A 72,089-nucleotide genomic window follows, 5' to 3' on the forward strand; every position below is an offset into this window, starting at 1 on the left:
TTTCTTAATCTTTTGATGGTAAATTGTTTTATCATGGATTTCACTTTTTTAATTTGAAATATCAGGGAAATCTTTTTCCCCTTCTCTCCCTCAGCGCTTTTTCTTCTATGATTTTAAGCTTCCACTGGGTGGCATAGTTTCTCCCATATAAAATCCAGTATGTGTGATTCTGCAGTAAACTTGGAACTTTGAGCTTCTCTACCTCAGCTATGGCTAAAACGCTGATGGTATAAATGGTAAGAGAATGCACCCTCTGAAGTATGTTCCTTCTATCTATTTATGGCAGTCTGCAGATGGTCTCTGCTTTGAGTTTCTTAAGAACGTGTTGAGAAGAATTGCTCTGTAGGTTTCTTTGGTTTTTTCCTTTTATACCCCAGATATCTAGGGAAACAAGCACAACTCAATTTATTTGTATATGCCAGATTGTATTTATGAAGCTTTCTCTGGAGATGACAGTATTAGTGAATTTGGAAACAAAGAAAAAATGTAAGATTTGTGCTGCTCAAGGACCAAACAATAGACATTTGACACTCTTTCTAATAGATTTACAGATCACAGTTGGTTGCAAAATGCAATAAAAAAAACCTTGCAGCAATGCTGGAAGAATTCTTAGAATCTCAAATGGGAAGAAAAACCTTCAATCATCACAAAAGAAAAAGAGTATTCACAAAAAAAAAAAATTAAATTGAACTAAGGGGGTAGCAAGGGTCTTCTGCCTTGAATTGTCTGTAGAAATTGAAACTAAATTGCAAAAATATGTTTGTCTTTTCATCAATTAGAGTAAACAACCTTCTGTGCCTAAATCTAGCTTTTGTGAATATTTTTATGATAAGTATTAAGAATTGACCCTAACTAGATGCCTAATTTTCTACAAGGTAACTAGGCAATCTTTGTGACATGAAGTTTCTACTTGATGAGAGGGAACCAAAATTTTTAAGTCTGGTGTTGGCATCTGCCAGCTCAGCATGCTGTCTGTCACGAGATATGTGCTGTCCTTAGCCCTCTTCCAAAGCCACCAATTGTCTAAAAGTTATTTGAATGTCAAATGTTCCTCTAAATTCATCAGTGAAAACTAGTGGAGTGATCCTTCACATTGTGCACAGCTAGGAATCCAATATTCCCTGGTTTGCTTCCAGGCCTTTGGATGTCTTACCAAACTCTTTGAACACATAGAAAGACAATTCCAGACCTGTAGTTTTCAAATGGCATCCAACATCTCATTTCTAATTACTAATGATAATTTCTTTCTTCATACTTTCTGATTAGTAGTTGCATGCTCTGTCCCTGCTCCCCATCTTCCTCACAATTTCCAGTGTTATCCAAATCTATTGTAAGGGCAACAGTCCAGTTCTCCAAATCAAGAGTTGCAAATGTTCAGACAATTTAAAACAAAACAAACAAACAAAACCTCTTGTGAATTTTCTTAATCACATGTAGCAGCACCATTCAACGTGAAAATCAGGAGAAACCGAGTTTTAATTTGAAATATGCTTCTCAAATGATACACCCTTTAGATTGTAGCTGTTTGTGGCTCAAGATGGTATTTCAAATGAGATGGCTAGAAAAGCAGTGAACAAATACCTTTGTTAAATTCCCTGTCTGTGGATAGTTTCTTGGAAATTAAATTAGTCTTTAAGTGTTGCACACTAATGTCAAATAGCCATTCTATTGCCAAAAAAATGAGTTGCATCTTTGATCTGAAACCTTCATAAGAAATATTCTCTACAGTGACTAACTTCTTTATCTCCTTCAATTAGCAAACGATTTTGCAGGATTTGCAGAAAAATGCCAGGATATGCAAACCAACTCTGAAACTTGTCAAAATACGATAACTGCCTTGAAAACCATTCAGACCTTTTAAGATCTGTCAAAGGTTTCACCCTAAATTTAGGAAGATAATGCTAGTACCTTGTTCAACATGCAGTGCCAAATTGTGGGGAAAAAAATACGTGAAGTTTCACTGTGTGGATGTCAGTCTTCGGAGCAAAAAAATGAAGGAATCACTCCACAAAATGCCTAGATTGTTTTGAACACAGTCGTAAGTGAAATGCTTAATCTGTAGAATGGAGATCTGAAAGACATCCCAAATTTAGGCACAGGTTGAATTTTTAAAGTGAATAGATAATGTGCAGACTAAAAAGGTCTGTAGTTAGGTAATTTATTGTTGGGGAGATAAAATTCTGCTTCTCCATGAAGTACTAGACGTCAACTACTATCAAAAGAAGAAATTGTGATCAATAAATCATTAGGTCTTGTCCAGCACGGAAGTTACATTTTGCTTGCTAAATAGTTGCTCTATTGTAAAGTCAAAAAGTATGTTTATTCCATTTCAGGTCAGCATCTATGGGTGACGGAAGTGAATGAAACAGATAAAACTATATAAAATAAGCTGATTGTACATAAGTGATGCTGTGATACTGATACCTTGGCAACTGTTATATAATTTTCCCTACTTTCTTTATATCTCATTATTGCAAAGAAGCATATTCAGGAATCAGGCTATAAACCTTCTATCCTTCTCTGAGAGAGAGTATCCTCATGACTAAGTTCTTAGTAAACCTGTGGGGTTTTTGTTTTGTTTTGTTTTTTCTTTTTATATATTTTTCTTTCCTCTTGCAACACAGCTAAATGGAATACTTATGGATGGTTTTCAAAACTAGCCTTAGGACATTTTGCCAGTAAAGGGAATTGACTGGCTACCCAGGCCTGGGCTTTATAATTTGAAAAACCTGTTCTGTATTGTTTTAATTTTTTATCAACTGCCTCATGTATCTCAAGGTTGTGATGTACTTTCATTTGTCTTTGTTTCAAAGAGGCCAGATCTTTCAAGTGGATATGATCACTCTCTAACATGTTGAAGTTTACTTGTATCAGTCTTTGACAAATTTTTTTTTCTACTTGCCTAGGTTGCTACAAGTTTTCATGACATTTTAGTTTTGATGTCTTACCAATATGTTATATACTTAATGAACTCTACTCTGTTTTCCTAGAGTATTTCCTCAACAACTAATTTTTCTGTCTAGTTAAGATAAAATGAGAAAACCACTTGTTCTGTGACAGTTCCTCATGACTTTATCTGGTCAGGACTCTGTTTTCAGAGGCTTTACCAAAATTTGTGTTAGCTTGTACAGTTGTAGTTGAAGAATATGTCTGTCTGGATCCAAGTACTTGAATAGAGTTGTTTAACTGGTGCTCAAAACTTGTGCTTAAAACTGAAAGACATATTCTTCACTTTTTCTTGCATTTAATTGAATTTAACTTGAATTTAACTAACTCTATCTGTCAGCTAAAATTCAAAACACAAATTGAAATACAGATAGCTGCATTAGACTATGCTCCAGTCCAAGTCAAATATATTTTGTTTAATGTTTTCCTCTAGTTTTTTGTAGGATTTGGATGTACAACTTTGCAGAATGAACCTTTGCAGGTTCGGAAAACTCTTGAATATGTAATCAATATTTGAACATATGGCCCATGATATCATTCTGTTGCTGCAATAAAAGTTTGTTCCTTCTCATATGTTTCATTTAGAGAGCTAGAACTGTTGTTTCCTGAAGCTGAATTATTTATCATTTTTCTCTTGATTTTCCAAATTTCAGGTGTTTATCTAGTCATCCTCTCAGTTATCAAGCTACTCAATTGCAGTATCCTGCAGTCCTCTAAGAAATTTGACCTACAATCAGATCATCTTATGGATATTGAGGACAATCTCCTTCCTGAAAAACTTTCGTGGCATTTGACCTGACCATCTTTATCAAACAGAGTTCATAAATCATTTACCCTGAATGCCACTCCTGATCCTATGTTCTTAAGGCTAAATCTGAATTAAAGCAATCAGCCAGGATGTCAGTGCTCCCATCTTTCTGCCCTCTCTTCAGGCCATTAGATTTTTTTCTGTACTCACATGTCTTCACTTTGTTTGACAATATCAGTCCAGCAGTTCTGATGCCTGTGGCAGAGCTCCCTGAACCAGGGAATGCAGCTGGTTGCACTTAATGTTCTGCCCTGGGCTGGGCCCTTCAGCTGTTTCCCTATGACAAAGAACTTTTTTCTAGAAATCCTTCCTAGAATTTCTAGGATACAAATATTCTAATACTACTGTATAACTATCTCTAAACTATCTTTAAAATCCTGAATACCCAGGAACCTACTGTTGTCTTCAGCTTGTTAGCTGAGATAGGGTGGAAAGCTTTTGCATGGTCCCACAAGTAAAGATCATTTACCAAGGCCAAGATCTTTTTCTCGGTCATTTCAGCACAAACAATTTAGTTTTATTATCGTAAAGGCCTATTCCATAATTACTTGTAATTACTTGGATCTTTGTAGAGTTTGGTTTCAATTTATAGATTGAATCTGATTCATGAAATTGTGTTTTTAATGCTGTCAATTGCGTGGTTTGGCATTATAAAAAAATCTGGTGGCTTTTTAAGTTACATTACATTCTGTAACCATAATAGAAAATACAGAAAACCAAAACAAAAAACATAATTTTGTTCCTACTTTTCTTGTTGGAATATGGAGAATTGTGCAGTCTAATTCTGAACAGCTGGTTCTGAATATGTCAAGTTTTGGTTGATTGAATTACCATTGAATAGTATTGAAATAAATGGCTTATCTCAAAGAAACTAAGCAATCTGATGCCTTATTTGGTAAACAGTCTTGCATCTCTGAAGTCTAGAATTAGATTCAGCCTTAAAATAAATATTTAAGACCCCAAAAGTATTTTAGTTTTAGAATATGCTCAGAGCTCTCATGCTGATTCTTTTGTTTAAAGAGCACTAGCTCTAGTTTCATGCATAAGTGCTATGGTATGTCTCTTCTAGTTTTTGCTAAACAAGGACAATCAAGAATTGATAGACAACACATTAATATCCAAAAATAACTTTTTCTTGTCATTACATGGGCTTTTCCATTGACCTTTACTAGGCAATATTTTTAAAATGTTTTAAAAAGCTTAATACATTTTAACTGATACAAATCTGATCAAGTTCAGCCTATCAGTTTTCCTGAACCTGTGCCAGTTGCATGAGCTGAATCATTCTGGTTTGATTAATTCCCAAATAAATAACTGGCAACAGCATTTAGATTTGGTTGGATAACTAAGACAGTGAAAGTACTTTAGAAAGACACCAATACATTGTTCTTCAAAACTCTGTTTAAGACTTGTGAATTATGTCACTAAAGAGAGAGAAGCATATGTGAAAAGAAGAAATGTAGGAAAAGATGTCAAAAAAAGAAACTTCAAATTTTTCCCTCCTAAGTTTAGAATGGGAGTGAGGGAATACTCAAGATGGGAGATCTTTAGAGAAAGTGTATTTAGATGATGATCTCATGACAAACCATCCCGAACTGCTTTGGTTTAGTCTTTGTGACTGTGGGGAAGGACATCAGCTTGTGTGTCCCTAATAGGGGTGTTCTAATAAAGATTAGAGCTGATAGTTTTGCTTTAAATTAAAATTATTTAATTGGAAAAAGAAGGGGTTAATTTTATTTTTTGAAGGATTTTTTGCCTTCCCTTTGTATCGAACATTACTTGAAATATTTTTGAATCCTGTAAGGAATAAGCCTTAAAATATATTAGGTTTCTTTGTCATTGCTTCACAGTTTATTCTTTCCCACCCTTTAAAAAAAAAAAAAAAAAAGAAGGAAGCAAAATAAAACACCTCTACCTTGTTATACTGTTGCCTGTTTTCTGTCAGGGTCACTTTTTTCCTCCTACTATACTGATATGTGTTGTTCATGTACAATAGCTAGGTAAAGTCTGTCTTTATAAGCTCTTGTTAAAAGAAACCAATCTGACTTGTCTATGTACTTCATCTACAGTGCAGAGCTACTACTCAGCAGGATTTCTGTACAACATCTACTTCCAACTAGCAATGTTAAACCAGAAGTAACACCAAAAAGATCAGTTTAGCTTAAACCACTCCATGTAAGAGTTACTCAGAGGCACTCATAACATGCTACCCATAACCTGTCTTAGAAACCATGTTTTCAAAGTTTTTCTCTTCATAATTTGAGTAATGGAGCCCTTATTACTCTAGGTCCTTGCATGTCTCACTAAAAAAAAATATAATATTTACCATTTTTAGAAGTATTTTGTTAATCTGAGCATTTCCTGTGTAAAGTAATGCAGTTTCAAAAAAAAACAACACTGAACAAACAAAAAGAGTTAACCTGATTCCACTGAGGGAGAATCTGCTTGTGAGAAATCTCTGCAGCAGACTGAAATCTAGCTGCTGTTAGTTTATTTGCTGGAAGAACACCAGACCATCATTTTGCCCACTTCCCAGAAGAGACTGTCTGTGGGTGTTCTCTTTTCTTTCTCACCAGTAATAGATGAGATCTTGCAATAGACTGACTCCTAGAGAGACTACCTCAAGAAAACTATTGTCATGTAAAACTATTACATCAGCCCAAGATCCCTGTTGTTGCCCTTGCACTCTTCCTGTGGTGCAATATCAGCAAAAAATAGTTGTTTCTTTCTTGGAACAAGAAATACAGCAAGAATTACTAAAGCTAATGTTTTGCTGTATTGTTTTGCTTGCTTACAGCCTCCTTTATCCCAACCTCTAATTACATTTCTCCTGTGTAAATATGGATATAAGAAAAAAAATTATTTCACATACTGAAGTCTCCAGGAACATATGATGATGGGAAGTGGCTTCTCCTACTTGTACCTGTGTGTCTCAAAATAATGTATTCCTTTGTTTTGGAAAGAAATATTTACAATTTATATTAATCCTTTATCCCATAGGACAGGGAGCCAGCACTGTGATCTCAAGTGCTAAAGGAAACCTGGATGCATGAGTCTTTGTAACCCTCATTATAGTAGCTGGATATCTGGCATAAGCAGGTAAATTCATTCAGTTCCTGTCTTGACACTGTTACGAATCCATTAAGAAAAAGCACACAGTTTAAGCTGGGTTTCTTTTCCTGATATAGTTTATTCTGCTTCCTGCTGGTAGAAAAGGCTGACTTCAATGGATCATTGTTATTAATCCTAAAGAAGTTGTCCACTTTCAGCTCTAGTGATACTGCCCTTAATTTGTTATTCCTGCCCACTACCTGGAGGGCACAACCTCTGCAGGTTCATGCAAAATATATGTAAGGGAGCTCCCTACTCCCTTGGCAGTCAAGTATGTTAGCTGAAACCACCTTCACTGATGGACTAAACTGAACTGGACCACTTTGCCAAAACTGATAAAGGATAACTTATTTTCTTGTATCAGAAGACTTAGGAGGTTGTTGACATATATAAGTGTAACATTATTTTCATCCACCCCAATGTCACAAAGCAGTTATGCTTCTGTCTTTGAAGCTTGCGTTCCTAAAAAGCGCAGTGATTAGCAAGTCAGCAGACAGCAAAGCAATTTTTACCTTAAGAATTAATGTAATAGAATGAAAATGAATACAGGGACTTAAGTACAATCTAAATACACAAGGACAGTGTATGGTGTGGAAGGTGAAGAGTCAGAAGCAGGATCACCAAGTGGAGGAGGTGCTGGCTTTTTGGTAGCTGAGATGTTTCAGTATGATCTGTCACAGCTTGCTAACTGTCATCATTACCTCCTTTCCCCATCCTTCATCCTTGAGAGATAACTCAAATTCACTCAAGTTAGAGAAAGATAATGACTATGTAACCTTCAGAAATAGGCAGCAAGAAGGCAGAAAATATTAAGGTCAGGATTTCAGCCTCATAAAAGTAACCAAGTTTGACAGACACAAAGTCACAAATGCTAGTCCACAGAAAACCAGCATCTCCTCCAGCTGACAAGCCTAACGATGTTACTGCCTCCTTTCAATAGTTATGCTTTCATCACTGTAATAATCTTCATCAGATAAATTAAGGTCATTAATGCATGACAGATGGAAAAATGAATGAGGAAATGGTGGTGGGCAGGAAAGGATGTTAAACAATTGGTGATGTAACTCTAAAAAAGCAACAGTGCAGGATGTTGCTGTGCTATATATTGAGTAGGGGACATAAGACATTCTGAACTTGGTCTGCATTCAGCAAAAAGGCAAACACTTCCCTGGTGACAACTGTGGTGGTAATGTTATGTCTAGCATAAGCTCTCCATAAATTACTAACACTAGAGTTTATATCGTGGAAGTCATCTTCCCTCACTTCCTTATAATAAGATGTAATGTCATTATATAGTCACAGGCTTTTTATTCAGCAGAACTCCTGTTTCCTTTGGTGCATCAGACGAACGATGCTCACTTAAGGAACAATAATCCAGTACTGTTTTCCCTTTGATACTCAGTGTGTGGCCCTCAAAATGATTTAATACATATTGTTCTGAAGACAGAGCTATGAATTCTCTTAGGAGTTTTTCTCACTACAGTGCGTGCATGTGTCTCACAAAGTAATTTATTTTACCGTTGTGGTAGAGGAGTGGCATTCCACACACAAAGGGTACATTTCAAAATACCTGCTGATTTTGGTTGCCTAATCTGAGGCATTCTGGATCTGGTTTTTTCAAGGCACTTGCAATGAGTAGCCCTTCATATGCAAAAATGCAGATCCGATTACTCTTACTGTGAGTTCTCAAGGCTTTTGCAAGTCATAGCCTGAGATATCTGGGCAGGTACACAGAAAATTAGGAAACATACAGTTGCAGCTGTTAAAAGCAGAGGAAATCAATTCTTCATGGTAGTGTGAACTGAGGCTTCTTTTCCAGCATCCCTGTATCTTTCATACTGTCATTAGATCTCAGCAGTAAAACACAGGGACTTTGAAAACAGAAGTGTCCCTGCCTACACAAGCTCTGTTCGCACCTGGAGGCAAGGGCTATGAACAGACTAGAGGGATGAAAAGAGAAGACATGGGTAAAAGGGGCAGGAGGTCACACCGCAGAAATCCGAGGTCCCTTTGATACACATCAGCAAACCACTGCATGTAGTCGTGCAATAAAGATCAATACAATTCAAAAGGGGAGGCAATCAAGGTATTTTTGTGAGGTGACTGTCCATAGTCATGTACTTAACACATGATCTGCCTCCCTATTATGGGAAGTTGAAGTATGAGATGCATTTGTGAGAGATTCACCTTTGGACAGAACTTGAAAGGAGGATGAAACCATACAGGTCTCAGTCTGCAAAGAGTGTTGGGTGCCACTCCCTGAGAACACTTGACAGGACTATAGTAGTGTCACCTGCTTGAAGTGGGCCCTGGTTAAGTCATCAGTCGAGCAACCAGTTGAAGGAACAACAAAGCAGCTGAGCATACAGTAGCATCAGAGAGGATGAACAGAAGATAGAACCTTCATAAAGAGAGACAAGAGCCCAAGCCCCACACTGTGCAGAGGGAGGAATAGTGGGACCAGTTGTTCTTGGGGTAATCAGTCCACTGAGCTGAAAGAGAGGGACAGGGAGCAGAATGATGCCTCCATAATCCAAGGGAAGATGCTCAGTAACATGCTGTATTGCATAGATGCACACAAGTCTATGGTGCTCAAAGGGATCCATCCAAGAATTCTGAGGAAGCTGGTGAAAATGTTCATTGAGCCACTTTCCATCATTTGTGAGTGGTTCTGGGTATCCAAGGAGGTCCCAGTTGAGTGGAGGTTAGCAAATGTGAAGCATCTACAAGAAGAGCTGGAAGGAGGCTCTGGGGAACTACAGGTCTGTCAGCCTCAGCTCACTGCCAGGGAAGGTATGGAGCAGATCATCTTGAGTGCCATCATGCAGCACATACAATACAACCACGGGATCTGGCTCAGTCAGCATGGGCTTATGAAAGGTAGGTCTTGCTTGACCAACCTTATCTCTTTCTATGACCAGGTGATCCATTTAGTGGGTGAGGGAAAGGGTGTGGATGTTGTCTATCTAGACTTCAGTAAAAAAGATGCAAGTCCTGGCGGACATGAGCCCTTGCAATTGTGAAGGTTAACTATATATTGACCAATGCTAGCTAGAGCATGGCAACTAGACAGAAGAAAGGGATTATGTCCCTTTACCTGGCACTGATGAAGCTACATCTGGAGGACTGTGCCCAGTTTTGCGCTTCTCAGTAAATATGTCAACAAACAGGAAATCTAGAGGGTTACTAAGGTATTCAGGGAGATGGCATGTAGAATCATAGAATCATAGAACCATAGAATCACAGAATCATAGAATCACAGAATTTTTGGGGTTGGAAAGGACCTTAATGATCATCTAGTTCCAACCCCCCTGCCATCGACATACTTTGGAAGGAACCGCGTTTGTTTAGCCTGTAGAAAAGAAAGCTAAAGGAGAGGAGAGAGAGGATTCTAATTTCAGTCTTGAAATACCTAAATAGAGTTTAGAGAGAATGGATTCAGACTTTATCATCATGGAAGTGCATAGCAAAGGGGAAAAGAGGCAACTGCCATATAGTGCAAGAAGAAAATGAATTACATGAGAATAATTGGGTATCATGGATAAATACTGTATAATTTCCATCCCTGAAGAATTTAAAAACTCAAGGGACAAGGCTCTGAGCAACCTGACCTAACTTTGAAGTTACTGTACATTGAGTAGATGATTGACTTAAAGAGCTTCCTTTCAAACTATTTTTTTCATTATTCATCTCTATTAGTCATCCAAGTTCTCATTTACTTTAAAGTTAGCTCCTTGTCACTACAGAGCACACTTTTCTGTTCACATAAATCACATATCATTGCTTCTCTGAGGCTAGAGATAAAGTTCTACTATTTGACATTTCACTGCGAATGTTAAATCAGCTCTTGGTGCTTTGCCAGAGATCATAGAGGAATACCACAGTAGAAACAGAGCTGCCATATCACCTAGTGCTGTTATCCACATTCAACAGCAGATAATGGCAAAGCCAGTCTCTGCATACATTAACCAGATCTACCTCATTCTCTCTTAGCAGGTCATTATGATAGGAATAAATCACTGGAACAGACCGTGGTTTTATTACCTTGAAAAAGTGCCAATAATTGCTTTCACATTTTGTGTCTAATGGACACCTTTCATCAGTGACAGATTGAGCAAAGGCACTTACTGCCCTGCAGCTGAGTCTGCTGAGAGATGGACACACTTGCAGTTCTTCCATCAGTCCCACCATAGGAGTAAGGATCCTCTGCTAACTGGGGCAAAAAGTTTCTAGGTCACTCAGTACATGAGTATCAGTGTCTGAAAAGAGCAGTCATCTCATGCAATGAAGTCAGAAATAAAATGAGGTGGTGTGGGACTTTTGACTGAGCAACTGAGGTTACTTAGTTGGATCTCTGCAAGAATTAGTGCCAGAAGGGTTCCATTCAAGGCAAAGCTCACGGTTCTCGGCTTGTTTCACTGAGTATTCTGCAGCACCTGTGAGCACAGTAACTGCTGGGATCTTATCTTTTTGCCAAGAAAGCAAGCAACTGTGAGGCTGCAATTGTTCCATGATCCCAAGATCACACAGTCTTAAGCAGTTTTTCACAAACAGTGAAGAAAGCTGTATTTTTGAGAGCTGTAGTTTTCTCTTAGTCTTAACCTAATGTGGCACAAACTCGCTGTGTTTTGTTACAGGATTGGCTGGAAAAGTGCAGTCCCTTAGTGCAGCTACCTTCAGCTCCAGTAAGACAGCAGGATAGAGGACGTTCTGAGCACAAAAGGACTTTGAGAGCTCATAAGGTTGGTTTAAATTTGGTCAGTTTTAACACAGATGCTTTCCTACTTTTCCATGGACATCAGTTACCATTATGAGTCTGTGAAACCACACATTTCTGTGAAGTTGTGTGAGGGAAAAATGAAAGCAAACACAACTTTAAATAGTCTCTTTAAACAGTCCATTATGGTATACATTATGAAAATAATCAAGAATAACATATAAAACCAATCCTTAATGTTATATTTGTACTCTGCAATTTCTTTTCTCAAGGAAAAGAGAGATTTTAAGCATTGGTCTGTCCTAAACTATCAATAGGTACCTCAGGCAACAACAGTGTTGAGATTCTTAAGCCTGAACATATGACAAAGCTAGTAAATGCTTTCCTAAATCAGTGGGCTAGTAAATGGCAAAACAGATATCACATCATAAACACAGCACCAAAAGGGAACAGGTGTGACTAGCGCTTATCAATGCTTACAATTCAGAAAATTTTAATGTGCAGGCCAATATTGGAGGACACACCATGAGATTTTCATACTGATTTTGTGCATGTAATGGATGCGCAGGTGCAGATTGACAGTGAGATAAGGGATCCTAGCATTACATTAGCCATTAATATGTAGTAAAATGTCCTGGTATGCAATTGTTTAGACTATTAGCACTGCAATTTTTTAGGCTTTAAGCCCTAAAAAACCCACTAAGGAACCTCAGTAACTTCCAGGTAGATATAAAGATCTGGTATGGAATCAGATGGTTTCTCATAGCTGTAGGCCTTCAGTAGAAAAAATCTTGAGTTCATTTTATTGTCTACAAAACTCATGCATTTTTGGCTCCATCTAGAGATTCATTTACAAACTGACTGTGGTACAGTCACCTGCCATGTCCCTACAGGCTTTGTGTAAGCAACTAAAAGGTATATGGGATTGAGTACATACAACTATTTTTAATGCTTAGATCATTACTGCTTCTAAATCACTTGCCCTTCCTTTCCCAGACATTCCTAGGAAGCATACTCCATGAAACATGCATGTTTAAAAGGACCTGGCTTTGTCTAAGTGGACTTTCAGAAAGTGACCATAACTCTGTCAGAGGTTATAGCTTGACATGTACTCTGATACATCCTACTTCACATGTATGTCTCAGCATCCAAAAACATAATACATTACAGGAACTGTACTTCACTTGCTCCAGATGGATAATGGGCAGCTTTTGAACTGGGGGCTATTTTCTGGTCCCAACCAAAGCCTGCTCTGAATGCAATTTTAATGAAATTTCATGTAACAAATAGTAGTATTGTTGGATCTCAGTCTCACAATTGCTTGAAATAAAATGGTTTCAACACACTAGAGCAATTGCCTTCAGCTATGTGTAGCTTTTTCAAAGGGTGTTACCAGGAGGAACATTTCCACAACATGTTACTGCAGAAGGAGCCTTCCTGTCTGATAGAACTGTCTGCACCATTAACTTCTGCATCTCAATAGGGTCCTGAAGGTCTTAAAGACCCCAAAGATACTCATAGTGCTTCTGTACTATGAATAAAAAGGTTTAAGTTCAGCACTTCAAGAGGGGATATTGCAGATGGCTAAGTAACAGGAGTCCTTGGAAAAAATAATCTGTGGAGAGAAAATTTCATTATCCTGATTCCCAGCTGGAGAAAAGACCTGCTTTTCTTCAGAGATACACAGACCTTTCCAACAGATTTCTGGCCATTTCCCATGTAGGACAACTGTTACACACACATCTTTATCTATACTGTTAAAACGCTTCATATTAAAAAAATAGGAAGAAAAAATGAATATATTTATTATTTTTTTCAGAAGTGACAGCTTATCATTGAAACAATTATATTCACTTCAAAAGTTCAGCTTCTGAGCAAAAGTTAAGAGAAGTTTATTCCTATTGCAAAATCTTGATTTAGGAAGACTCAGAATGAAAACATGGAAAGAAACTAAACACGAGAAACAAAGTTTGCATTCTGGAAAGTAAAATTGAGGCAGAAATAGCCCCTTTTGCTCAAGCACACACTTTTGTGAAAGAAGAAAATAAAGCAACAAGGGAATGAAGAAAACCAGAAATAATCTAGACATTTAGGAAAAAGTGGATTAAAATCTAACTACACATCAATGTTTTTAATGTAACATGATTCACTAAGACTATATTTCAAAGATGACATGTATGTGCCATCACTTGATTTACAAGCTCCATTTCTTAGTTTATAGTTTCTTCAGTAAAACAACAGTCTTTCAGAAAGTGCTAGTACAGCATCCAGAACAAAAACTCTGCAAATTTATCTCAGGTCTTGGCTTGCTACTCAACACAACCAATCATTAGTCTAGATTACTTGTATAGTGGAGAATCAGCGGGTTTTGTGGAAAGAAGCATGTTAAGGGAAGGGATAGAAATTAAGTTGTTATATCATTTTCATTTCCTGTTTTTTCACAGCTTAAATTTTCACAGAACCTGGGGTAAAACTGAAGGAAAAGAAGCCAATTTAATTTAAAAAAAGCAAGTTGTGACAGATGTTTAAAAGCGAGTCTTGCTTATTTGAATATATGAAATAGAGCAGAGCTAAGAGGGAATAGTTCAAGGATATTGCCCCTCAGCTGTTCCAGAACAACCCTCACTCCAACTGAAAACTGCTGGCTCAGAACTGGCTCTGGACCCAGTTCCCTCTGCGGATAGGTACCCAAACTGGTATTTAAAGTGACTGAGCTCCCTTTGCAGACAGGTGCCCAAACTGGTATTTAAAGTGTGCCTAGAAAGGTCAGTCCTGCAGGACTACAGCAGCCAAAATTGTCTCCTAAAATTCTCCTACTCTGCCTATCCAGAGTAAAGCACATTTTGGTGGGGCAAAGAATCTCTGTATTTATGTCAAGTCTAAATTTCTTTAACATCCACGATTGATGTCTATAGACCAAGAGATACCTGAGCCAGTAGGATAACTCAGACCATATGCAATGCTGAGTTCAAAAGAAAGCATAGCCATTACTCAGAAAAACTCAGTTTCTAAGAAGTGTAGGTAATTTTTGCTGCAGAATTATATATGTGAATTTGAACCCCTCTCGGTCACAGAAAATTATCGAATACACACAGACAACATCTTTCCAGGTAAGTGTGCTAGACTAATCCGCTACAAAGACCACAGACTATTGCCACCTTTCCAGGTACCTCTGAAAACCTGAATCATGGATTCATGTTCAAGAATGATTCAGGACAGGATTTTGGGTGGTGAGTTCCAATCCTGCTTGTAAAGATACCTCTTCCCTTGTTTGTCATCACAGACATCTGGCCTCAGAGCCCTTCCTTGTCACAGTACACCAGTGAGAACAAATCCCATTCCCAGCCACAGCTACTGGCTCCCTGACACTGCTCAGAGGCTTCTTCCCAAGTTGCAGATTCCCCTCCTGCTCCTGAGAGCTGAGGCTTGGCTCCACTACCATTCTGCCAGGTAGGTCTGTTCTCCCAGCAGAAAGAAAAGGGCAGTACTGATGTGAGTGGTGAAGTACTTCAAAGTTTGCTAAGAACGCTGTCACAGAAAGGCTTTAGAAATGGAAGCAGTAGAACAGTAGTTAGAAATATTCACTCTCCATTTGGGAAAGCCAGGTACTGCAGTCCAACAGAACAAACAGAAATGAACATCATGATAGCAGAAAGCCAAATGTTGGGACAGAGAGGCTACAAGGCTGTTCACTCAGTTCTTCTCCATGAGGTGTTGGAAGCAAACTAATTTGGAAGCACTGTGCAAAATACATATTCTCTGGAGTCGTTCTACGTTTAGCCAGACAATTTTTAGCTTTATACAGTAAGTAAAAGCGAATAAAAGGATTAAAGGAGTGTTGCATCCTTTTTCCTGGGACTTTTGCCAACTAAGTTTCGTGCCCTCAAAACACTTAAATGGGAGCAACAGTTTCAGAGATAGTCACAAGAAAGAAAATAGCAAAGATCATGCAGAACTTCAAAGAACCACCAGGCTCTAGATGGACAAAGCAATCATTAAAACTAAACTAGAATAATAACAAAAGTAACATCATCTCCCAGTTAACACTGTGCTCAAGTCAGGGCTAAACCCCCTCCACCTGCAGCACTTCGGGTTTTAAATAAATGCAACATTTATATCCTGTCTCCTTTAGTCTGCTAGAATAAGAATGTTACTGAGCTAGACACTACTATATAACTAGTTTACTTGGTTTTGAACACATAATTAACACCTAGTGTGCCTAACTAAAGCCAACTGAACTGTCTCCCACTATTTATTTTCAGGCACTTATCTCTTCCTTCTGGTGACCTGAGGGAATAGAATGAATGTGTGTCAGGGGAGGCTTAGGTTGGCTATTAGGAAAAGGTTCCTCACCCAGAGGGTGGTTGGGCACCGGAACAGGTGCCCCAGAGAAGTGGTCACAGCACCAAGCCTGGCAGAGTTCAAGAAGTGCTTCGACAACGCTCTCAGGCACATGGCATTATTCTTGGGGCTGTCCTGTGCAGGGCCAGGAGATGGACTCGATGATCCTTGTGAATCCCTTCCAACTGAGGATACTATTTCACGATTCTGTGATTATGCACTTTCAATTCTGATGGTTTCTCCCACAAAGTGTGTGTGTGTATATTAGGAGACCATTTGTATAAAGAGAAGCCTCATCTACTATATTTCCGTAGTAGGAAGGAATATCAAAATTTTTTAAAAGCATTTCAGATAAAAAAAAGTACTTAAAATTACAAAATGAGGATTGACACAAAAATAGTGCCAGCATTACTAGTTAAACATGTTCTTTTACAGTTCAGTTGTGTTCAATAAAACCTGGCAAAAGAAGTTTAAAAATTCTTCTGTCTTTCAAACTAAAACTAGAGATGCTTAGAGCCTTCCTTGAATCCCATTTTTCTATTTGTCTTGGATCACTATATCTTATTTATTTTTATTTTGGAGGCCTTGTTATAACGGTATGTGATATAAAGTATTGGTATCAAAAATTTAAACACACATTGTACTGAAATTATGAGGTACTACTGTGTTATTCTATTCATGAGATATTCAGAGTGATCAGGACTTGAAAACTTCAACTGGATTTTATAGTGCAATAAAAAAAAAGAGCACAATATTGTGGGTAACAGCTGCCATCAGATATGCCATTCAGATAATCCTTGCACAGCTCCTAACAAAACGCAGTAAGAATGGAAATGTGCCATGGGTAGAGCTTCACAATAGCACTGCAGGGCCTGGGCAGTGCACATTCACCAGGACACACTCATTACTCCAGGCAGACTCCGAAGACTAGTTAAGTTGTACTACACACCTCTGACTGCCAGAGCAACTCAGGATGGGAAGCATGCAAAGCATGAGGCATGCTGGCTAGTTAAACTGGATTTACAGCCCCTCTGTACTGCCAAAACAGTGCTAAGCAGGTGAAGAGTTACACCGCTGCTTACATCTCCTTCTGCTCCCTTTTACTCCTCTACCCTAGATTTAACATTGCATGTGGCTTCTTCCCCACATACACCTCATTGCCCTACGATTGCACATGCCCTTATTTCTCATTGTTTTCCTCCAAGTATCTACTTATTTCATAATGAAAGATATTTGGAGCAATTAGTAGTTTATATGAAGAAATACTTAGCAGTATTTGGACTGCAAAACCTGCAAAAGCAGATTTTTTTGTCTTTAGAAAAATAAATCAGGAAAAATTGGTTACAGTTCTAGACTTTGAAATTTTTCTTATTTGCCGTATGACCAAGGTCACAACTACTTCATTTCCACAGAATAGGCTAGAAATGGCTGGTGTGATCATTTACAGAGAGACTGAAAAACTATGGAAACTTTGTGTAGAAAATTGTTTCTGAACATCTCGGTTCTTTCTCAGCACTTCCAATACACGATTTCAGTACTTAATTTTTCAGACTTTTCACTCATGAAAAACTGCCACATGTAAGAGCTTACTTGCACCTAAACCTGCATGTTTGGGGATCTAAGATGCCCAGAGTAAGTCAATGTAGTACAAATGCTCTCAGAAAAAGACAATTCTGGCAAGAATGGGAATGTCACAAAAGAGAATTGACATAATCACCAAGATCCATGAAGACAAAGAAATTCTCACTACAATTTAGACCTTACAAAATTAGTTAAGCAGAACATTTTGCCGGGGATTTGTGAGACTAAAATTTTGTTCCCTTCTAAGCTTGACTGCTTTCAGATTCATATCTCTGCTCTGCAGTTTCCCAATCCAAGCTAAAACCAGGATCTTCTCCTTACCTTTGCCGTTGGTACAGTTTCAGTAAGTAGCAACATACCAAGATTTTCTCACCAACAGTTCTGTGGAAAGGAGAGTCTTCTGGAAACTGGGAGATGGGACAAATGCTTTGAACAAACCCATGCACCTGGTTACCCAAGTGTAAGCAAACCCATTGTATGAAGCAGGAACACCATTTTGCTTGCTGGGGACTCAACATGGACAGTTGCTTAATTCTTAAAGCAATACGTGGGTCCCAGTCCTCAGGAGAGAGCTGCAAGATCTGGATTCCAAACAGGCAGAAGCAGCAAAGCCCATAAAAGGTACATGAAATCCTAACATCTTTCTCCTGAGCCCTGTTTACGCTAAGGTTTAGGTGAGCCACCATTTTGTGCACTATGGTACTCCAAATTCCCTTGTGAAGCACATAAGACTCACCACCACCATTCTGAATGTCACTGAGGGTGGCCAGACACCTTAAACCACAGCTCTAACTTGTATCCTTCAAGGATCTGAAGAGCCTGCATTTAGTAACTCTGTTAAGAGAGGCTTCCAGGACTGCCCTCAACAAATCTCTTAGAAGTCTAGCATATGCTTTACAGGAAGAAAAAACTCCACACCTCTATTTAAAAATGACCACTGACAAAGAATCCGGCACACCGCTGGTTAAGTGTTCCAGTATCTAATTAGGTTCCATTAAAATTGTTTGCTTAAATCCCAAAATTTATCTAGCTTCAATTTCAAGACATTTCATCCTATTATAGCTTTGTTAGATCAAAGAATTCCGTATTATCAAACTACTTTTCTTGATGGCGGTAATTATAGGTAGATACTCATTTCGTAACCATGTCTGCCTTTAAAGTAAGCTCTCCAAGTATTAGAAGGCATGTGCTTGATTTTTGGCACAAGAACTGGATACTGCATTTGGCACTAGTGTAAGCACTACTGGAACAAAAGTAGTATTGCCTCCCCCATACCATTTGATATTCCCTTTTTAATGCATCCAAGAATTGCATTTGGCCAAGTGGGAGCTTATGTTCAGCTGACTATCCATCACGTCTCCTAACTTTCTCTCAAAACACTGATCCTTGGGATGGGCTCCCATTCTGTTTCCAGATGTATGACTTTACACTTGGTGATAGTGAAACAGGCTGTATGAGCTGGACACCAGCAAAGAAAAGAATATCAATTAACTGTAAAGCATATAAACCTTAGCACGCCTGCAAAATTTGTGAGTTGCTAACATTTCAGTCTCCTGTTGCTTCTCCAATAGCTATTAGGTAAAGCTTCTGGCTTCGGTTCTGAGGAACTAACAGGAAGATGTTGGTCATTTTGAAAGAGGAGAAGAGTTCACAGAAATTTTATTTCGGAATGTGTCAGCAGCTGGCACTCATGGACAGCAAGTAACGGCATGTTTCCAAGAACCTGAACTTTATCATAGAATGTTGACAAAGGATCTGCGTTATTGTTTAGGGACTAAACTCCTATCTGCTACATTTTTAACTCAAATTACCTCATAAATGCTCCAAAACTCATAGTGGATAGTGCCACATTTTCTAGTGCCCTTAGCCATCAGATTATGAGCTGTTTCTGTAAATGCCTACTATGGGAGATGCCTGAAGAGCAATACCAAAAATCCTGAAAGCTATGCTCCTATAAAAGGTGACCAACTACATAGAAATACTGGCTTAAATACAGCTACACTTCAGTATTAGTTTCCACGCTAACATTTTGCAGTTGTTATCTGAGAGGATTTCAGAGGCAGGTAAGAAAAATTAGTTGCTTAAGTACCATGAAAACCAAATTAACTTAAATTAACTTTATCCTCAACTAATGCTTCACTCCATGTACTCCCTTAAATAAAATCTGGGGCCTATAGGGCACTCTTATCAGCCAAACAAGGTCCTCCTAATTTAATGAGTTAGTCTCCTACTCTATACCTATCATACAATGCCTGCTATCCATTTGAATGGCTTCATTATATTCATGCTTTTCTGTTAATATACTGGAACACAGGTATGAGTCAAAGAACTGAAAACTCTGTAGCAAAGTAATGGACAAACTGAACACTTTTCTCAGGTACATCCCCCCGGCATGCAAATTTCATTGCCCTTGTGTGCAATTCTGAAGTAAGATTGTACTCTTACAAGATCAATTCCATTAGTTGTGCAAAGTAATTATTATATTTTTCACCATTTTTCCCTTCATCTGGCAACTTTTTGAAAATGGTTTTTTTCCCCTGTAAAACAGCTTATCACTTTATGAAGATGAAATACTTTTATCGTTTTCAACTCAAACTCATTAAGCCTCTTTCAAGCATGTACCAGTAGACTAATTACTTGCACTGAATAGCTGCAAGGAAATGCCAAATTCTTCTGATTTAGTGCAGTCAGCTTAAATGGACAAAGGTGTTGGTACTTCCATATTTAGACACAAGAAGTTGTGTTACTGTATTTTGGAGCTCGACTCACAACAGGGGAATTATCAGTTCCGGTTTTAGGACTCTGCTGTTTGAGTATCTGGAAACAGTGACCCATATGACTGACACTCAGCCCTTTTGCCAATTCCTAACCACAGTCATAAACAAAAGCACCCAACTATTTTTAGTTAACATGCCATCATAATTTCCCAAGTTATTTTAAACCAAAACGAGCTTCTGACAAGCTTCAATAAAGAAGCATTGCTGTTACAAAGTTTTATTTAGATTGAAGTGCAGAAATAAGCTCTTGCATAACCTGGCATAAGAAATAAAAATCAATGCCAGCGATTTTTTAATGGAGATTCTTCACTGGTGATGTAAATACATCTTGCCTGTACCTGAAAAGTGTTTCAGTCAGAGCAGACACAACTTGTTCATCTGTTGCACCTGTTGCCGGTGTATTTTGGTGCTGAAAAAATCTCCAGGAGCAGTTAATTAGGGGTGGGATAAGAAAGGGTTTACTTGCCAAGGCAGTAGATGGTATACGACGCCCGCAGGCCGTGCCTGAGAGGTTACATTTTATAACACCATCCACCCAATCCCAGATGTGCCCACCCCGTGGCCTTTCCTCTGGTCCGCCCCGGGTCCACCTCCTTGAAATGGGTCTGGGGTGTATTTTGGGACCCCTCCTTCCTCCCATCTTCAGCATCATCAGAGCACAAAGGGTACACAGTTACCTAATTCCTGACCTATTCTGTGGTTTAGGCCCAGATATGCTGTTCTGTCAACTGTCTAGGCCTTGCCTTGACAAAAGACCAAACATTTCTATTAGATTTGGGGCTATGAGTGATATAGGGAGGATAGAATGGGGTAAGAGGGTTAAGGAACGTATAAACAAGGGCGCTAGAGAGAGGGAAAGGAACAAGGGACAAGGGGGTGGGGGGAAGGTTGCTGCTTTTAAAACTTACTTATAAAACTTACAAGTCTTACAAATATTAGAAAAATAAAAAACCATTAGGGGCTTAAGGCATCACACCAAATGCCTTGGCAGGCTAAGATTCCTCCAGTAAAGTGCTTGCAAGATGAGAAACCAGTTTGAATGCAGTTACGTGTTTCACTAGTCCCAGTGTTTCAAATCTATTCAGTGCTACATCTACATATTATCAACAACTGCTCATATCATGAATCCTGCGGTCTCCACTTCTGTAAGATCTGCAGTAAAACACTGCAAACAAATCTACTTTGTAAAGTCTTTCATGCTTCCTTTGGTAAAAGATAACTAAATATGTTCAGTGCTGGAAGTAATTACAATCTTGAAATCAGGATCCTAAGATGTTAAGAACCAATTTACACTTGCTGCTTCTTTACACAGAAAAATTTTCACACAGCTTTTTGGTGCACTGCAACTATGTAAGAATCCTGCCCCCTTCACAGCATACAGCTCACTATGTAATTTACTGTATTTTTAATCACAACAAAAATAAATGTTGCCACTCAAAACCTCATCTGTTACCTGCACAAATCCTTCCAAATTTTCTTCCTCCTAATGACGGTAAACAGTATCTACATACTGCTAATTCAAACTATATGTGGCTCTTTAAAGCAGATTACTCCAAAGTGAATGTAGCAACCATTGCCACTTTGGAAGAGGGTCACAAAATGAGACCAATGGAGACAACAGGCTGTTTTGTGCAAGATTGTTTTATTAACAGACCAGAGTTTGAAATATTGCAGCTGGGCATCTATATCTGCAAGGAAAAAAAGAACAAGGTTATCATTATGCACATGTAGATCGGAAACTACTTTGGCCACGTGAGAAAGTAATACATTTTTACAGTTTACAATCTGGGCTGAAAACACTCATTTCACAGGATTTAAGACTGCAGTAATCTTCCACACAATAACTAACTTCTAGATTAACATCTCTTCATGAGATGAAGACATAGATTCACAGAATCTGAAAACACAGATTTCAAGTGCCAGACCTAACAGGATAAACATTTCTACCTTGAACCATTGGTACCTGAACTGGATATTTAAAGACATGAGGAGACATTGTGCATATTCTAACTTTTGCTGCACTTTCATTTTTAAGCACATTTCATGGACTATTTACATACAAAACCAAAAAGCTGACTTGAGATGAGTTCCTGTAAAGTTTGCTTGAAAAGAAATGAAATTCAGTACGTGGCCAATACTGAATTGTAAAAATTTGCTATCAAGTAGTATGCTCTTTCCCCCTAATCTATATAAAGGAATCAGTTCTTGAAATCTATTTTCAATTTACTTGAGACTATCACTTAAGTAATAAGAAATAAAGACAAATAGCAGGAAACCATCTACATATAGGAAAGAGGAATACTCGTCTTCAGATACACGACCCTTCATAATGACAGTATTTAAAGAGTACTGTCAGCACATCACCTGAACCTACTACTCTAGTTGCCCGTTACCTCAGCAGAAACTACAATGTTGGGGTTTTTTCTACCTGTAAGCTACTTGTATTTTAAGCATGCACTCTATTCAAAGCAGTAGGAAAACAGCAGGAGTAGAGAGTGGAAGAGACAAGAACAGTCAGTTATGTTAGATTTACAAAGTTATGTATGTTTTACGTTTGCAGTCGAAGCAGAACAACTGCTTGTAAACATAAAATAAGAAACTGCATGGGCCCTTCCCAAATTAAAAGATGGAGTAAAGCCCTGATGTATGTCACTTACGTGGGATGTTGAGCTACAAGTCCAACAAAAAAATGCAAGGGACCAGCTGAATATCCCTAGTTTCTCTGCCAATGTACTAACCCTCACAGGCATTTACACTGCAGTAGTGAACTAGAAGCCTCCCTCCTGTAGAAAGGCTACTGAAAACAAGACCACCAGTATACATCTGATGTTTGGCAGGGAAGATGGAGAAAGGATCTACCCTGACAGAAAAGCTGCAGTGTTTCCATTAAAAACCAGCAGTTTCCATCTTATACTCAAAAACCAGACAGAGGCATAGGGTGAAACTAGTTTTCCCTAATCTTGGTTATGAAGCCTCAGCACTTGCTTCAGGGAAACATCTGCCAATACTGAATCTTCTGCCACCAGCAGCAAAATTTCTACAACACTACTACTATGGGTAACATAACATCACCCCAGACACCAAACGTTACAGCAATTCCACTTCTTGAAGCTACCCACTTCTTCCCACAATTGACCTAAAGAGCTTTGTAAGAGCACTGTCCCCGGTAAGCAACTATTTTCCTAAAGTGCCATGTAACCAGTGCTTTAAAACTGCTGACTTCAGAGATGGAGGTAACAACAAAACACACAAGAAGCTTGGGGGGGTGAAAACTGAAGAAGACAGCAGCCCACAATAAAGCTTCAATGAAAGTTGTCAATCAAACAGAAAGTATTTCCTAGAACTCCTTTCGCTCCTTGGACAGACATTAGACCTCAATGAGCTCAGCTTGCTGTGCATTGTTGGCTGTAAGAATATTTTTAAAAGACTTGAGAAAAAACAAAGCAAAGCAAAACTTTCCTCCCTTCATAAACTTTCATTTCTGAGAACTCATCCAAATAGCAACTGCACCTGTTTTACACTGTAAATTCAAAACACTATGTACCTTTTTTATTAACTAACACTCGAAGTTAAGAATTCCTAAGTAAACTGCATATCTGATGTAAAAGGAAAACCAAAACCCTATAAAAAACAAACATCACCAAAAACCCCAAATAAACCCCAACAAGCCAACCAAAAAACCTTCTTGGCTTTGGACGAATCGATTCAGGGAGAACTGGGTCTTTGCCTGTTATCCCTTCAAAGCACCCTAACACAACGAAGTTTTCTTCCAGCATACCTGTCACACTAAAAGGGCATTTATCCTTGACCTAAAATAAGGTATGGGCAACACCAAAGCTAGTTTAGTGTGTAAAAAGCAAAGGCAAGAACTCTGAAAAAATTTTGGCTTTGAACGGCTGAGACTTTTCACTAAAGCAGCAACAGCAGAATGACAACAATAGATGAGATAGATCGTTTGAACTATATCCTACCTTTGAACTAGATCCTGCCTTCAGGACTCAGATGTCACTGTAAACTACCTTAAGAGTTGATAACCCTTCCCATTTCTAAATGACAGACAACTCAAAGGGGCGAATCGGTCTTTCAAAATTACCATCTTGGTCATCATACATGAAAGCTCTAACTGAATCATTCCAAAGCTTGAACAAGCTGAAAATTTAGACCAGTCCTAAACAGGTTTTTATAGACAACCTGAAAAAACACTGTACTTGTAACCACAAGACTTTGATCAGATTAAGAATTCATTAATAAGGGCTGAAAGTTTTAGCCAAGATCTCAAGGTTTCCCATCTTAAAACCAAACAAAGTTTTAAAACAAGTTATTGGTAATGTTTGTATTTCCTAAACATATCAGCTACACTCATAATTTAATTTCTTCACAAATGTTTAAGCTTAAGTAAAACTTCAAAAATAAAACAAGAACGCTGTATTGTCCAAGTAGATTTATACTGTAGGTACCACCCAAGCATGAGTGAGCATCTATTAATCCTAAATGTCTGACAATAATGGCAGCAGCCTACAGAGCAAAGCTGGAAGAGTAGATTGCCCTTGGCAATATCTCACCATTAGTTCATTCTCCTTATGAGCCTGTTGATCTGGTCTTCTCTGTTACCAGCATCTCCACCTTCCACGAAGTGGATCGTTTTCTTCTTCATTCCACCTCGAGGAGAGGACAACTTGAAGGGCCAAAGGAAGTTGTTCACAACTTTGAAATTCTTGCCAACAGTGTAAATTTCATGGATCACATCTTCCATGCAGATGATGCCAAGCTTTCCTGAAATTCAGAAACATTGTTTTCAGAAAGACTACAGAGCCACTAGTCAATAACAAGCCAAAAATTATCACGTTGTTACTGTCATGCCTCCTTATTTTGAGAAACTTCAGGAAGTCAGAAAGCAGTCACTGAATGACTGACTTGTCCATTTAAAATGGACTTGCTGTAGCCAACTCGACATTTAGTAGGCACATTTGGAAAGAGGCATCAGTTTCAACTGTTAAATATTTGCAACCAGCAATGAGGAACAACAAAAAACAACGACTCTTAGCGAATCTTAGGAAAGTACTTTCAAGAAAAGCTAGATTAAATACACTTAAACCACAGCTACGAGTGGCCCACAAAAATTCATTGAACTATTTAGTTAGGCTGTTGAATAATGCAACAGCATGTTTCCTTAATGCCTTTCCAGTCTTCAGCAACATGTTACAAGTTAACTGCTCATAAAATACACTGGTAAAAAGAAAAGTGATTAAAACACAATACTTGTAAGTTTATAATCTGCTGATCTATTGCACTGGAAAAGGAACAAACACAACACAGCCTAATTTGAAGCAAAATGCAAATCAAGAGCCAAAAAAGGGAGAGATTAAAGCATTTGCTTTCATTCATCCTGGTACAACTGCAAAAGCAGCCTCCTGGAACAGTCCATATCCCAACAATTGATCACCACCCTTCATTTTTACTAAATACACTGATCACTTTTACTAGCTAGTTCTTCTTTTAGCAAGTTCAAACAGTCTGTTTACCAGATCACAAAAGTCTATGACAAAATGTCTAACATTAAGCCTGAAAGTTCAAAGCTATGGATGATGATTCTTTCCTGCTGCAGCGCTTTTTCATTACTGAAAGATCTACTGACCTATTAAAGGTCAAGGAGTTTACACTTAAAATGACAAATTTAAACTCCTAGTATACTCCAGAGACACACAAGGACCAGCTCAGCACTGATCACCCCAAGGCACCAAGCTGGTGCCTAGTTTTGCTGAGCAGTGTTTACCAAGGCGCTTCTGAATCAGGCGGTTGTCAGTGAGAGCGATGCGCTGCTTGTTGATCTTGCCGTAACCGCGCTTGTAGATCAACTCATGCACAGACTTCAGGTTGGGGTACCTGCAACAGTCAAGTTAAAAAAAAGAAGTCTTTGCAAGCCACATTCCAGGTTAACATCCCTGACTTAGACTCCCATAATAAACAGTTAAAGATCATTTCAGCATGTCCCAAATGTAAATACAAAAGCATCAGGAAAGCAAATTTTACTCACACCAAGTTCCCAAGAACACCAGTATGACAGCGCATTCATATCCATCAAGCATTACCTTTAAAGTACTTCCTTAATCATGATTTCAATTCAAAGGAAGGAAAGTACACTGAAGATAAAAATATCTTGCGAGTCTAGCGTAGCAAACCACAAAAGGCTCTCAACATTTGCACACTGATCAGGTAAAACTGGCCATTTCACTCACCCCCAGGCAATGTAGGGCTCCACAATCCTCAACATGTTGATAGAAGCTTTGTTGAGCTTTACAAATGTGCCATTAAAAATCTGACGCAGGCGAAGAAGCTGCAACACTTTGCGGACCTTAGGGCTGACACCATTGGTACTGGAGAACAGAGGGGAAAATCCTCAGTTATCAACATCCCAGAAACACTAGGGAACAGGTTAAAAAAGACACAACAGCACTGTTCCCACATAAAAAAGCATCATTGTTTCAGCAATGACACAAAGCAAGCTTAGTAATTAACTTATATTTCAGTGTATATTTCAGTGTTAAGTTAAAATATCTACTTCCATGAAATGAATTGAAAGTATTGTACTGAAACAACTTAGAACTAGCCTTGTACTCTCCTGAACATAATTCTTCCAATCACATCTTCTGTTAGTTTTTTGTAACATCTTACCGAAGAATTAAACAAACACTTGAAAAAAGTTCAGTAGAATGTCTGGGAATAAGGACATGTAATTTTATCAAGCTCAAGGTGAGATAGAACAACGGTCTGCACGTATTTGCAGCATTGTCTTCTTAAAAATCAGGGATTCCTAAAGACAACAGACAGCCAGCAAAATGATTTGACACTTAATTACAAACACCTCTGGTGCATGTACAACATACCGCCACCCACTGCCCAAGCCACTGGTGGAAGGCTTGATCCTATTTACATATGTAAGCCCTCAAAACACACAGGTAACAGGAAAGTTAACTCCAGTGCTTTTGAACATAAAATTGCTTACACCTGTACTCAGCCTTACCCTCTTATCCTGATCACAAATGCCAGTTTTGGCTCGGCTGGGACATAGTAGTTGCCAGCTTTCCGGGCCATCCTGGCCATGCGGATCTCCTGCCGGTACATGTGCCTGTACTCCTTGTGGTAAGCCTGGGCTCTGGCATAGATGAGTTTTCTCTGTGCCTTACGGTACTGCAATAAATTGGGAATTGCTTAGGGTTACATAAAGCTTTTAAACACATAAAATCACCTTCAAATAATGTGCCACATTCTAGAACTTCCTGCAAATAACACGGTTAAAGTATCTCACAGCTCAGAAGAACCCTCACTGATGCTCTAAAGAGCCTGGCAGGCTGTTACACAGCAGTGCTACTCTGCCTTGAACACTTATCATTCCCAATCCTTCATTCAGGAACTGTAGGAACAGGACAATGAGTAATGGGTACAAACTAAAAGAGAGGAAATACAGGTTAGATATTATGAAGAAATTCTTTACTGTGAGAGTGGTGAGACACTGCCCAAGGAGTTTGTGGATGCCCCATCCCTGGAAGTGTTCAAGGCCAGGCTGGATGGAGCTCCGAGCAACCTGGTCTAGAGGGAGGTGCCCCTGCCCATGGCAAGGGATTGGGACTAGATGATCTTTAAGGTCCCTTCCAACCCCTTAACATTCCGTGATTCTATGATCATGCATCAAGCTCACCCTCACAAAGGCTGTAACCTCTTGCCTTGTACAAGACTAACTTCAGTGTGACAGACAACTGTACACTTGAACCTTGACTGCATGAAACTGGTCTGTGATCAACCAAAAAAAGCATATTTTAGTCCAAATCTTGAAGACAATATCAACATGCTTGTCCTAAATACCATGTATTGGATCACATCAGCAGTAGCAGCAACTGATACTGTAACAGACAAACAATCTAAGTCAAGGGATCAACGAATATTTACCTTTTTTATAGCCAAAATCTTCTTCTGCCGTTTGGCTTTCAAGGCCGCGTAAGCCTGCCGCTTCTTCAGCAGGCTCTCGGGCACAGAGGGCACCTTCTTTGCTCTAAGAGGAAACAGAAACAAAACCCACCTCTTTTAGCCAAGATGAAAAAACCCAAAGAACGCTGTTCCATGCAACAAACACCAATGCTGTCTCTTTAACACAAGGTGTGCACAAGCCTCACTGCCTCCAGACACTTCACTGCAGCGTCTTCCTTGTTCCCACTGTTCCCAGGCCCAGAGCAGTGTCCCAGGACATTTCCCTGGGACTGAACTAGGTGATTTCCTGGCTTCAGAACCTACACAGTTCCCCTTTCAAGACAAGGAACCCTGACAGACCAACTGCTAAGCTGCACATAACCTTTGTGGATGGATGACTGCACAGACCAACACCACTCCAATGGCAAGTTTTTTTCCTTACCTTGCTATAGCGCAATTTGTAATAAAACAAAGACTGGTTCAAAGAGAATTTCTGTTTAATAAACATTTCAACAAGTGCTTGAAAAGGACAAGCAAATTTGGCAGCACTCTGAAATTTGTTTCATAGCACTTTAAAGTTGTTTGGTTATTCAGGGAATCACAGGATGGGCCAGGCTGGAAGGGACCACAGTGGGTCATCTGGTCCAATCTCCCTGCTCTGCTCCCAGAGCACACTGCACAGGATTGTGTCCAGATGGTTCTTAATATCCCCAGTGAGGGAGATTCCACAGCATCTCTGGGCAACCTGTTCCAGTGATCCCACATAGTAAAAAAGTTCTTCCTCGTATTGAGGAACTTCCTGTGCATCAGTTTCTGCCCGCTGCCTCTTATCCCAGAGATTTTAAAGTCTCAGACGCAGCAAAACTCGCCAGCGCAGACTTTACAGAACCGCAATCACCCGGGCGATCTCCCGCTCCAGCGCGATCCCTCCCTGCTCCCGCCTCAGCACACCCCTGACCGCGCTCCCGCCCGTCCCGGAGGACCCTGTCGCCCAGCCCGCACCCTCGGCCCGCCCGGGGCCCGCTCCCTCTCCCGCCCCGCCGAGGGCCGGCGGCCGCAGCAGGGCCGGGCCGGGCCGGCTCTATCTCCGCCGCGCCGGACCCTCCCCTTCCGCCGCTGCCGGCCGCGGCGGAGGCCCCGCGGCCCGGGGGCGGCGGGGGCAGTGGCCAGGCGGTGCAGTGGCGGCGGATGGGCGCGGATGGGCCCGGATGGCAGTGGATGGAGCAGGAGGGAGGGCACTCACTCCTTGTCCGCCATCGCAGCGCCGGAAGAGAGGGGCGTGCGCGTGCGCGGCGAGCTCTTAGCCCATTCGTCCGCGCAGGCGGGGACTTGCGCTCCGCCAGGACCCCGGGCTCGGGCGTCCGCCGTTGTGCCTGACCGGAGGGCGGGCGATGGGGTGGTCGAGGAGTGCCTGAGGTAAAAGTGTCCCCGTCTGGCGGGACTGGAGCCGGGCGTGTCCAGGGACTGGCCGTAACCTGGAACTGAATGTGTCCTGGGACTGGCCGTGTCCCGGAGAACCGACCGTGTCCCGGGACTGGCCGTATCCTGGGACTGGCCGTATCCTGGGACTGGCTGTGTCCCGGGGACTGTGTCCCAGGCCGGGCGGGAGCCGTCCTTTCGCCAGACCCAGCCTTCCCTGCAGGAGGCTGGGAACGAGTTCTGCGGTGGCGGGGCTCTCAAGGCGTCTCGCATCAGGCAGGATTTCCCCTATTCCAGGCTGAAACCCTGTGCTTAAAGCCTACGGGACGCTACCTCCCGCCCGCGCTCGGTACCGAGGCGGGGATGAGGCTGATAGCGGGGAAATTCCACTCCCTCCAGGCCCCGGCAGCATACCCCCGGAAACCGGGAGGGAGAGGGAAGCGGAGCGCCCTGCCCAGCTCCGGAACCGGAGCGCTTTCCGCAGGAGAGCCCGGGGATGCTGGAGATGTTCCCGTCCCTGTGGCTGGAGCTCGGCTCTCGGCCGTGCCGCCCACTGCGCGGGCAGGATCGTTCGCGGGGATGCGCGGGGAAATGGGAACTGCGGGCTCCGTTTGTGCCGGGATGTGCTTTCATTAGGTTGGGCATCTTTTGGGCTCGCCATAGGGAATTAGTAACTGCACAGGTAGAGAAGGGAGGCGGCTCGAGAAACAGCGCTGCCCAGCACAGCGCTGCGGCTTGTAAGGCTGCTTAAGCCTGTGGCTCGTAGGTCTGATCCTATTCTGATCCTACCTGTACTCCTAAAATCCCCTACGGAGGCGCCGGCACATCATTACACACGTACGGGAAGAAGGGAAGTCATTGGAACTCTGAGCAGCAAAGAACTGTCCGGTATAAAAGAAGTGTGGGCAGCAGGGCTGGGAATAAGGAATGCCGAACTCTGCGTTTGCTGTTTTTGTTTGTTGTCTGTTGACAACACGCAGAGGTGCCGGGTGGCACTAACACCCGAGAACGTTATTGAGAATACTCGGGATTCTAGTTACAGCTGTATCGATGCTGATTTTTTAAAATAGCAGTATTTTGTGCTAATATCACTTGATCTCATTAGAAATATTATAAAAGGGGGTGATTAAAATCACGCAAATATGAACTAAAACACCTGCAATATCTACTAAGGAAGAGGTTGTCTGCACATTTTTCCAAAACTTTTGAACTCGAATTTCTGCTAAATCCGAGAGGCAACAGTCACAAATATAAAGCTCCAACAACTTTTCTGAGAACTGGTGGCTGCGCAGGGAACAAAAGGGCACCGTAGGAAGAAAGGGACGCGGCTGCTGGCGGGCAGAGACAGTGGGATAAGTCCTGCTGGTCCACGTGTGGGAAATTGCAAGGGCACGCTCTGCTCCTCATCCTCTGGAGCTGGCAGATGCCCTGGAGCGGGATGCTCGGGTGCCGAGGGGCCGCAGGGTGCCCATCTATAGGGAGAGGCCGCTGTTGTCGCACAGAAAAAAAACCACGTTCCGTGTGCTGGCACCTGTGAGCTCCCACTTCAGTCTGTGGCTAGTGAGATACCAGTGGCCCTAAAGCTGGCTGACAGACCGAAAAAACATCGGGGTTTTGTTCAGCAGAGAAACCCGAGGCCCGCGTGTCCCGGGCATCCTGCAGGGATCCCGGCGGCTCCCGGCCACTCGCCGCTGCCCCGAGCACGGACCTTCAGCTCCCGTTCGTGCTCCCCGGTCCCCGCTGCGGCAGCTGCGCCGCTGCCCGGCCGCCCTCGGCCACCCCGAGATGGCGCTGCGACGGGCGCCGCGCACCCCGGGACATGTAGTCTCAGGCCGGGGGCGGGGGGAGCCGCCGGGATTCCCGCCCCGAGCCGCGCGAAGCTCCAGCCGCTCCCACTCCCGTTCCCGGCGGGGACCTCCCTCGTTGGCGGGGCGGGGCGTGGCGGGGGCGGAGGGTCCCGGGAATGCGGGGCGGGATGGGCCAGCCCAGGGGCGGGGCTCGGCCGCCCTGTCCGCTCTATATAGAGGGCCGAGCGAGCAAGATGTGTACTGCCAGTAGCGGGGCCGCGGGCGGGACGGGACAGGGCGGCGGCAGCAGCAGCAGCGGGTGGGCAGAGCCGCGTCCGGGCTCCTTCCTCGGCGTGTGTGACTGAGGCGGGGCACAGGGTGCCGAGGTCGGAGAAGGGGAGCTCGGCGGCGGGACCCCGGGAGCGGAGCCTCCCTCGGCGCCCTCAGGGGCGGTCTCGGGCAGCGGCGGCCCCAGGTGGGGGAGCCGAGCGGCGAGGAGGCTCCGCGCCGCCGGCCCCGCGGATCCCCCCGCGCTCCGGCAGCATGAACATCCTGCTGGAGTTCTTCGTGGTGACTTTCCGAGTGCTGTGGGCGTTCGTGCTGGCCGCGGCCAAGTGGCTAGTGCGGCCCAAGGAGAAGAGCGTGGCGGGGCAGGTGTGCCTGATCACCGGGGCGGGCAGCGGCCTGGGCCGCCTCTTCGCCCTGGAGTTTGCCCGGCGCCGGGCGCTGCTGGTGCTGTGGGACATCAACACGCAGAGCAACGAGGAGACGGCGGGCATGGTGCGGCACATCTACCGGGAGATGGCCGAGGAGGCGGCCACCGCCGCCCCCAGAGGTAAGCGCCGCGCTGCTGGGGCGGGCTCCGGGCGCTGCCCCTCGCCCCTCACCTGCCCGGCCCGGGGCCGCCTCACCAGCGGCGGGCCGTGAGAGCGACTCCGGGCCGGAGACCGCCGGGCGCGGGGGTGTCGGACTCCCGCGGCTGCCGCTGCCAGGCAGAGCCGGCCCCGTTCCCGCAGCGCTGAGCGCAGACCTTTTTCGCGCAGCCTTGGGCTCCAGCGGCGGCTCTAAAACCTGTGGCTTTTCTTAAAGCACTTTGACAGCGGTAGTAAATAACCGAGTTCTTGTGTACTGCGCTGACACCGAAGTAAATGGAAGTTTTGCTAGTTTGGGATTGTATTTGCTATTTACACTTGACTACTTGTTTGAATGTCAAAAAGCGAGTAAGAACTTTATTGCTCCCCCACCCCTTCTGTTCTCTTGTCTGTGTTCTTTAATAGCTGGTGATGGAGAGAAAGATGCGCTGCCCCATTGCAACTTGCAGGTTTACACCTACACCTGTGATGTGGGCAAAAGAGAGAATGTCTACTCTATAGCTGAGAGGGTCCGCAAGGAGGTTGGCGAGGTGTCTGTCCTGGTTAACAATGCTGGTGTGGTCTCCGGGCACCATCTTCTGGAGTGTCCTGATGAGCTTATTGAGAGGACCATGATGGTCAACTGCCACGCACACTTCTGGGTAACTATAAACTCCTTTCTGCTGCCCTTTTGGGCAGTTAATTTTGGGAAATGAACTGCTGTTCCTTAACTTCTTGAGATCTGCACTTTCTCCTTTTCATTTGCAAGCTCATTGCTTTGGAGATTTCTTATTGTGAACTAACTTTTCTGTTTAACAGGAATCATGGTATTAAGATTGCTAACAAATAGTTTTAAATCAACCGTATCCTCCCAGAATCCGGAGTTCTAAGTCTTATGCCCATTTCCGTAGCTCTGGATATGAAAACCTTTATAAGCATAACCTCTGAATCTGCTTAAAGGTTATTACTGTTAACGAATGCTTCTCAGCCTTCCTCACATACTCTTCTGCCAGTACACTAGCAGCTTTAGGGTGCTGTTTTAATGACGGCTGCAATAGCAAGCTTGCACATTTCTGGAAAAAATGTTTAAAACTTTTGCTGGAAACGTTGTTTGAATTGCCTTGGAGGCAAATTGTTGCTTTTGAAGGCTGGGAGGAAAAGCGAAAAAGATTTCCCAAGAAATCAAGCCAAGAACACTTTTTCAGGAATCCTGCGTATTTGTCCTCATAGCTTTCTCTGAGGGCTGCCTGTAGAAGTAAGAAAATCTTTAATATGGTTTCTGGGATGGTATTGTCTCCATAGCTAACAGATGCTAATCGAGGAGAACAAGCTATGTGATCTTACTCTTTTTGTCCATCTAAATCTTGTTTTCCTGTGTGGTTTATTTTTAAACCCACAGTGGTGTGGCGTTACATAAATTGGAGTGTTGAAGGAGGGCATGATGCACACTTGGGTTAGCATTAGCTGTCAGACTGAGACCATTGTTAGTATTAAAACTGCTCTTTGATTCTTCAAATAAGGTTATGAAATACACTTGCATAACAATGAAGGGATTAAGCAATCTGAAATATATTTCAACTTAAACCTTTTTTTACTGGTCTTACCTGTTCTTAATGAAATTTTGTACAGAGCTGCATCTTCAAAACTTAGAAGGCCCTCCTAAACTGAACTTTCTTAATGTGGAAGTGAAATGCTGTTTCATAACCCTAAAGGAGCCCCTTCAAATCTGCACTGTGAAACACTTAATGGCAGAGCAGTCTCTTTCCAATGTATTGTAAAGCTTGCAGAGAGAGTGCTTAAACTTCAGTGCATATGAGATGGTATGTTTAGAAACACTTGAGCTCTGAAAGTATATTTTAAGGCAATCTGAAAGGTTCTGAGAAAGCTCATGTGACTTCTTATAATTAAGAGCTCTGCACGTTCCCCTTCATAAAAGTTAAGTTGGTGCTTAAGCCAATAGAGATGTGCACTAGATTTAATGATTGTTATTGATGTGGTTTAAATGCCAAATCAACAGTTCCAAGAGCTCTAAATTATGACATCACTATGAGTTAAAATATGGGAGGATCCTAAATTCTCCAGCTGTTCTTCCTTCAGGCCTAAGTCATACACTTATTTATAACAGTTTCAGAAACCTTTTTAAAGCACTCTGTGTGTTCTGAGTCTCTTATAGTAATAGAAAACTAAACTTAGAGTCTAGTATTGCTGATTGGGTTTCCATAAGAGTTCCATTCATCCCTAAATGTTAGTGTGAAGTAACTTGAAAATTAAAAAAACAATTAGTCCAATACTCCAAGAAGGTATAGCTAGGTCTGAACTGTGGAACTTGAGAATTTGGCTTAAGTTTTTAAAGAGCAGTCAACACCCTTTATATTTAATTGAGGATCTGTTCATATGTACACTTCCTGTAGATCCTGTGTCTATGTCCTGCTTTGCTTTTCCGCTTTTCTTTTGCTGTTGGCAGAACTCTTTTCCTTGTGTTCCACTCCACAATCCCAGAAAAGGTTGGCTTGACCAATAATGGGTGGACTTCTGTTGAAAGTAATACTACTTAATTCAGAAGATATCATCTGAATCAGCTGATTTGAAGCCAACTTTTTTGATGCAAGTCAATGCTGACTTAAATAGAACAATGTGTCTAGATGTGTGAAGTCTTATATAGCTAGTCTTTTCCATGTCAGCTAAACTGGTGGTCCAAAAGCAAAGCTAATACTCTGGAGCATTATGTAGGCTTTTAACTATTCTTGGAGGGTGTTTAGTCCAAAAAGCTGTAAATGGATTTTGTAAAGACATGGCTCTTGCATGTATTATTGCTTCAGTAGTTAAGTTTCTGTACTTTCTGGGGTTTTGCTTCTTTGGGGGTTTTTTACTGTGGTGCAGGGGAAATTCTTTTTCATCTCTTGATCATTAATCAAGCCTCACAGTGCTTCTATATAAAAACTGAAAATAGGGCTCTAGTACTGTTCCCTTGAAACATCTGACATAAGATTGATTGCCTGCTCTCCATGCAGAATGCAGGTGATCTGAGCTTGCTTTTCTGTTAGCAGCTACCATCTGAAGGCTGCCCAACTTCTGCAGTAGGCGGTGACATGAAAATCTGTCACTGTTTTGCTGTTGTGACTTCAACTGGGCTGTGTACCATATCACAAACTGGCAGTCAAGAGATCCTTAGCATGCCACAGCCTAAACAGATGCTTTCCATTTTGCTGACATTTATGATTTGTGTAATCCTTACTATGAGTGTTCTATATAAACATGTCACCACTGCATCATGTAGCAATTTCCACAGCATAAAATCCACTGCAGTATTAAAAACCTGTTATTTCATGCTGTGATAACTTGAATGCTTCTGATATTGAAAACATAGGGACAAAATCCGTTCCTGGTTTGAAACAAGCCAGCTCTGGTTCACTATAATTTGCAGATGCATAAAATTGTAGCAGGAGTGTAACACTATCTTTCCTGCCGGTCTGTTGCAAGAATAATAACTTAGTTGGCTGCACTTGTCAATTATTAGAACTGAACTTCCGCAGACTAAGAAGTTTTCTTCCTGTCATATGTCAGGATTCAAATTTTTAAAAATGTTAAATCACAGTATAAGTTAAAGCTGTTGCTTAATCAGTTTTTAGGTAATATAGTTGTTTTTTTTCTTGTAGTTTTACAATAAAGCTTAAGTATCAAAATACTGTGTTTTAGATTGCACCACTGTATTGACTAAAACAACTGTACAAACTCTTATTTTTGGGGCAATTTGCGAGTCTTGCACCTACTCTAACATTATTTTCTGAAAGAATTATCTATTGATGGATAGATAGATATTAATATTGTGCATCACCTGGGAAATGCTTCTAGATTTGGTTGTTGGGGCAGGGGCAAGGGTGAGGTGATGAGCAGGGTCTGAAAATCTCTTACATGAAGGTCCTCCTGTACAACAGATCCACAGTATTGAGCTCTGAGAGAACAGTGATCTGTTTCTGACATGTGGATACTCCAGATCTTTCAGCTTCGTCTCCTCCTAGAGTTCTCTTCAACTTACCAAAAGGGGGAAGCAAAAGCATTCTCCTCTAGCTCTGTCATATAAAAAAAAAAAAATCCGTGTAGAGAGAGACTAGGACCCAGAGTTTTTAAAGCCTTGTGTACTCCTTTCTTAGCTGGAGTAGTTACATTCATTTATTTACAAATTACATGATTTTTTTTTTTTTAAATGTATGCTGGCATATCTGAAGTAATTTTTTAGGTGGCCTGCCCTTGATACAGGAAGACATAAATACTAATTAAAGAGGGAAATATTAGTAAGTATTTAGGGCATTTGTGAATAGCCTAAAAACTCTAAAATTTAAATATATCTTGGAAACATGGTTAATACAGAGTTACTAAATCAAATACCCATTTATGCAACTGCTGTTCTTATCAGCCTAATTAGACTGACAGGATTACTTGGAGAGTAACAGTGGTTTATAGTTGTCTATAATATATCAGAAATTATGTGTTGTAATTGTAGTCTCTTCAAGCTCCTTGGTGTTAAATAAAGCTCACTGATGCCTATCGTTTGTTTAGTTCAAATATGGAAGTACTACACTTAATGTGCACTCTGAATCTTCTATAGAAGAAAAAGCATCTTATGTTATTTGAAACTATACCATGCTGAGTCTTGTGGCCTATTAGCATAGCAGATTAATTTTTGTCATCAAATCTAGGATTCAGACACCTATGATCAAATACAGAGACAATATTCCACTGAAGGGCCAGGTAGCTATATTTAGTATTTTGAATGAGTGGAGTTAGCAGCTTTAATTGATTTTGATTTTTTTTTTAAATTTCATGATAATGTACCCCAAGACACACAAGTGTATTTACAAAGTTTAATCTACATGTTCTTGACTTTTTTCCATTGAAAAATGAGTTGGATCAAGTTCAAGCAAAACATATGTATGTGATCCAAAAAGTATCATCAAAACTAACTCTTCCCTTGCAAAATTGTTCCAACTACATGCCACCAGTAAATTACCCTGGACAGCACATGTGTTTCATATACTGTGGTAGCATGCTGGGTAGTGAGTATGAAGGAAAAAGCAATCATACCCTTAGCTATGGAAATAGTCATATTAGTCATACTTAAAACTTATAAGTGCTTTGTTAGGGTTCTGCTGCTCATATGTTCTTGGGTTCATTTCTCAAGAAAATTGAGGGAATCTATCAGTTAAGAAAATACTGTCTTACAGATGCATGCCCCAAAATCTGCACTTTCCCATTTTATAAAGTAATGTACTTAACACAAGTTTTGGAGAATAAATGAATGAATATATATTTCTGAAGCTGGAGTAAGGACAAGACTAGCAGTTCAGAGCTTTCCTCACAGATTTATGTCATGGTCTATGAGGACTTGTCTAGCATTGTGTCAAGCACAGTTGTCACCATTGTGCAATCTTTAATTTTGTGACCTGTATCTTACAATCTGTGTATCTATGTATCTATAATTTAGCTTTGTGGTCATATTTTATTTATAGCAATCACTCAAACTTTCAATTTTTTTGGTTAGTCTTCTCTTCCTTTTTTGGTGAGGTTACCAACCCAAACCATTTAGTTAGGTACCTGTATGTCTGAGCTTTGGCCATAGCAGCAATCTTGTATCAGTTTCAGAATAGTCACAGATGAGGATAAAAATGACTTAGGCAATGTACTCATCTGAAGAGCCATCATTCATAATTAAGCATGTTGAGATGGGGTGGTAGGTAGGTCTTAGTCTTTTGCAAAACACCTCTTCATTTGCCTTGAGTAGGAATCATATAAGTTTGAGCATCTATAATTGAGATTCCACAGTACTGCTGACTGAACTGTAGTTGTTCCACGTGTTTCTCAGCTCTAGTTTCTGAGGGCTGTTGAGGCTGTTCCATCCTGCTTCTTCATTGTCTACTGTATTTTGATGACAAATGAGTAGTTACATATTGAGGAGTCTGAGCAAAAGAGATTATAGCACTCTTAGTTAATTAGCATGATTTCCATCAGGGCTGTGGGAAATCATATTGAAGATTCTTTGAATGTGTTACAACACCAACCTTCCAATACTTTCTGTGCTAGGGCATCTTCCTTGCCTGGTAGAGAATGCTGACTTCTTTTATTCAAATGGCACCTGAATTTGTGCATTTCCCTTCCCTCTTGTTGATGATGTAAAGTATTTGATTTTCATCCCAGTTAGTTAAGAAATCTAAAATGACCATTCGGAATGTTTTTCTTACACTGCTTCAGTCATACCTGAGGTTTTTCAGTAGCTTCTCTCAGAAGTACTTTGGAATTTAATTTGCTGCACCATTTGAAAGGTATCTGGATCTTAAACTCTCTAAGAACAGAAAATAGAGATTCTCAGATTGTGACGCATTAATTGTTTGTTGCCTGTAGATGGGTGTCCAAGATGGTAGCATGAAGTGTGATCAGCCAGTTACTTCCATGCACTAAACTATATAAAGCTTGAAGAATTTAGGTGAAAACAGTAATATGTGTCACAGAAAAGCAGTGTGAAATTTCTGTTAAGAAAAGTTGTCCTGAGGAGACCATGCCAAGACTTCTCAAACTCTTTGAAATATATCTGAAGTATTAATTATTATCAGCTTGCAATTCTACAGCCATCTAAAATAAAGCTGGAGTTGCAGTATGGCTTGCAGAGGTAAGCACTTGGGATAATCTCACTCCTCAATCTTCTGTGACTTTTTCTGGGGGTCAGAGGCATGTCAGCAAACTGTATGAATATTTTCAGGATTGCTAATCTACTCTGAAAGCATGGTCCTGGATGAGCGAGCAGTCTGATGGTTAAATTCCTCCTTCTTATGGAATGAGGTAGGTCGGCTGAATAAGCACAAACCTCTGCCCTGACATTGGTCTGCAATTATGCTGCTGCCTGTGAAGGCTTTGGGGAGACAGGAAAACCTTGAATGGGATGATAGTCTTTGACGGCATGGTGCCTAACCTTGCTAGAAGCGGAAAGAGTGGCTCGTCAGTGTTTCAGTGAAATACTCATCTAAAGATTGTATGCCTTCCTTGTCCTGTGGAGGTGAGGAGGGCAATGGAGTTTAAACTCTGGATTTTTCTATTTACAAGTAACGTCCACTTTTATTTTATGGAAAACAGCTAAGTTAATGTTATGTCATTATGTTATTAACTTTCTGTAATAACCAAGTGACTACAGCAGACTCCTAGAAGACAGGTGTGTTCATGTGCTCAACGGTGGAGAAAAGCAATCCTAATTATGATGCAGCTAAGTGTCCTGCTAACCCAGGGCTTGCATCACTGCCTAAAACCTGTCTGAACTGATCTGTGAGGGTAAGCAATCCTTTTTCATAGCTCTCAGTGTCATCAATTACTCTGACTGGACAGGCTGAGGAAAGATGAATGTTATGTTTTCTAGCACCATCCCTGCCACTTTAGCACTGCAGTTCTTAAATCTTTTCTACTTTTATCTTTATCAGCTGTGAACTATTATTCTCTCCCAATGCTTCTCATGCTTTGATTTCACTTCCAGGGCTTTTGGGGGAAGGAAAGGTTTTTTTTATGTATCTCTAGTACTAAATCTTTCCACAGTTCTCTGTATGTAAAAGCCAGCACATCACTCACTTGATAAGCCTTGCTCCCTTTGACCTTTGAGGTTTCTGGCTATTGACAGTGATGGTAAAACTGAGTTACTGATACCTGTCTGTCTTTTGTAAAAAATGGCAGAGGTCTTTCTGCAAAGGCAAACTGCAACTGATTTACCTGTGATGCTATAAGCTTTTACCTGTTGTCTCAGGCTGCTTAATCCGTTTTAAAAAAATGAAAAGTCTTTCAAAATGCAGTTATAATATAGATGAGTAGACATAGACTTTGAGATTCATAGAATCTTGGGGTTTGAGGGTTTAGTTTGAAAGAAGATGTGTCACAAACAGGGGAGAGATTTACGTCTGTGCTTACACTTCTGAATGATCACCCTGTTCTTGTAAATAATTATATTAGCATAATGATTTATATGTCAGTCAAATTAACACTTGACACCAGTGAGTTATCACAACTGGGATGGGAGGGCATGGTAGGCCAAGGAATGCCAGAACAGCTGTGGAGCTGAGGTGGCTGACTTGGTGTGAGCCTTTTGAAATTCAAGTTTGTTTGGCTGTTGAATTCTGCACCTGAATGTGCCCTAGTGCTGCTTGCTTCTGCCATCTGTTTGAACTTGTGTGACAGCTTCTTGAGCACTCTCCTTTCAGTGTTGTTTTGGAAAAGCACATGAGTGTATGCTTAAAAGTAACTTGTCCAAAATTTCTGTTGACTTAGGATGAAACTACAAGGAAGCTTAGTGGTGGCAAGCTGTCACGTGGGACCGCCCCTTGAATCTGCATCGTACCTTGCTCTAGTTTTCATATTCACCTGGTCTTTGGGTGAGCCAGTTCATCTTGGCTGGAGGGCAGGGAGGCAAACTTGTCCAAATTGGTTGGTTTTTCTATTTAGAGACTAGAATCACCTCATGAACATTTCAGACTTGGAGTAGTGAGTGTGTGGGGATGAGGAGGGATAGGATAAAACCATGTAGCTTTGAACAGGGCCTCTGTGGCTATCCTTATGAAACCTCATTCTTGGAGACTTTTTTTTGGAATAGGATTTATAACCTCTAAATAGTTAAGTAGTCATAAATGGTTCCAAGCTGTAGCAAATCTGCCACTTGCATAGCAGTCTGAATGTAAAACTTGACTTCTACAGAGATGGCAGTATTTTAATTACACTTTATTAAAAACCCTTAGATAAAGGCAAGTTAGTTTTCTGTCCACATCATATAATGTTATGTTAACAGCTTTAGCTTATTTGCCTGGAACCAATACTATGACTGCTGTTGTCTATCATCAAGAGCAGTGATCTCAGTGCAGTGTACTGCACTGTTTGACTTCTTTGGAAATCAGTTGTACTAACACAGAATGTGGAAAAAATCTGGCCAGAACCATGTTTCAGCTTATGGGAACTAAGCAGTTTCCACAGGCACGCAAAGGACGTGTCTCTGTCGTTGAAAATTCACCTCCTAAGAAAGTGAGTTGTTTGCTGGTGTTTGGTTAAAATGCCTGTGCAAGCAGAATCTTTGACAATTGTATTAGTTGCTGGTTTAGTCAGTGTATTAGCTGGAGTCTTCTGATCGTTTTATCCTTTGTTGGCTTATGAAGCAAAAGTTTACCTGCTAAGACTATTTTCTGCACACTCCTTTTTTGAAGGCTGGGGAGAAGTATAAAATAGAAATATCAAAGTATTTCAAAAACCTCTAAGCTTCATGCATTTTAAAAATGCTATTTCTTGGTCAGTGAGTTACTTCGTGAGAAATTGTAACCTTTTAGGGTCTTACTGTTTCCTAAACAAATATTGAAGCTAAATCTCTATTCAACTGTATCATCTTATTTCCACTAAATGTGAAAAGGGAGGCTTTCTTTCTAAACCTGTTCTTCTTGTGAGATACTCAGTTGTAGCATAATCACTTTCTTTATTATAAAACAGATGATTCAAAACAATGACTTGGTGACTGAGTTGGGCAGTATGAGTAAAGTGACTCAGCTTCATCTACCTGCAAGTACTCTGGCAGTTGCATTGCAATGGAGGTACTGGCCTTAAGGTGTCTATAAAATGTGAGACAATCCTTTTCTGCTTAGCCAGTTCTTGAAAAGTCTGCTACATATATTATAAAACATGAATGATGACTTCACATTTTCCATAGGTAGTTCTGACAATACTGTTCTCTAATAATGTTTTGGAAACCTGTAGACTAAAATACCAAGTTTTACTAAATATTCCAGAGGATGACTAAGCTTATGGCAAGCTGGAGAAAAATGTGTATTTAAAAGTTGAATTGTGTTCTCGTTCCCTGAGCAGAATATTCTGAGGTCTTATCTAATAGTTTTTTCCTAAAATGAATTTGTTATGTGGATTTTTAACAGACTCATGGGGCATGTTTTCATTTTTGTCAAGATTATCAAATAGCTGGCAATAAATAACTGCTCTCCAAATGGTTGGACATTTGCTGCAGACTTGTGCTAATGAAAGTGAGGAACTAATGTGTTTGTTACACTAATGTCAACATAGCTCTGAAACACTACAAATCCTTTGACACAGCCATTTGTCAGTATATAAACAAGGAATTTCTAGTCACTTGACTTCAGCAGGGCTTAAACCAGCTTTTGTGGAAGGGAGTAGGCAAGTGTTAACTTCATGTATCACTTGACCAGAAAAATCTAAAGTAATTTCAGATTTGACATTTGAATAAATGCCAATTTGGTCATCTTTACAGATAGATCTGCCTGTGGAAGAATACAAGGTTGGTGGTGCTACCTATTTGGTTTGTAACTTAAATTTCCAGTTTTACAGGAGCGTAATTGTGCTGTCACAGCTGTGTTGGAGCTCTGTGTTTAGTCTTGGGTACATAGAAAGCTCAAATGCTAATATGGTAGATCTGAACAGAAGGATTCATTTTCTTTAAATTGTATCTTGCTTTTCGGTGGCTGCTGCCAACTGTGTAATACTTTAAGTTGAGTAATAACTGTGGTTTGGTAGCTATGATAGTCTGAGAGTAGAATGAGATTAATTTTATGGAGAATGAATATCAACTTGTCTAATAAAATGCCTTTGGGTGGGAGGGAAGAGGTCAGCTTTTCAGCAGGAGTACTTTGAAACCTTCAGTTCTCATGCTTGATTATGCCCTAAGTTTGTGCTGTCTGGAGAAGTCTGCAGGTATACATTTGTTTTCAAGTTCCACTTTAACCTAGACTTGCTTCTTTTGCAGTGTAAGGCAGGTTAAACACATAGCTGGGCCTCCAACAACTCTCTTGCTATGCCATCTTACCTACTGCTATTCCTTCTCATCTTTTAGATTAGTTTGGCATTTGAAACTCACAACAAACATCATCAGCAATTTATGTTTTGCACTTTGACACTGCTTAAGTAGAGATACTGTCTTTTGCCCTATTGGTTGCTAGCTGTCGAGAATCCAGTATGTGATGGCTCTGACCAAGCTTTAAACCCCATTAAAATTCAAAGTGGGCAGAATAGTTTGTGAAAGCTCAGAATATCCTTAAGAAGCTGACAAGAGAGTGGCTACTGGAGGCCTTCTAATAGCCAGGGGGATAATCATTAGTTTCTGAAAACAGTATGGTATGTGTATCTTCTGAACTCGACTGAAAATATTAATTCCACAATAAATTAATCTAGATGCTCTGTACTGCTTCATTGGGCTCTCCTTTTGTCTGAAGGGACTTGAGACCAAAGGAAAAAGAGAAATGGAAGTGGAACAGACACTGTTTCAGACAGAGCAGGATAATTTATTACAGGCAAGAGCTCCTGTTGGAGAGATACAGGAGAGATGTGGCAGAAGAATCAGCATCCTTTCTAGTTAGTTAAGTTTCTGTGTTGATAAACTTGCTGTTAACATACAGACAGAGTGCAAGGTCTCTGCTGGCCTGTGAACTACTTCCTCTATAAGAGGAAGAGGGAATGGGCTGTTGAGCAGGGAATTGGTATACTGAAGTGGAGAGTTACAGAATGGCCGAGGTGGGAAGGATCATCAGGTCCATCCCCCTTGCTCAAGCAGGGCCACCTAGAGCCAGGGACCCAGGCCAGTGTCCAAACAGCTTTTTAATACCTCTAAGGATGGAGATTTCCACAACCTCTCTGGGCAACCTGTGACATGGTGCTTCATTTTTCATAGCCATATGAAATCAAAGACTTGCAAACTGTTGAGGAAACAGATCAAAATATATAATCAGTTATGTATACTACTGCATATATAGGAAGCAGTTATACATCAACCAAGCAATATCTAGAAAGTAGACAAGTCAGTGTGCATTTATGGTAGTGTATATATACAAGCATGTCCATTAAAGGCAGCTAAATATTTCCACAGAAATAACTGGTGGCATATATAGTCATTAGACAGATTGGATACTTTACAGGACAAGCCTGACATCTGAGGAGGGAAGTAATTTAAAAAGCATGTAAATCTAAAATCTGTTTCCTCTTAGGAAGAGGAAGTTCTTAGGAGCAGAAAGGTGGAGACTGCATACCAGTAACATAAAGGATCTAAATTCCATTTGCTGGTATAGCAATAACAAGGGTAGTTTAGCTTGAATACCTGAATTTCTTCATGCCCAAAAAACATATAAAGTAGTGAATCCTCTAAAAGGAAGTGAAATGTTCTGAAGGAGAAATCAGTGCTATCTTTGGCTCTGCTCTGTGTACCTAAACCCCTGCCCTAGATAATGGTGCACTCAAAATCTAGAGTGATACAGTGTGGGGGGATGCAGAAAAGCTTTACTGAAGAGTTTGAGTAGCAGCAGAGCACTGTAAAGCTGATGTAGTGATATCTTTTCCACCTTGACTCTCAAGAGGAAAGTTTCTGAAGCCAGAATTGTATTACTTAGGTAGCGTTCTTCAGTATTTAACCTACACTTCAGATGAGAGGAAGAACAAAGCTATTTTCTACCCCAATTTGGGGTAAGACAGAGGAAATTAAGCCCTTAAAAGAAATGAGGGGGGAGACAATGTAGAGACGTGATAAGGCAACAGTAATAAAAATTTCTGTTGCAATGTCCTTCCTAAGCATTTTTCACATCCCTGTCTCTGTGGACACAGCCTTTTTCAACTAAGCCTTGTTAACAAGCTATACAAAAGGCAATTTAGTCAGGCAATGTTCAGTTGCCCTAGGCATAGCATAATTAGTTCTAGTAGTAAAGAGTGGAAATCAATGATTAATGTTTGAGAGAGAACTAGTGGTATTAGTTTCCTGTGTGCTTTTTTTTGTTTAATAGCATTACTTATCTTATCTTTACTGTCTACCCATTGTAAACAGCTTTGTGGCACTGAGCTCTGATTAAGGAAACTACTTAATTCAGTTTCATCTTTCTTCTGATATACTTAACATGAGTTAACTCCATGCAAAAGAGGAACCACTACAATAACTGAACTATTCATAGGAAAAAGTGGCGCTCTTGGCTTTAAAAATTGGAGAAATTTGGGAACTGAACCCTAAATAATACAAAAGCTAAAGAATGTAGTAACATAAATATGGACTGTAGCATACCTGTTCTTTAGGAAATGGTACGTGACAGATACTTGTTAATACTAACAAACTTCCATAAATAAGATTGCGCCTATTTTTGTACAACTTTGATGCTTCTCAGCTGATGAAATATGTCTGAGAAGCAGGGGATTTTATGTATGTAGATCCATTGTGAGGGTAGAGAAAATTACTTCTATAAATTAATAATAAATTATAAAACAAGTGATTTAAGTAATAGCTTATGCCTTTACTATATAAGACTTCATGTACTTCAGTGCAGTATTTCACACAGAGTTGGAGAGAGGAGAAAATATGCTTATTTCTCTGTAAATCAAATACAGTTTTAAAGTACCTGATGTTGCTTTTAATTGTGACTTACTCCTTCTGGGTATTACCTTCACCTCTCAAACTGAGTAGGTTTTTACCTGTAGTTTCACTCTGTCTGCAAATGTAGCCTATCCAAGGTATTGGAGAGTGTGTGTGTGGCTTTGCTTCCTTGTACTCATCATCATTATAGATTTCTTTTAAGTCTATCTTGTTCTTTCATGAGCTTCTGGTTGCAAGGCAACTGTAGCGTTATTACTGTGCATGTACGTTAAGCATTAACTGTGAGAGTAGTACAATATTAAAGGAATCCCTGTGGCCCCAAAACAGTGGGTTTTTATGAGAAGGACAAATAAAGCTTTAATGAGAAATTGAAGGTTGTGTTGCCTGCTAGGGGATAAATAATAAAGGGGTGTCTTTTGAGATGAAATATTGGAAGGTCTAGCTTTTTTTTGTTCTGAATGCAGGGTCTGTGCAAGGCACACTTGAGAACAATCCTTGAATAGTTAATACAGCCATCTACGGAAGCTTGGCTTGAGGACATCATGTTTATCTCCTGATTCTTTTCACATAAAAAGGATGTGGGTAGACCCATAAAAAATTCAGAGAAATGTGATTTTATTTTTTATTCACTACTTTAGGAAGACCGTGTAATTCTGACCTATTTTTCATCATCGTTTCTTGAGAATAGAAACCAAAGATCAAAAATTGTTCTAATTTCCACAGCTAGTCAAATATTTACTTAGACAGCAGCTAATTATCCAGAAGGGGCCCAACAGTTCTTGAAAACAGTCAGTAGAGACATCTGAGGTCCTTTAAAGTACAGCTTTGGTCTCTTGTGTTAGCAAGGTCAACAGTAGTTGTAGACTTCTGTCTGCCTGCTATGTTCAGCCTGTTACTGTTGGAGCCATGTCCTTTGTGTTGTGTGGTCTCCCTAGTCTTCAGCTCAGTACTTGATATTTTCATGTAGTCTTAGCGTAGTTACTAATCTCAATTTAGCCCATTATTTCAGTATGCTTGTATGAAGGAATTTAAGAAGGATGTGGAGGTTATATGGGAGATGATAATGCAATTACAAGTAATTATTCTCTGTTCTCTTTGGAACTAAATGAAAAAGCTAGAAGGAAAAGAAATGGTTAAATCTAGGCTGTAACTTCATGCTTTGGTGCTTGAGAAGGCATTTTCGATATTATAGCCTCTAACTTGAATAAATTTTCCTTTGAGAGTAAGAGTTCTAGGGTATATTTTCAAGGCCTCTTCTAAAACTATTTGGTGATGACTTTCAATGTTATCCTATAAGTGAGGTTTTAACTTGTGTTTATAAAACGTATTTAAAGTTGTTGTCTACTGAAATAAGCTGGGATGTATGACTGTAGCTGAAAATAACTTCAGTGTATTTACTGATAAGCTTACCATGGGGATTTTCTGCCTTTTGGCTGCCTTCCTTTTCCTTTTAACATATAGTAGTACGTTGGTGCTATGCTGCATAGTTTGGACAAACCTACTTCAGGTAAGGGTGCCACAGGCTGTCTGCAGAAGAGTTAGAGGTGCTCTTTTGTCAAACATTTGTGCATTTCTTCTCAGTTACTGGAATGGAATGAGAAATTGGGGCATGTGGAAATCTCTCTATTAGGTTCCATAGGTAGAGTGAGTGGCCACATGCTGTCCTGCACAGGAGTAAGAGAACTTGCAGCATGTTCTGCTGTGGACTGTGAAGAATAATGGGAAGAAAAGAAGTCTGAATGTCCATGCTAAGGGAGGGAGAGGAGATAACATGTATTTTAGAAAAAAACCTTTTCTTGTCACTGTGAGTCACAGGATTAGCTAACACGGATTGCAGCAAGCAGTTATAGTCTCTGGTACCTTTAGTTCCCAGAGATGTCTGGATGCAAGTCTTTGACTAACCACACCAGTTTTGCTTCTTGGATCTGGCTGAGTAGATTTTAACATGAAGTTGAAACAACACATTTTACCTGAATGTCGCATGCATTTGTGCTGTCAGGCAGAGGCCCTGGCACTCAGGAGTAGCTGTGGCTTGGGAGTAAATATCCTCTATTTTATACCAGTATGCCACTGTTGTGGATAACTAGTGATGTAAAAACTCACCTGTTTAGATAAGCCTGAAAAAAACCCCATGCTTTCCATCTTCCTTACCTGAAGGAGCTGTGTGGAAAATGAGCTATTCCTTTGGTATAAAGGGATTCCTACCTTACAGTAGTGCAGTTTGTTTATGCCATCAAAATAGTTTAAAAAGACTATTGACAGAAAGCAGAAAGTATAAAGAAACTTATTATATTGAAAAATAGAAACTTTAAGGACTTTGTGTTGGTACCTGCTTGTTTCTTTCTTTGATACAAAGGCAACTCTCTAAACATGAGGTAGCACGTACTTTTCTGCTTTGGTATGTTTTCTGCATTCAGTATCCATTGTGTTGAGCTGCATACAGCTAACATTGTTTTCTGCTTGCTTTCTTCTTTAAGAATAATTAATCCAAAATTTAATTAAAAAATCACTTTCCCAAACACAGTATTTCTTCATATTCTCATTTGCTGTATTTAGACTAATTTGTCTTGACATTGCAGCTGTGCTGTTCTTTGTGTTGCACAATCTTTTGAGTTTTGTTTCATTAAGAATGGAACTAAAGAATTTGGGGAAGGGGAGGGAAGAAGTGCTAGACTGTTAGAAGTTAATTTGCCGTAAACCAAAATGTTGAGAACAGATTACGAAAGCTATGAAGTGACATGTAAATGCTTGTTCAGTTTCACACTTGTGAGAAATAAGTCATTTAAGCTGTGTGCACGTGAAATAGATGTTTGGTTACAGCTACTGGGAATAGTTTTTTCTTACTGGTATATTCAGAAGCATAGAGGAATATGCTTAGAAGATATTGATCTCTACACTCCAAAAAACTGACAGGTTAAACTCACTTTAAAAACCAGCTCTACTCTTTGTTCAGAACAGCTTCATATGTTCTATCTATCCTACCTAGTTTCTGTGTGTCTAAAGTATATTGCAGGTTAGAAAATTCATGTTTTCACTATGCTTTTGGGATTTGGGTTTTTTCTTTCCTAAATTAAAAAAAAGCTAATTCTGGGTGAAAAGGATGCTTAACTTGCATTTCTTGATGTTAAATATTGCATAACTTCTCTGATTCTTCACCCTGATGCATCACAACGCAATTCCTTTCATCCATTATATTCTACTTATTTGTTTCTCCTCAATGTTGAAAACTGGTATGTTTGTCACGAATAAATGGTGTAGCTCTAGCTTTAAGTACTTCAACGTTTTGTTTAAATGTCTTCCTCTGCAGCTGTGAAAGGTAAAATTGAAACCTCAAGGATCAAACCAGAAGGCAGATTGTTTGATTAAATCACTTGAGTTGATTTGAATTATTTTGGGGGCCTGGTTCATGACCTCTAATGCCATGGACAAAACACATTTCTTGCTTGGTATCTTCTAACACTTTTTTTTTTTTAATGGAGGATTAGCATGTCCATGCATCACCTCAAAGACTAATGTGGGCTGTGCTACCTGTTCAGACAAATTCCAGATGGGAAGGCCACCCAGGAGGCATCTTGCCCCAAACCAGTCAAACTCTTAACTAGTTTCTCAGCAGCACAACAAGAACACAGAAGACTTCAGGTCTGGTAGGCAGATGTAGCTGAAGCTGAAAGAAACTAGAAACTAGGTTGATCTGGTTTATGTAACGTGCAGAAAAACTGGGGACCAGAGTATAGAGAAAGCTGCTTTGATCAAGAAAGTGTGCTGTGCCAGAAACTCAGGAAGAACACTGATTTATTTGGGGTTTGCTTATACAATGAAAGAGTAACTTAACTTTGGGTTTGTTTTTTCCCATCGAGAGGAGGCTGGGAGGAGCAATGGGCAAGCCATTACTCTGAGCCTGGAAATGCATCCCCCCATAGGGTGTGTCTGCCTCTGAGAGTGCTTGTTTTTAAGTGTTGACTCCCAGCTGCTGCAGATGGCTGGAGGGTGGCAGCAATCGAGATGACTTTCTCTGACACCCATTTATCTGAGATGCTGATAGTTGGCTGCAAAGTTTCCTACATGTGATAGTTGTGCTATCTTTATAGACTGCCTCAGCTTCAGGTTTTAAATGGATCTGTGGGATAACATCCCATGACAAAGTACAGGGGCCTGCTCTGAACAGGCTGCTTCAGAGCACTGAGGTCTCATGCAAAGATTTCTATGAATTGCTAATTGTCTTTAGAGCAGAGGAGCTGTGTTTTTTTCCTATGTGGCCATAAATGACTTTTTAAGAGATGACTTACATGAAGTGACTATAGTTCTGCACTGGGAGTTGTTCAGTCTGCACTTGAGATGCTGAAGACGTCACCCAAAAGTGTGCTCAACAGGCTTTATTCATCATGTGCCAATTTCTTCTGGTTGAAAATGAGTTACTTTAGCCACAAGCCCTGAAAACTCAGATTTTGTAATCTTTTTGCTTTCAAGCAGTGTAGCATAGATTAGTGGGCTTTCTGCAATTTACTGTTCTGGTTATTTCCCATATTTATATATATGACTGAAAATTCTCTTCTTCAGCCATAGCTAAATATAGACATTTATGGACACCTAGTTATAGTTCATCATATTAACAACAAAAAAAAAAAGGAAAAAACCAGTGCTATAGTAAGGGTGCACTTTATAGCTTAGTGCACTTGCCTGTTTATCTTTTGGAAGAAAACATTGATTCATGCCTTGAAAGTGGTAGGGAAAAAATCTATTACTACTTCTTTCTCTCCCCCGAGAAAAACTCAAGGCAATTGCCCCTTTCCTGTAGTTGCTGTGGTTTGCAGCCAGAGCTTCAGTCAGCATTATCCAGCTTTCTGCAATGGGAGGTGGCAATCAGTCATTCCAATGTGATGTGGACAGATAGCTGAGACATAAGTGGAAACTGATGATGGAGCTGACAAATGCTTTGGAGGGGAGTAAATTTTTAGCAAGACCGAGTCAGGGCACAGATATCTTATAGGGATAGCACAGAGCATCCAGGATAGTGTACACACCACTGGTGTTGGAGTGTGCAAGGCAGGCTCCAGATAAAGAGCACTCTGTAAAAGTTCAGTGCCATCCAAGCGAAGCCTCTTACGATTTCAGTCGGCACTGCCCGATGATGACTGGGCTTTGTTGCCATGCAACAAGGGAAGAAAGGCTGAAACTTTGTGTGCCTGGCACAGATTAGTTTAACAGCAAACTGAATTCTTGTCCGAGGCTCAGTACAAGAGGTTTAGAGATCCCTGCCATGAGGAAAGAAACAAATGCAAGGCAGCTTGCTCTGATTATTTTTTTATAATTAGCTTCGTTTTGTAGTTATGACAGAATCTAGGAGTTGTATGAATCAACAGTAAAGGCAAGGAGTCAGGAGGTCTGTTAATCTTCTATCATCTGCCAGCTGTCCAGTGAAAACACTCTTTTGTGTGGTGTTAGGAGGTCTGGATTAGTCATTTAACACCTGCAGGCAAAAATGTTGTACAGGAACATGTGAAAATCATTAGAGCAAAACTGTCCTGACGTCTATGATTGGAAAATGCAGACAGCCTAAGAATGGAATTAGATGGATTCAGCTGTAGCTTGCAAGTCTTTTAAAGAATGCAGCTGACACTACTCAGACCAACAATTAAGCAAGTAGCAAATACGTAAGGGGCATTTTCATGCTCTGAGTTTGGATACAAATTACATGGGCAGACTAGGTTTCTGGGAGGTTTAAACTGAGTGGTACTGAGTGAGTTAGACTAGTAGCTCTGTCACTAATAGACTGATATATTAACTAGGCATGTCTGTGGTTAAAAAGCATTTTCTGAAGTTCTTGGGCAATTTAAAAGTGATCTCATATGGTACACTGACAACCTAGAAACCGAAGTACATTGTAACTACACATGCCATTTTACTACTTCATTGATTTTTGTAGCATATATGGCACTCTGCTTAATACTTATTAAAATGAGAAAGTGTTGAGTCAGCTTCAAAAGAGAGATATGACAAAGGTACGTAATCTAGTAGGGGTGATCTTCTAGCAAGTACCTTCAATTTGTGGCTTAAAATTTAATTTTTTAAAGGTGTTAAGTCTGACTCAGAAACAAACTTTGTTATAATCAAAACATAAAAATTGGAGGTTAAAATGAAAGTTTCATCTTGAGACTTGCTTTGGCTTTATCTTGTTTTATTTTTAAACTTCTAAGGAATTGGTAACAAATGTATATCTTGTCTTTTTAGTTATAGCAATGTTTATGGATACTAATAGAGGTGGAAAATAATTTAGACTAGCAGGTGTTTATTGTATTGTAAGTAAAAAGTAACATCAGCAAAAACTCTACCTTTAGTATTTCTTTTAATGTAAAATGCCCAAGGTGATAAGTTATTTGGATAAAACTAGCCATATCTAACTTACGAAACACACTGTCAGTAATTAGAACTGATAATTGGTACTGATCTCAACAGAAGTGCTGGATGGTGTAATTAAACACTTTGCATTCCTTTTTCTGTCTTTAAAAAAATGTGACTTCCATCTTAAGGTCAAATTATCTCTTTCTGATAACTAGTCTCTTGCAGAAAAATAAACATCTCTGAACTCAATTGATCCTTTAACCTTAGGTTTTCTGGAGATGTAATCCTTGCTGACTTGCTGTCTGAATTCACAAACAAGCTGTAGATTTTCTGTTGGCGTTTTTGACAAACTCAGAAGTTCAAAACCAGTACAATCATTGTACTTTTATATTCTTGATAATAAATGAGAGATGTTTTGAAAACTTATTACTAATGTAGCTTGTTCATGGTATGGTGTGCTGGTTTTTTTGTTTGGTTTTGGGTTTTTTGTTTGTTGATGTTGTTTGTGTGTGTTTTGTTTTTTCACTTCTTAGACCACTAAAGCATTCCTTCCCAAGATGCTGGAAATGAACCATGGACACATCGTGACAGTTGCAAGTTCCTTGGGATTATTCAGTACTGCCGGAGTGGAGGTTTGTTAGACTATACTTTATAAAAAAATTGGCACTTCTTGGTTAGGATAAGCTTTTTTAATTTTATCAGCTAGAGAAAATGAAGTCAAATTTTCTAAGATACTTGGAGGCTGTGGTGATGGGTAGCATGTCAACACGTGGCTCCCTCAGGACTCAGGCAGCCATTGCATTCATCTACTTGGATGGTGGACGTGCCACCTCACCGAAAGCTGAGGATGGCCAAGGGTTTCAGAATGCTAAATGATCTTTGAATAAATTTAGCAACTTGAAAGTTGACCACCTACTCCTGGCAAGATCTTCTATGTTAAGCTTAAAGCCAAAGGCTTTCAAAAGTGATGTTTTCTGTTTGTTGTTTCTGTGAGGAAATGGCTGTAAACCTTCCAGAATATATGTCTCGCTTCACTAGCAGCTGTTTGAGAACTCCAGTTTGTGAGACTTGTTTGGTGCATAAAAAAAGGTTAGGATTAGAGCTTATTGTCTTGCTTTTTGGGTCATTAGTACAAATGCAAGTGTGAACAAAAAACATTCAGTTAGTAAAAATTAATTAATATGTCTAAAATAATAATGGTCATATTACCCCATAAGCACACAGGCTTCTTTGCATACAGGTAAGGCTCAATCCAGGGCCTTAAACCACAGTGTTTCATAACACAAATAGATGAAGCTGGTGTAATTCAAGCCTTTGTAGATTATTTACTGTTTTGAGAAAGCTACAAAGGATTTCCTGTGGGTGTGACCACCAGAAGAGATGGACACATCCAACAGAAAACTCAAATGCTACTGCTGTCTATGCAATTATTTTTTATTTTGCTGAATTTAGTATATTATCTCAAAGAAATATTCAAAACTCCATTATGTCTTCTGTTGAAACTAATCTTAAAAATAACACCATTAAGATTTTTATGCCTACGCTGTGCCAACTCTCCAAGTGTTTTCAAATCTGACCCAAGGTAGTATTAGGTATCTCAGTCCTTTGTTGTACCATTTATTATTAAGCAAACTGGTAATTGGAGTAACTTGTCATGCAAGCCTGCCTGATTCAAAGACTTGAATCCAAGGTAATATCCTCCTACATTCAGCTTTCCTGCTTTCATGATTCTGGGCTAATTGCCTCAAAAGTAAAGTGATAAATGAGTTGATTTGATCCTCTATTCAGTGAGTGTCTTTTGTTGTTGCTTTGAAAATCTGTGCAGAATCACCTCAGGTATGCTGGCTTTGAACATCATTCATATCTGTCCTTTCTGTGTTCCTTTTTTTTTTTTTTTTTTTGGCTTCGTTCATTGCCAACACAGGATTATTGTGCCAGCAAATTTGGAGCTGTAGGTTTCCATGAGTCTTTGAGCCATGAATTGAAGGCTGCTGAAAAGGATGGAATCAAAACTACTTTAGTCTGCCCTTATCTTGTAGATACAGGAATGTTTAGAGGGTGCAGGATCAGGTGAGTAGAATTCTCCTTCTGCTCTGTGCTTGTAGTGCCATAAAAGTATTTGAAGGTAACTCAAATGTTACCATAAAAAATATTAAAGTAAATGTTATATCTGCTTTAGTATACATTAGTGTTACTCAAAAAAGAGAATTTCTGAATTTGCTGTCTTCTGTCGTTTTGTACACAGGCAATGCAACTTTTGAGTTATAGTCTTTGTAATTTAACAGTGAATGTAAAGAAGTTCCAAGGAAAGTGAGTTAATGAACTCTTCACTGAGGTCTGTGGTCCTTTATGTATCATATCAATCTGTCTTAAATATTTCAGAAAAGAAATTGAGCCTTTCCTTCCACCCTTGAAACCAGAATACTGTGTGAAGCAGGCTATGAGAGCTATCCTTACAGACCAGCCAATGATCTGCACACCTCGCCTCATGTATATGGTCACCTTCATGAAAAGGTAAGAGCTGAAGTCTCAGTTAGTTGGCAATACAATGCACAAAATACTAGCAAAATACAGGAGCATGTCCAATACCTGAATATAAACACCCACCCGCACAGACCATGGGTGTGGTTTTGTTAGAATTCATAAGTCTCTCTCTTGGCTTGCATGCTTATAGGTAGCTCACTTGGGAAGCTGCATAAACCTGAGATCCCATGTATTTATGCATCCTTGTTTTAACCTTCTGGTATCTCCCATCTTCCTTAGATTCCCATTTTCTTTTCAACAGACTTTTATTTCCCCTGTTTGAGATTCTCTCTAGGAATGGGGCACGAGGCAGCAGACTAACATTTAACCACTTGTATCTAGAACCAGTGTGTAGGAGACCCTGCCTGCAGATTCTCCAGAACTTGCACAAATATTGTAGATGAACTGAAAACCTGCACATTTGGAACCAATTTTCAGAGTAGAAGTCTGTGGAAGGACTATTTAAAGGCGTTACTATTTTTGTTCTAATACACAACAGTTGTTTGGATAGAAACTGTTTCATCTGTAACCAGGCTGACACTTTAATGATGCAGGGTAATGCAGGAGTTGCTTCAATTTCTCTGATGCAACATCACTTGCATTCTGGTTTGTGGAGATCAGCTTCAGAGCTGTCTGTGGTTTTGTTTTAAATCTGTAATATATAAGGGGAACCTTTAAAATAGAGCGTTGTCTTATTTTCCTTCTGCGAGGGATGGTTGAAACTGAGAACCTTGGTGACTTTTATTCCACTTACAAAGTGGTTCTCCTCCTCAAATCTCTCCTGGTGGACAGGCTCACCTAAGAATAGAGGAATCTTTACTGCTCACCTCTTCCTGGAAGAGCATATATATCAATCTATTCTGCCAACAAATGGAGGCCACTGTCAGTATCTTTAAGAACTAACTTCTTCAAGCAGAAGCTCAGAGGGTGCTTCAGCGCTTCCTGCACAAGCAGTGCCTTATGCAGCAACAGTCACATCAAAGGCCCTTTTAGCTTCCAACAGGGAGATCAAAGCTTCTGCATAATCCATGCCCCAGGCAGCAGCCTTCAGATCAAAGGCCCTCCAGTCGCTACTGCACAAGCAGTACTGCTGGCAGTGAGGACACCTGTACCAGTGACATCTACTTCTTGGTGCTTCAGTGGTCATTACTCCTGATGGCTGGAATTTGTGCACTGCTTTCCACTGAATGTCTGCTGCTGTTTCCAGGGGCTGAGGAATCCCATTTTAGTCCTTCACTAGAGCCCCTGAGTGCTACTCTTGAAATAAAAACAATATATTGTGCACGAGAGAAGGGTCTGTAGCCAGGTACCTATCACATAATCACCTCTTGGAATTTTATCTGGAGGGGGGGAAAAAGGAAATTGCTCTCTTTACTTCGGACCTTTCTTTTTGAGGATGGATGATTGCGTTTAGAATATAAATCAAGGTTGTTAGACATCTGGTGATCAAAGAATGGCATTAACTAACACTAATCCCACATTAAAGAATATCTTAAATGTCTGATGACCTCTGCTGATGTGGCTTTCAGCAGATGCTTTGCCTTGAGTAGACCTTCTGTGATGCCCTTGCCCCATCACCCCACCCCTTTCCCCCCCACTTCTTTAAAACAAGCTATCACACTGCTTGTGAAGAAACAGAAAATCAGGTCTAAGCTGGAGGGATTTGAATAAACAGCTTCTTCCTTTCTGGTTGCCTTTGTGGTTGGGACTCTAGAATTTCAATTCTCCAAGTATCCCTGTGAAATAAAAATCCTTTAAGTCTTTAAGACTCTAATAGCTATTATGTTGCTTTTAAGGAGACCGAGTACATAGTACATGTAAGTGCATATACTTACAAGTATACGTAAGCAGAGGTTTTGTTTTATGCTGTCTAACAAATTTATAACCTCTTTTCCACAGTATTCTGCCATTTGAAGCAGTTGTATGCATGTACCGATTTTTGGGAGCAGACAAGTGTATGTATCCTTTCATTGCTCAACGGAAACAGGCTACAAACAACAATGAAGCAAAAAATGGAATTTAACAGTTTTGGATGGACTAGCCTTTATAGGTGAATGCAATAATGTTACATGACTGAATTGCGAAGTGCACTTGCATCTAACAGATGCAAATGTCAGCATCTTAATGTGGCATTCTCTTGGGTCCTAAACCTGTGTGTTGAACTCTAAAAATCAGTGCGTTTTTATATACTGTAAATAAAACTGACTAGAGTACTTGGGAAATGTGATAGGTAAGTCAGATGAATTTACGATGTAGCTGCCACCATTGTCCTTTTAGAATATCACTGTATGTACAGTAAACTAGCCATACTACTTGTAGGGATGCACTGTGTGATATCTCTTCCTTAGCCTGCCAAGGCTTCTCAGAGTTGTCTCCAACTAGAAGATGCAATGTTTCAGAAATGGTTTGACTTTCCCTATGTTAATTGGAAAGGGGGAGGGAGAGAGGGAAATCTTGTCATTTAAGCTACTGCTCATGATTTTATAGTAAATTCAAGGACAGTTTCTGAATGCATCTCTTCACTCATTCACCCAAGCTCTCTAAAGGACACATGGCCAAATCGTGGTGTAATTCTCTTTTGTTGCAACTGTCTGTTCTATTTAAACAAAGATTAAAAGAAATTTGTAAGTCTGCCGATTCAAAGGATGTCTTACATACTGTCAGAGCAAACTTGTACTGGGCATCTGTTTTTTTAGGAATTCAGTCAGTGATTTAAGCTGACTTTTTTCAAGTACCTTGATTTGAAATATGCTCTGTTCTGTTTCCCTTTATATGTCAGAGTCCAGTTTACTGTTGTGGACTACATGTTTCTTTTCTTCCTCCTCATTCTTACTTCTGACAGAGTTCTCCCACCCCCCAAGGAAGCTGTTGTGTTAAATTCTGTAACTGGACTTGTGCCTAAAAGACAAAGCAATTTAGCTGAGATACTTACTGTTTATGTAAGTGCTGGTCATATTCCAATTATTAGCAAAGGAAAAATAGAATAATGCGTGATGCAACTCTACATGCAGAACATGAAAGGTTGTAAAGATTTTTTTTGAGCCGTACTCACATTGTAGAACAGCAAATGACATTTTTACAGTATTTTTTGTAAAGCGAACAATTTTGTGCCTTGAATTTGGTAATCTGTATTAGTGAAGCATTGTAAAAGTGAACTTCTACCTCTGTATCTTAATGTATACCATCCACTTGTAAACTACTATCACACAAATTGTGATTACTTTTTTAGAATGTCTTGTTAAATAGTGACCAATGCCTGTGGTTATTAAAGTGAGCCACCTTTTCCTTAAAACAGCGATTGGAATGTTTCCTTTAAAGACTGAACTAACACAAACTACTTGTGCCTGTTCTGCAGCTCTCTAGTATCAACACAGATCAAATATTTATGTCTCAATTCCTGTATCCACTTCATCAGCTACATGGTTTACAGTGTAATCTCTATAAGTCTATTGGTAAGTACTGTGAAATTAGGCTGTAGGAGCTGACAGTTTTGTCTATCATCTAAACTCATTGAAGAAATAACTGGTCAAAGAGATATTGAAGAATATTAATTTTGGTGTTCTATAGATCTGCATTCAGATCTATGGAAAAAATGACCTGGGGTAGATGCAGTTGTAGTGAATTAAAAAGTAAATGGAGTTTCGGTACAGCTTTAGTTATTACTGCATACACATAACACATATAAAATAAAAAATCAGTATCTGTGTCAAGAACAGTGTTGTTAACTCTGTTTAGAAACTAATTGAAAGTAGAAGAAACTGTTTACATTAACCCTGACTCCAAATTCCATGTTCTTTTGAAAAAGTCTTTTAATGACTTCCCCAGAGCCAAATTAACTCCCAGCAAAGTCACTAAGAGCAAATACAGCAAATTTCATTCTATTACATAGCATCATTTTACTGCACATTTGTTTTTAAGATGTCTCAATCTTTACTGCTGTGTCAGACTAAGAAGCAATTTTAAAAGTTTGATGTATTGATGCTTAAGACACTTAATCAGACTGAATGAAAAGGAAAAACAAGAAGCTGATCAGTAATACCAAGGTTCTGTAAAACATCATGCCACTTTCAGCGGTTACAGACTTACTTAAAAAAGCAAGTTTCAAGGCTTGCAGAGTTCTCCTTTAATTACTGAATGGGTGGTTATCTTGGTTTCTCTAAGGTTACTACCTTTTCTCTCAGTTTTTCAAGTGTGTGGCTGAAGGCTGGCTTGTGGCTGGTGCACTCTAAGTATGTTTCTAACACTTTTTATCTCCTATTCAAAAGTCATAGAAAGGGAATACCAGATACCTTGTCGATCTAGTGAGACTTGCTTAAGTGCTTCTGGGGAGCACCTTTAGTCTGCATAGTGCTTGTCTTGCAAAGTGGGAGACTGAGCATAAATTCAATTCAAGCCTCCAGAAAAATTCAATTTGCTAGCTTTTCTGATACAGATGAGCTGTTTTTAAAACAATACTGAAACTTCTGTCATCTCTAGTCCCACCGTTTTAAAAAAAAAATGGGGCACATAGAGAAACTAATTACCTGTCCAAGAGGCTTCCCAGTTGTATGGGTGACTCCTGTAAAGCAGGAAGAGAAGATTTGTGCCTGAGGATGGAGTGGGAACCAGGGTATTTCCTGTTTATATTACCCTAAACTGCTGCAACTACCATGTGATGCTGAGTGTTTCCTTTAACACTCTGATCAGAAACTATGAGAACTGCTATGTCTCTTCAAGGCTGTGGCTAATAAACTACACTGACTTTATGGTGAAATAATACAGTCTAAGTAGCTCAGGTAAAAGTTTTAAATCAATACTTTAGCCTAGTAACTTAATGTAGGAACCCTTGCCTTCATTCCTCTAGGATGATGTGGAATTTTACTGCTAAACCCAAGTGAGCTGACATGGGTGCACCTCTTGTCATTTTCTGTCCTGCTGTAATGACCTGATGGGATAGGCAGCTGATGAAAGTTTTCTCAGAAAGCTCCTATCTTAATGATGCTAAGCTTACAGTCATGTAAACAAGGTATTTGAAGATCGTTCTGTAGCACTCTACTTCCCAGTAAGCAGAACAAATTGCATCCTTGGTTCATCTATAATGCTTTTCTAGGGCTTCTAGTCCCTAGTCTTTAAAAAGAATCTGGGATTGCCAGATCTCTAAAATGGGTGTATCCACTCAGTAGTTGGAGTGAGATAAGACAAGTTTGGGCTTCAAGTATCTTTGCTTTTGGTGTTAGTAGTTTCCTGTATCATGTGCTTGTAGGTTATTTTATGTATTAATGAACCGTGTATTGCAGAATACACCATCTAAGGAGTCTTTCTGCTGTGCCTTTTGCAATTGGATATGTCTGTCACACATTGGCCTCATAAGCCACCAGCGTGCCTGTAGCAAATGTGGATAGAGCCTTCCCAAATCTTCGTTCATGAAGCCCAGCCATGATGAATGTAGTTGCAGCTTGGAGCACCTAAGCTAAAGCTAATCAGGAGCATACCTTTTTACTTCATAATGAATAAATAATTAGGAGCAAGTGTTATTCTTTAGATTCAAACACCATCATAGTCAGTCCTAACTCTTGTGTGTAGACAAACTCTGAGTCTTGTTATCAGGAGCAACTTGGGAAAACTCATTTGGGATCAGAGCTGTGTAGTGAACGCACATAAATTAAAGGAGTAAGATTTGAGCCGCTATGGTTCTGAAAGTGTGCATTTAATCAAGAGTTTGATGCATATAAAAGCATTAACCTCTGAATTTGGTTCCTGATTTTTCTTGCATCTCCGAGTAGACAAGCCCTCTGTTTAACAAAGGCAGATGACCATAATGCAAATGGTAATGTGGTAGGTATTTAGCCTCAAAGTCTGTTTCTGTCCATTAATGGTTTAAACCCAGGTTTTCCAAGTACAGAAGCTTTGGGATTCCACTCAGTTTTCCCTTGCTGCCAAGTTCATACCCCAAAAATAGGAAATAAAACTTTCTATCATTGAGATAAGGTCTTCTGACAGTCCCTGAAACAGCAGGTCAGGCAGAACTGGTTGATGTGGGTACCTATTTATGGCTTATTTTGTCATCCGAAGCCTAAATTCCAGGTGTTTAGTCACACAGCTACTTTTCTCCTTTAGGAAAAAAAAAAAGAGCTGGGAAGTCTAGGGACAGTCCCCAACAAAGTTAGAAATTTAGTTATATAAACCCCAAACCCCTAGTATGCTAATTGACCTGCCATGTGTATTTGCCTGACCATGAAATGCTGATGTATCTAATGACAGAGAGTGTGGCTTTACTATGCCCTCAAAGAAATGAAGAAATTCACAGTAACTTTATTTAGACATAATTTAAGTGGACAACCCAAATATTTAAAATAACTTTAGAAATAACATTTCAGCTTACATACTTATCTGTCTGTTTAATGCTGACAATACACAAACAATTCATTTCTTCTGCAAAATAATAATAGAAAAAGCTTTTGAGCTCAATGATGAATGTGCAGCCGTCAGGATCAAGTGTTTGTGTTGTTTGTGTGTAAGTTAAATGGGCAGGATGTTTGTTTCCCTCTTCCTAAGCGGGGCAATTGTAGCTCTTAGCCAAGGAGCCACAATGTATTTTGAAAAAAAGAAAGTCTTTAAACACATTCCTGTCTGTACAGGCTAACCAAACTGCCTTTAAAATGTTATCTATTCTTATTGAAAACATTTTGGCAAACATTTTGCCTGGGCCAGTGCCTATGGCGCTGGATTAACTGGAGGCTTTCTTTTCTAATCCAATTATTGAGGAAAGCTGCTGTGACAGTAAGATGTGGGGAATAGCTAGAGCTAAACCATTACAAAAGCTAGTAGCTGTATCCGGGGAGAGGTTTTTAGTGGGAGAGGAAGAATGGGGTGCTAAGATGGCTCTAGGGATCTCCCCTCCACACCCCACGCTAGCAGCTTGTGTTGCAGAGTGTGTACAAGCACAGCATCCTACTCATGTGCTGACATCCAGCTCTCCCTTCTCATCACAGCTGCAGGCAGCCATAGTCCTGAGCTCATCTACCAGGGCTCATCTACACATGTTCCTGCACAAGACTTATTCTGAAATAACTGTGCTTAAGTGTGGTGTGTGTATCCTAACACTTTGCAATAAGCATGAACTGTTTCAGCCTAACTTAAGAGCAGTGCCCTGGAGGAAGTTCTGTGCTCCAGGACTTACTCAGGACTAGCCAGTGTGTTTTGAATGCTTGTTCTATTCTCATCTCCGTCACCTGCCACGTCTAAACAAGCCCTTAGAAGGTAATTACAAGCCTTCATTTTGATGTGTCCACTCAAGCTACAGATAAGTAAAGTTAGCTTAAACTTGTTCTGTTTTCTTAACAGGCATTTTGATCCACTGCTTAGAACAAACTTTACTGAATATGAGTTAGGTCTCTATGTAGATTAGTAGTTCATGGGAATGAACTACTCCATGCTTAAGGATGATAGGTTTTCCTGCCATGCTGAGGGCCAGGAATATTGACCTTTGCAGCTGTTTTAGAAGGGAGCTTCAGCCTAGTTAAACCTCTGGCCTGCAAGGTAAGGAGTTTTATGTCAACAGTAGGATCGGAGGAGAAGGTGGAATTAAGGTCTCCCAAATATCCCCAAATCAAGCTATCATCAGTGCTCTGTTTTATTGGTGTCTTCACAGAGGTTTTATCCCCAGTTCTTGTCTTGTGGCTCCTACTAGTTCACTAATGGCCTTCATGCAGATATGGCTCCAAGGAACCAGTGTTTCCTCAAGGCCACTGCTTTCCCAGGACTTGCCTGCGAACTGCAATGCTTGAAATGCCAAGGGCTGCCAGCTTCTTATCCAGCAAGTGTTCACAGTGGTGGGAAATAAGCATGAGGCAGGTGTGACCACCTTCCAGTGGAGGCATCTTAAATTGGAACAGTCCAGCAAAAGCACTGATACATGGATTTCTGCATCTCTCTTGTATCCACAATCCAGTCAACCTGATAAGAAATAGCAGCTTTTCTCTCCTTCAAGTAACTCAATAAAAATCATTTAAACAGTTGTCCTCTGTATTTTATTTCTAAATTACAGAACTGATCACTTCTCTGGTTCTTTAACCAAAAATTTTGACATTTAAAAATAACATGTGATTCACATAATACATCATCTGTTAGCATGTGCAAAATAAGGCACTTTGTTAGTCCCAGGACTAACCTGGGAATTTTGGAGGAATACTAGGGTAGTTTTGAAAAAGCAGATTGTTTAAGCAGTTATTCAGTCTCTTTCGCATCTTTATTTTGTGTAGCAAACTAGAACAAAGGAAGCAATTAGAAGATGTGAAATTGTTCTTACTAGATGAATGAACAACCTAAATACTGATAGGTCTGTGAAGAGGTTATAAGCTTTGGCAGTAAGTTTTTAAAAATAATTTGAACTATATTTTAGTATGGAATACTTATTTATAGCATTTCTGAGGCCACAGCTGTTGGTAGGTGGTGTTTTCTCAAGGAATAATTCATTTCTCCTTTGCTGAAAGGGAACACTAGTAACTTCTACCAAGCCACTGTCCAAGCCAGGTTGGGGCTGGGACTGGGACAGAAACTGGCACAGGGACTGGAAGAGAAGTTGTGCCCAAGTTCTTCATTCCTGGAAAAATTGCAAACTTCTAGCTGAAATTAGAAGCTACAGTAGACTTGGAGGTAAGTGTTTCCAGAGTCTCCAACAACCTGCTTTTACCTTTCTCTGTCTTTTTTGTATTAATACATATTTGCAGTCCCCTGTGAAGGTTCTCCCCTGAAGACCTAGAGCATCTAATAAGAGCAGTCAGGTCAGCCAAGGTAACCTCTTTGCACTGAAGGGACAAAATTGCACATGAAATTCTGCAACCCTTGAGCTTGTGGGACCCAAGTTTCAAAACCCTGTGTATTTTCATTTTTTCCTTCCTCCTGATGTTTGAATGATCAGATGTGGAGATGCTGTCAGTGTTCCTGGGATTCACCTTGGGAAGCCAAGCCTTTGTTACTAAATATTTGGAAACAGACCTAAAATTATTCTCTCACTGGGGACTCATAACACAATCTGCTGCCCTGAAAATTCTTACACGAAAAAGCCTGTGGGACTGGGATGGCTGGGAAGCAGAGAAACTAATACAGCACTCTGGGCCAGAGGGAGCAAGGCAGAGCAAAAGCTAAAGCCCCACTGGGAAATTCATTAACTGCAGCTCCTACAGCTGCTGTAACTTCCTGCTCTGTCACTGTCTGGAGCTTTTCCTTAAGTCTCACTCCCTGAAGACAATTCCAGTGTCATGGTCAGGACTCTGAGGTTTCTCATCTGCTGAGGTGCTGCATCCTCACCTCCTCTCCTTGCTGGAGGTGACAGGTTTGGTCCCAGGGAGGCCAGGAACCTAATCACATGGGCACTGCGAGAGCTCCCCGTCTGTCACGTCATTCTCGCAGGGGAAAAGGGGGAGTTATTTACCATCATCTTTGTGCTTTTACTTCTCTCCCAGCCTACACTGAAAAGTTTCAAGTGCCCACAACAAAACAGGAGAGATAGTTACCACTTGCAGGCTGGTCCACTCATGGGGGTGACTTTTCTAGCCCAACCTTCTGAGCTAGAGAAGTTTCCCCTTGAGCCCCTGTGCTGCATTGTCCACTTATAGCCCTATGAAAGCATCTTTAGTCCTGGAAAAGTAAGACACAAGGCCATATGCAGAGAGCACATATCCTAACACTCATTTCACCTGGCAGCGAAAGATTGTGAGAATATATGGTTGTGAACAGGAGTGGATGTAGGTGGTTAGGAATTTCTGATGCCTTGGGCAGAGCAGTGTCTGCAGGGAGCTCCAGTGCCCCCGTGGGCAGTCATTTTCTGTCAAGCACCTTTGACTTCTTCCCAAGCAAGAGCCTGTTGCACATGCATCTTTTTCAGACAGGAAGGCACCACACGTGGGAGAACCTCACCCCTTAAAGAGGACAAAGCAATGCATCAGTTGCTGAAATATGGCAACAAGTCTGTCCCAGCTTCACCAATACCCTGGTCTCTGAACAGTATGTCATGCCCAGTTGTACTGTCAGCCATGTGCAGTGGTACCCTTGAGGAATGGCTCCAGATCAAGTTAAGTCTTTTCACATGGCAACTGTGGTTGACCTGCTTACTTTTCACCGATTGCGGTTGTTAGGCCAGATCTGCCACTGCTTGTGTGCCAGCAGCAGAACTAACTGAAAGGATTTCTCTTTTACTCTATTAATAGCCATCTTCTCATTAAATGGCCTGGCAGCTGTCTGAAGCAGACAAATTGTTGACTTTTCACCTGGTGTCCTTTGAAGGGGTCCTACTGCTGTAGTGTCGTATAGTTTTGCCTCTCCTGTGCCAGTGCTGAATTCCCTGGCTCATGGAAACCCAGCCATAAGCACAGGCTGCAGCTTCCCAGACAAGCAGAAGAGCTGGTGAAGGACAACTGAGATGAAAGGAACGAAAAGCATAAAGACTTGCTGGAGACTCTCTTCAAACAGAGCGGTGTGGCAGTACTGTCTTGTTAAATCACTGCCCACTGTTCCTCTGAGCATTCCACTGGATTGTTCCACCTACAGATTCCTGGCAAAAATTGTTATTTTTTTCTCACACATTACTCAAAAAAAATTATTTGCATCTTATCTTAACTACTGCATCATCTTGTTTCTTTGCAAATCCTTGCTGCATGAGAACCTCTGCCTTCTTCCCTAGATAGTCATGCTGTGTTAGATCAAACTACTGATTTTCATCCCAGTCTAAGGCTTTGACTTTGTAGTTTGATTCACTTGGACGCTCCTTTTAGCTTCTAAATCCACTGCACATGCCAGCACTGTAGATCTCTAAGGAGTGAGTATGCTTGCAAAGAGCTGTGGTTATTAGCAAGTGCATATGCAAGGCATACTGGCATTTGAAAACAAAACTTGAACACAGAGAAACGGAATTTTATAGCTGTCTACCATGCATGAAAAGCAGATCCAGCACACAAATACCACCCTATTCTTAAATCTGTATTTTTAACTGACTTTCAACCAGGTGTTTCCACTTTAATTTGATCCCAGGCATTCCTAGAGGTGATGTAAGATCCAGATCCACAAGGTAATAATGAAGTCAAGAGTTGAAAAATTATCAAGGCCTAATCTGGCAATTTAGTCCCTTGTAAATCATTGTGGTTAGTTATTGCAGGGTCCTTCTTACCAACCAAGTTCTCTTGAGACTTCGCATTAACTTCGCCACCTGTTTGACTGTCAAAGAGATAAATTTCCTTGAAGGGAATCTTCCACTCCTGACTTTATTTATGTCAGAGGGGGGCAAAAGGATAGATTGACTGGGAAACTTCAACAACAAGGGTCTACATATGCTGAATCAGGGATTGATGCAATTCAATTACTCTCTTTGATATTACACATAAGGTCCCAAAATGAAACATGTACAATTAAGAAATTCATCTGACCCAATTGCTGGACGAAAAGCTCTAATGAAATGTAGTCAATTGATGTTTTTTCTTCTTTTTCTTTCTTTTTTTTTTTTAATAATCAGACACAAATGTCAAAAGATCACATCAGAGTTGTTCTGTAACCTAATACTGCATGTCTTTCAGAGCACCTGTGCATTCAGCGTCCCAGTGGCTAATACCCAAAAACTACATCAAGGAGTTTGAAAAAGCTCTTCTACTGGGAAATAAACAGGATAATAAAAATAGGTCAGTGGGATGGATCCTTCAGCCTGGGTTACAGAAGTAAACCATGAGTTAACTTGTAGGCTCCGAAATGTGCTAGTGAACTGAGCAGCTTGCATTTTGAAACAAAGATAAAGCAAAATACTTTCACAAGCTCAAACTAGAGACTGTTATACAAACCATAAGCTCAAATTCCTGCTCAGGCTTTCTTTTCCTTTTCTGTTTTTTTCTTTTAGGAAAGTCCTTTGAAACAACTGAAACTTGAATGGACTAGGAGTAAAGAATAAAAAAGAGATTTTAGATTTTAAATCTGTTTTTTCCTCACACACCAGTTGCTTATGACAATATTTTCTTGAGTTTCTTACATTTGGAATGACGTTGCTTATAGTGTGGGCTTTGTAGTGAGGGGTTCTGGGTAAGGACACCCACAACTCCCGTCCTTGCCTCCTCTCATTCAGTATCCCCAGTCTGTATCCAAACCAATAGCTTATTCTGTGTAAAATCTGCCCATGTAGCAAGCAATTTTCTATTGCTCACAGCAGTTTTCCATGTATCTGTCATAAGTGGCACTACAGTAAACCCATCCAGTTGATGCTGCCTCTGCCAAAAGGCAAGAAAGTGGCTTCTGCTGCTTCTTTACCCCATCAGTGTTCCTGACCACACAAAGCAACTAGTGTAAAGAAACTTTTTACCTGAATTTAGACAGAGTGTCTCATTTCCTTGGCTCTTTAGAGGGACTTTTCTTTGTTATTCTGTACTCTTGAAGACTGCTGGCAACAGTGGAAGGGAAGCTGTACCTCCATTGGCACGAGGGTAGAGAGGTCCTTGTTCGTCCGGGCAGGTTTACCTGCCAAGGCAGTGAGAATAACCAACAAGCTGCTCTTTATCATCAGGGGGTTTTCAAAGGTTTATGAGAACATGTGGGGTTGGGGGGGAGGGGACATCCTTTCAACCACAGAGAAGATCTGTATTCAGAGATGTAAACTAAGGAACAGATCGATGAACTGGCAGAGCTCTGGAAGATGCTGTGAGTAAAGCTGGGAATAAAAATGCATCTTAAGGAAAAAGTAAGTGAGATGATATAGAGTTTAGGGAATACCCAGGATATGATTCAGAGATTTTTTTTTTTCAGGGTGTGAATGCTTTTTATGTTCAGCTGTACAGTGGGCAATGCCAAGACTGTGGTCTTCAACACTGGTCCTATTCTCCCCAGTGGGAAATGGGAGAGGGGAGGGAACCAGAACTGAAGCCCTTAAACACACTTTTTGAGGGCACTGAATATGTCTCCATGTGGATGAAAGCCTTTTCAGCTCACTGGGAACACTGTCAATCAAGCTGTCAGTGAAGGTATACACTATATCCTAGCACCCACTGGCATTTCTAGAAAAGATTGACAAGCTTTAGGTCTGGAATCCCAGCAGTCCATAGCCCAGAAGACCTTGGGCTGTTTGGAAACCATTCACTGTGTTAAATTCATTACATTACTTTGATTACACTAATATTACTCTTTGACCCAATCTTTAACCAAATATGTGGAGCTGCAGGTGTTGCACGGGAAGCTGAAGATGGAGTCAGCTGTCTCTCTGAGACAATCCTGTTTACTTACAAAAAAATTCAGAAACTATGGTTTCTCTGGAGGTCTCTGGAGGTCTCAAGCTGCAGGTGACAGTCCTTTTGCTCCCTGTTTCACATTGCTGTCAGCCAGCACTCCATTCGGGATACTGCCTCTCCCCAAGCTTTTCTCAGAATCACATTTCTGGACAAATTTAGCAATACAGAAACCATCCAGACAGCATAGAAAGTGGTATGACACTGCAGCCTGTTTTTGGGGAGTAATGCATTTTTTAAACTCTCTGGTCACTGAATTTAAAATGAAAATACAGAATAAGTGACCAGAATTCATCAGCTTCCCAGGCAAGTCCCAGAACATTCAGCTGTGGAGCCACAGTCCTGCTTGTGCTGCCTCACTCACCTCTGGCCCAGCTTCAGCCAAGGGAGGCTCTGGAGAGCTACCTGGTGGAAAAGGTCCTTTTGCAGACAGGGGTGGCACATCTTTGGCTACTGCTTCCTCCTTCAGTCAAAGCATTTCAGGTTTATTTCCTGGAAGAAAGACCCATTCTTTGACAAGGACCCATTTTTCTTCTTTCTGTTCTTGGCCTAAGGGCCAAATGAACATTCAAAGCAAGCTGAGATGGGACAAGTGAATCTTTATACCCAAGGAAGACAAGGGGCTGGGGAGAGGGGGTTGCAGTTTTGCTTTCTTACTTTTTGCTGAAGTCAGGCCCACCAGGCCTATAAGCCTTTTCCATTGTGTAACCAGAGATCTTCCAATTTCCAAATGTTGGGCAGCTCAGGCAACCAGATACCCCCAACTCCCTGACAGATTGCTTGCAGTAGCAGATAAACAGTCAGGTCTGTGCAAGCATAGGGTGTCTTATGCCCGGGCTGCTCAGCTCAGGCAAATGTCCCATGCTACCAGGTTGGCTTTAAACTCTCTCACTCATCTCTTGTCTTTAGTCCCTAGGTCCTTCCTTTATGTTCATCTGCAAACTGGAACTAGTTATATCTCTACTGACCTGGGCAGGCAGCAGGTGAAACGTGTGGGAGACCTGTTGGTAGATGGTGTATTTGTGTATGTGCAAAACAATCACGTGATCTACAGCCAATTTCTCTCCACCATCATGTGCCAGTTTTCGGTGAGAACCACACTTTGAGAGGAGAGCTGGGAGATTACTCTGGCTTTTGTGGGCCAGGAGCTTAGGAGACGGGTGAAAAAACAGGGTAAGAGGGATAAGAGGCTGTGATCTGATGAGAACTTTGGAGGACTAGGCTTGACTGGCCAAGGTGACAGGGACCCAGGAGGACAGGGAGGGCAGAGGGATTTGATAAGGGCAAGTGCCAGAGTGAACGTGGATTGACCCTAAGTGGAAGCCATCTCCTTGTATGTAAGTGTAAGAGAAGTGAATGGACTTGTGCAAGCAATTTATTCTGGCATTTCTTAACTGTTGAGTCCTTGGATCACTTAATTACAATATTTTTCACTGTGTTGATAAGAACATATGAAACATACACATGCTTAAGATATATTAAAATGAAAAAAAGACACTCCAGAGCTTCAAAAATAGCATTGGTCTTACAGAAAACTAATTAATCCTTTCCCAATCCCTTTTTCTAACTGTTATCTTTTTGAAAAATGATCAAGAAAGGCTATAAAAGATAAAGATGGAAAAGGAAGAGCCAATGTAATCAGAGTTGCACAGAAATTTGGGGTTAAGTCCCACAGGCTATTTTTAAAATATAACCCTATGGAGAGAAGATTTTGTGTGTTCAAAGGTATGAATTAAGGCCATATGAGACCAAACTCTGAATTTCCTGGCTCATGTCAGACTAAGCCATTATAAAAATGTGTGTACAGGGGTGTGGGCACTTACAATTCATGCCTTTTGGCTATCTGGGATACACTTTTGTGTTATTCATATATGAAATTTAACAAAGAGCTTGGAAGAATAAAGCCTGGAGAAGTAAAACTTCAATTATAGTTTGAATACACACACTTAATTGTGAGAAAACAGCCTAATCAGACATTAATTTTCCAAACACGTGAGTTTAAGATGATTTACTGGCAATCGGGTATGCGCACATGTACACACACACAGAGTTGCTTGCATCCAGCTTTACAAGAAATCTCGGAAAATATCCCAGTCTGCTTTACAGAATTACGGTAAGAAGAATGTGACACCCTTTGCCATTATGTTTGCTGCCAGTGATTCAGGCGGGGGTGGTGGGGGAAGGGGAAAGCTTTTGGCAGAACAGCTCAAGGTCTCCCTACACTTGAACTTTGAATAAGCAGTGACTGTATCTTCAGGAGAACTGTGGGTGTTAGAGCAGGACAGTGAGATAGAGTGAGAGTAAAAATACCTCAGCAGGGGTTTTCCTTCTGCTTTATGGAAAATGATGCAAAACCATTCGTGAGTTCCTTGTAATGGGAGTGAAAAGGGACACAGGATTATTTTTTTTTTGATTAAGGCAGACAGTAGTCATCATTCTTAGTCACAGCTATCTCACAGCGGCTGAGCAGCTTTTCTGTCTTCACCTGGCTTCATTGCTCATCCTGTGCCCTGGGAGACTCTATTCCTGACCAGATTTGAGAGGGCTGTTTGGACTAGAGGAGCTTTTAAAAACAAAGTCTATTTCCTTGTGATTAATCCTTTTCTGGTTTCTGGTTTCTTTCTGGAGCCGTTTCCAGGCAAAAGTGTGGCCAGTTCTCCATCTACCAATACTGCATCTATTTATCTGTCAGGTTTGTCATTTGTCTTTGCCCTGGAGGGACAGCTCAAGAAATGTCTGAGAGGGTTGGAGCCTTTCCCACCATCTTCACACATGCAGGACAACCACAAAGTGAGGGTTAAAGGGCAGCGCTACCCTGGTACAATTCCAGGGTCCCAACCTTTGCTACATCTGTGGGGCTTGGATAGTGAGCCCCTCCCAGGGCTTTGCTGGGGGCAGAGCTTCCTGTTCCATCTGCCCACCCTGACAGTGAGGGCTTCACTGCAGCCGGGCTCCTTAGCAGTATTTTGCTCCAATCAAGTTCCTGTGAGGAAGTGGTGAGCAGCAGAACCCCAGCCTGCACTGGCACCATACTTACCTCCATCCGTGCTTAGGTCACTGAGAAGACCCTGCTACCAAAATCCCCCAGTTGTTTGAAATGAGGGTTGAGGAACCCCAGCATGAAAGAAGAAACATTCGTGTCGTAAAAATCAGAGAAAAAACTACATTGCAGACAGCACCCTGTGGGAAAGGCAGGTTGCCTAGTGAAAAAGCATAAATGCATTTACCTGCACACTCACAGGTACACCTCATTTAGACAATCAGCACCCACTGGGGTCTTCCTCTTCCTGCCTGAACTTAACTGAAGTATAAACTTGTTTTCCATATAGACTTTGTTAAAGATGTGGGCACTTCAAGTGTATCTGTCTCATGTATTATGACTAAACCCCATGTTTTACCAGCTCATACAGCCAGCAGAATACTCACTCTCCCTTCAGTTGTTGTTTGAGACCCACAGCTACTATCTAAGAGCTTCCTGACTGCTTGCAATTAAACTGTATCCCCAAAAATATTACTAAATCCTATCAAATTCTTCTCATATTTCCTTCCAAATCAACTCTAGCCTTATGAGCTGAGAATTACGTACTATGCCTCATGGCAGGTTTTCAAATAACATACCATAACTGTGTTTGCCACTTGCTAGCCCTAGTAAATTTGATATTTACTCTGTCATCAGCTAAAGTGTGTTGGGCTCCTGTTGTGTGACTTTGGGGATTTGCTAAGGTTTCTATAAAACCCAGGCCAGCTGCAACAGTGAAGGCAGTTCACTTTAATAAGCTAATAAATACATTTAATGACCCTCATTATGTCTCACAGTGATATCTGGTATTAAAGTGCAAGTGTTAGCCCGAGAAGAATGTAAAATAGAAAGTCCCCTGCTGAAATGGTGCAGTCTGTGTGTGCATGTCTATATACATAAACACACACACGTGTATAAACCCAGTGGAAGGTTCCTATGGAAGAATGCTATGGCATTTACTTTTCATTAATTCTTGAGAGATTTCAGCTGTCTTTGCAGATTGAAAGAAGAAATAATTTCAAGTTGTAAGAGAGTAGGGTAGATAGGAGTCATGGGATAGACCTGTCCCAATAGGAAGGTAAATGTTTGCTTGCTGGCTGGCAGACACACTGCACCCAGGCTGTACCACTAGTGGGTAGCCAAAATAATCTCCCATGTGTCTCCTTGTGCTTTCTAATGGATTGGGAGAGAAGGGTCTGAAACCCCCATGACTTTGAGCTGCCGTGGAAAAATTGGTCACCAAGTCCACATTGGGTGTGTGCACCCAGAGGCTCCCTTTGGGGCTGACAGATGGGAAAATAGAC

The 72,089-nt window shown here is 40.6% G+C and overlaps 2 protein-coding genes across 2 annotated transcripts; one reads left to right on the top strand and one right to left on the bottom strand.

The window, feature by feature from the left end:
• Nucleotides 1-21,904: 21,904 nt before the first annotated feature.
• RPL7 (ribosomal protein L7) lies at nt 21,905-29,638 on the bottom strand. The gene is made up of 7 exons (XM_051768953.1): nt 29,487-29,638; nt 28,226-28,328; nt 27,303-27,469; nt 26,518-26,655; nt 26,055-26,164; nt 24,844-25,054; nt 21,905-21,969 (listed from the first exon to the last, which is right to left on the bottom strand). The coding sequence occupies exons 1-6, from the start codon at nt 29,498-29,500 to the stop codon at nt 24,846-24,848; spliced, it is 741 nt and encodes a 246-aa protein (XP_051624913.1). The 5' UTR covers nt 29,501-29,638; the 3' UTR covers nt 21,905-21,969; nt 24,844-24,845.
• Nucleotides 29,639-31,745: 2,107 nt separating this feature from the next.
• RDH10 (retinol dehydrogenase 10) lies at nt 31,746-57,826 on the top strand. The gene is made up of 6 exons (XM_051769053.1): nt 31,746-32,284; nt 32,727-32,962; nt 52,545-52,643; nt 53,936-54,081; nt 54,394-54,525; nt 56,434-57,826. Exons 1-6 carry the CDS (start codon nt 31,993-31,995, stop codon nt 56,555-56,557), a joined length of 1,029 nt encoding a protein of 342 aa, XP_051625013.1. The 5' UTR covers nt 31,746-31,992; the 3' UTR covers nt 56,558-57,826.
• Nucleotides 57,827-72,089: the final 14,263 nt, after the last annotated feature.

Source organism: Manacus candei, unplaced genomic scaffold (genome assembly GCF_025592945.1).
Source record: "Manacus candei isolate 608988 ecotype Guabito, Panama unplaced genomic scaffold, ASM2559294v1 h1tg000008l, whole genome shotgun sequence".
NCBI classification, from domain to species: domain Eukaryota; kingdom Metazoa; phylum Chordata; class Aves; order Passeriformes; family Pipridae; genus Manacus; species Manacus candei.

What these genes read in the sequence shown, in the direction of transcription:
- RPL7 (XM_051768953.1), bottom strand. An exon ending in AGATTTTGGCTATAAAAAAG is followed by an intron (nt 27,470 to 28,225) that starts GTAAATATTCGT and finishes AATTTATTGCAG; the next exon opens with TACCGTAAGGCACAGAGAAA. An exon ending in GAGCCCTACATTGCCTGGGG is followed by an intron (nt 26,165 to 26,517) that starts GTGAGTGAAATG and finishes TGACTGTTGCAG; the next exon opens with GTACCCCAACCTGAAGTCTG.
- RDH10 (XM_051769053.1), top strand. Translation starts at nt 31,993, where the DNA reads ATGAACATCCTGCTGGAGTTCTTCGTGGTGACTTTCCGAGTGCTGTGG. An exon ending in TCAGTACTGCCGGAGTGGAG is followed by an intron (nt 52,644 to 53,935) that starts GTTTGTTAGACT and finishes TTGCCAACACAG; the next exon opens with GATTATTGTGCCAGCAAATT. An exon ending in TTTAGAGGGTGCAGGATCAG is followed by an intron (nt 54,082 to 54,393) that starts GTGAGTAGAATT and finishes TAAATATTTCAG; the next exon opens with AAAAGAAATTGAGCCTTTCC.